The sequence below is a fragment of the Zingiber officinale genome, chromosome 8A (genome assembly GCF_018446385.1).
Source record: "Zingiber officinale cultivar Zhangliang chromosome 8A, Zo_v1.1, whole genome shotgun sequence".
Taxonomy (NCBI): domain Eukaryota; kingdom Viridiplantae; phylum Streptophyta; class Magnoliopsida; order Zingiberales; family Zingiberaceae; genus Zingiber; species Zingiber officinale.
In genome coordinates this window covers 112764999-112837087 of record NC_056000.1, presented here as the reverse complement: position 1 = coordinate 112837087, position 72089 = coordinate 112764999, and the positions used below count along the sequence as shown (strand labels likewise).

General features: G+C 37.1%; 1 long non-coding RNA gene across 1 annotated transcript; it reads left to right on the top strand.

Moving 5' to 3' along the window:
- The first annotated feature begins 28401 nt into the window (after positions 1 to 28401).
- Positions 28402 to 44612, top strand: LOC122012498. Its single transcript, XR_006120237.1, has 2 exons — positions 28402 to 28627; positions 44341 to 44612. It is a non-coding gene; the product is annotated as an uncharacterized LOC122012498 (long non-coding RNA).
- Positions 44613 to 72089: the final 27477 nt, after the last annotated feature.

Here is a 72089-nt window from a genome sequence, read left to right as displayed (position 1 = left end):
CAGGTTGCTCTTCAACGGACTAATCACCAAGAAGAACAACATCATCAAATGGCCAGCTCAAACATTCATCCACCCAAATTTGAAGGAGACTTCTCTTGGTGGAAGAAGAGAATGGAGGTATTCTTCGAAACCGATTTTGATATTATGCTAATCATGGAAAATGGTTTTAAAGTGCCTAGGGATCAAGACAATAAGATACTTGAGAAAACAAGGTGGAGCAAGAAGCAAAGAGAAGAACATTTAGCGAATTTGAAAGTCATCCATCATCTACTAAATGTTCTTCCCAACAAGAAGTAACAAGGGTGGGAACCTACTCAAGCGCCAAGGAGTTATGGGAAAAGCTAGTGGAGCTTCATGAAGACACATCGGAGGCTAAATTGGCAAGAAGAGATCTTCTCCGAACTCAACTCAACAATGTAAAGCTTGAGAAGGGAGATAAGGTATCTACACTTCATGCTAAAATTAAAGAAATTTTAAGTGGACTAACAAGTGTAGGTGAGAAACTCTCCAACTGAGACATCATAATGAAAGCCATCAATGCTTTCCCAAGAAACTCGACATGGAGCTCATTGTAGATTCATTCTACATTTCAAAGGATCTAGAGAAGAGCTCTCTAGATGAATTCTTCTCAACAATGGAGCTTCATGAAACAAGAGTTGAAGGTTTAGAAGGAGAAGCAAATAGATCAAGAGGAGTAGCCCTTGTGGCAAACAAGGGAAAGGGTAAGAAGAAGAAGTCTTCATCCCCACTATCCTCCGACTCCAAAGAATTAATCAAGTGCCTCAATGGATAGCGATCAAGAGGCATATATGGTAAGGAAGATGAGAAAGGCATTTAAATCTTTTTCTTCTAACAAATCTCGTGCTAGGAAAAGTTCTAGAAGCAAAAGTAGGACAAGAAAGATCATTTGCTATAATTGTCATGGAGAAGGACACATAAGAGATGATTGTCCTCTCTTGAAGAAGAAGGAAAGGAAGAAGAAGGAGGAGAAGAAGACAAAAGAAAAAGGGAAGAAGGCTCAAAACCTAAAAGCAACATGGGATGATCCATCATCATCATCGGAGGAAGAGGAGCACCATGTAGTCAAATTTGCTCTAATGGAAATTGATGATGTAGCCTCCACCTCATCCAAAAATGAAGAGGGAAAGAGCTAAAGTGAAGATGAAGAAGGGAGCTCAAGTGAAGGGGGGAGGTCAAACATCGGATTCGGACGTCTCGGTAAGTGAGGTATACAATCTTCCTCCTCATGTTTTAATTAAGATCATTAAAAGTACAAATGATGATTTGTTCAAGGCAAAAAGGAAAAATAAAACTTTGAAAAATGACATTTGCATGCTTAAAGAAAAATTATAATCCATGTCTATTAGGGATGATGATATGCATGTTTCTTCTTCAAGTTCAAATGTATCATGTTTAGAAGAAGAAAATAGGGAATTAAGGGAAAAGATAGAATACCTTATCAATGCCCTTAGGAAATTTGAAATTGGCTCTAAAACCCTAAATATGATCATTGGGAGCCAAAGGGCAAGTTTTAAGAAAAATGGGATAGGATACAATGAACCAAACAATGAAAAGACCTATCATTGTCTATTTGCTAGGGGGCAATCCAAGACAAAGACCATAGATAGAAAATGGATACCCAAGGAATATTTGTTTAACCCAATTAGAAAGAATTTCTATTGGGTGCCAAAATCAATCCTCAAGGGTTAGAGGACTTTAGGTCAAGTCAACTATGGAAGTCATAATTCCAATTTTTCTTATATGGTTGACTTGAGACCTTAAGGGGGAGCACTTAGCCTTGATAGAGATTCATGATCGAGAGGGCTAAGTAGATGTTACCTTTATCTCACAATAACTTGCATTATTTTCTAACCATAAATGTGAGATACTAGGATGATACAAATAATCCACTTATGCTTATGGCATTTTGATGAGTTATAATATGTATCAAATTTTTAATAATCATAGACCAACTATGGGGAAAGCAAATGTTTAATTAATGGACATCTTGCCCATAGATCATAGTTGGATATTTTAAATGTTTTGAAAACAATTCTATGTTTTATTTACTATGGTATAGCTATATTGAAACATATGAGTACAAAACTGGGTTTTAAATTGATACAAACTTATATGTTTTTGGAATTCTTGAGACTTGGTCAAAATTTCAAAAATAGGTTGACTTTTTATGAAAACATATTTTTCCTAGTTAAAGGGCATTTCAAGAAATATGTTTTCAAAATTTCATGATTTTTTGAATTTTCTGGAATTTTTTATGCATTTCTGAAGTTGGCCTCAGAAGGTTGAAATTCGAGTTCAGCATATATCAGTCGACTGTGACAGGTACCAGTCGACTGGTACCAGCCTTCCAGCACTCTGAGGATTTCTGAAATCAATTTTTTGGTCCAAATTTGGTTGAAACTAATACCATAGTATGTGTACGTATCTGGTATAATATTTTTGATGGTGTCAAAGGGGGAGAAATATGTAGGTTTAAGTTAGAAACCTACTTGTGTGCAAATCTTTGAAAATTAAGGTTAAGAGCATGTATTAAGGGGGAGCTTGGGTTTAATGCTTCATATTTTACATATTGCTAGTAATTTTCAGAGTTATTATTTGTGCCTAACTTAAACATATTACCACACATCAAAAAAAAGGAGATTGTTAGTGCAATCGACCTAGGTTTTGATGTGTGTGTCAAAGAGTTTAAGTTAGACTTTCATATGTATTTGATATGTGTTTGAGTCTTGCAGGACTTGGAGAAATACATGTGGAACTTGGTGCGGCCAAGTGTGGGAAGCTCATCCAAGGACTCGGATCGTTGAGTCGGTGAAGGATGGTGTGGAAGACATCCGAGGGACCGTCAGACGAGGAGCAATGGGGTGGAGCCGAGGGAAGTGGACTTCAAGGCAGCGTGAAGGATGGCACGGAGAGGAGCCGCGAGCTCGGGTGCATCTGAGGGACGAAGGCCGAGGAAGAGGACTTCAAAGGCGACTCCGGAAAGGATGAGAGGAGTGAATGTACTTGGACCAGTCGACTGATCCAGCTTCACAGAATGCACAGAAGCATTCTGTGCTAGTCGGCTATGGGGACCAGTCGACTGTTCCTGAGACCAGTCGACTGCTACATAGCCGTTGGCAGAATTTGACTTTCTGCAGAGAGTCGTTGGCTGGGTCCAACAGCACACCAGTCGACTGGTGCTTGGACCAGGCGACTGGTGTCGGGGTTTGAGTTGATTTGTGATTAGCTCTCTCCTCTTATTTAAGGAGAGCTTTGGGGCATTAAGGAGGTTACTGATGCATATAGATTAACTCCTATTCTGTGCCCAAAAGCTCCCAAGTCAATTCTCTTCCTCCCAATCTAAACTCCATCTTGTAAAGAGAAAGAGAACCTTTGTGAGAGGTTTACTCCACCGAAAAGGAGAAGCTCTAGCCGGAGATTGCTGGGGACTGATCCACCGAAGGATTAAGGGCTCGTCCACCTCAAGGACACGTCGTGGAGTAGGAGCATCATCTCTCAACCACGTTACATCGAGCTTGTTAGCATTTGTATTCTTATTTGTTTCTAATTGCTTTAGTTTTTGTATTTCCGCTACGCACTAACCTTTTGTAGAGAAGAAATCGATTTGGGGATGGCCTAGCCATTCAACCCCCCTTCTAGCTGGCCACCGATCCTCCAACACTCATGACCATCAATATATTCTGCTAATTGATGATTATGAAAACCACAGACAACCCTTAAACCCCACATCACACCATCTGGAGGTATTGGTATACCTCGCAACTCAAATGGGCATTCACATTTTTTAGTCCCAGTATTTCTTTTTAAGGATTGCCCATCAACTAGATATCATGGCGGTTTGTACTTTCCACCTCTTTCACACATAAGATGGTACTTTGGTAGCTTGCCATCTTTTAAATTAGTAGAATTTTTATTAACCACTACAATACCATTCTTCAGACCAACTGTCTTTACTCAATTTATCATATCTTCTCTACTTTTAAATATCTATATAAAAAATATAACAAAGATGTATAAGTATGACATTACCAATCTTAATATAATTTCTCTACTTATAAAATAAATAATAAATATGCATAAAACAATGATAATAACTAACCTGATCTGTGGTAAATTCGATTGTATAATCGCGACTGTTGTTGGAGATATCTTCACTAGGAGCATCATTCTCAATTGACCAACTATCTGAAAATAAACTCAAATAGTCATCCATAGTTTCAGGAAGAGACATTACAAGAAAAACCCTCATAGACATCGGTGGAACAACAACGGTTTTAAACAAAAACTGATATCTTTGAGTATTTTACACCGGTTTTTTCAAAAATCGGTGGCTATGAGCGCAGGTTTTCGCTCATAGACATCGGTTTTTTAGTTGATGTTTATGAGCGCTTTTTTTCGTTAATAGACACCGGTTTTAACAGCGATTTTTAAAACCCAATGTTAATGAACCAAAATAAAATAATTTAATTTTCCCACCAATACTTAGCCAAAATTTACAACACTTCACTCTTCCCTCCAAACCTAAACCTATATTGCGCCATCCACTGTATACCGTCGCGATGCTGCCACCACTTTCCTCTCCCGATCAGGATTAACACACGACACCTTTGCTTCTCCGTCCAACTGTTGGTTGCTACTCGGAAAGCCTAATGGTTCCACTGTACAAAAATTTTGTACAAAGATCTAAACCTTTTCCTAGCTACCATGTGTTCTTTTAAATTAAACTTGGATCGCCTGCGGAACTTAACACGTTTGATCCAAGGTTTAATTTATTTGTTCTTTTAGGTTTAGACCTGGATCTCCTACGGAACTTAACACGTTCGATCCAAATCACCTAGGTTATTAATTCCATTAAATATTAATTTCCAAAATTGGCTTCCAGGACTGTATGGTGAGTCACATGACCTTCTTGGATATGGGAACAACCACCACCGCCTAGACAAAGTCTTTTAAGGAAAACTAATATTTAATTTCCTTAAATAACTTTAGGTCAACCAAAAAGAACAATCAAATCACAAGGAAAAAAAATAAAAGAACACAACATCGAAAATAAATTCGAAATACTAGAATCGCATGCCTCTTGTATTTGGTATTTTTACAAAGGAATAAAACTAGTATGATGCGGAAATTAAATACTAGTATACATTTTCTTTTGCAAACAAAAACCTCTAGGTCTTCAACCGTATTCCTCTTCTAACCTCGGACATTGTGTGGGCAACGATCTTCCGAGATGAGAAACCACCAAGCACCTTCTTCTCCTTTCTTCAAGTTTCGGCCAAGCACAATGCTTCCAAAAGATGAAGATCTTTTTCCACCAACCAAGCTCTAAGGGATGTAAGCTTTCTCTCCTTCTTCTCCAAGCTAAAATCTGGCCACCACTTGATCTCCAAGAAGGAGGAAGAGAGGTTCGGCCACAAGGATGGAGAGAAGAGAAAGGGAAGAGGCCGGCCACACCAAGGAAGAAAAGAGGGAGAAAATAATAAAGGTTGTTCGCCATGAAGGCACCTCTAACCCCTCTTTTATAATCCTTGGTCTTGACAAATAAGGAAATTTAAATAAAAACTTCCTTAATTCTTTTGCCATAAAAAGGAAAATTTATTTAATTAAAAATAATTTTCTCTTCTCCAATTTATTTGGTCGGCCACTCTTCTCCCCAAAACAAGGAAAGTTTTAATTAATTAAAACTTCCTAATTTGTCTCCAGAAAGTTATAAAAAATTTCTCCAATAATTTTATCCCTTCATGATTGGTTAATAAAAAGGAAATTTTATAAATTAAAATCTTTCTTTTAATATGTGGATAAAAAGAAAGTTATCTGTAAAAATTAAAATCTCTTTTAATCTACAAATAAGGAAAGATATCAAATCTTTTGTAGAAACTTATAAAAGAGAATATTTAATTTTTAAACTCTCTTTTAAATCATGAACATGGTTAAAAAAGAAAGTTTTCTTAAAATTTAAAATCCACCTTTTCAACAAATAAGGAAAGATTTCAAATTTTAAACTCTCTTTTAAACATGTAGATGATTTACAAATAAAGAAAGTTTTTACCAAAAATTAAAACCATCCTTTTAATCTACAAATAAGGAAAGAGATTAATCTCTTCTCTTAATCTTTTGTAGAAAGCTATAAAAGGAAATTTTTAATTTTTAAACTCTTTTTTTTAAATCTTGATATCCACATAAGAAATAATTTTAATAAAAATCCTTTTTAATATTCTAGTGACCGACCACCTAAGCTTGGGACCCAAGGTTTGGCCGACCACCAACTTGGCTCATCCACTTGGTCTTGGCCGGCCCTAGCTTGGGTTCCAAGCTAGCTTGGCCGGTCCCATTGGATGACTCATCTACGATAGGGACCGAGAGGAGGAATTGATTTTGGTCTCCCGATGAAATTAAGCATCCCGTGTTCGCCCCGAACACAGAACTTAATTTCATCAATAATAATTCATTCCAGTAAAGAACTATTATTGAACTACCGCACCAATGCCAAATTACATTTTGGGCTCCTTCTTATTATGAGTGTGTTAGTCTCCCTTTGTTTAAGATGTCGAATGTCCACTAATTAAGTGAGTTACTGACAACTCATTTAATTAATATCTTAGTCCAAGAGTAGTACCACTCAACCTTATCGTCATGTCGGACTAAGTCCACCTGTAGGATTTAACATAACAATCTTTATGAGCTCCTCTTGGGGACATTATCAACTTAAATTAGTAGGACACAGTTTCCTTCTATAATCAACAACACACGCTATAAGTGATATCATTTCCCAACTTATCGGGCTTATTGATTTATCGAACTAAATCTCACCCATTGATAAATTAAGAAATAAATATCAAATATATGTGCTTGTTATTATATTAGGATTAAGTGCACATACTTCCATAATAACTGAGGTCTTTGTCTCTTTATAAAGTCAGTATAAAAGAGACGACCTCTAATGGTCCTACTCAATACACTCTAAGTGTACTAATGTAATTATATAGTTAAGACAAACTAATATCTAATTACACTATGATCTTCCAATGGTTTGTTCCTTTCCATCTTGATCGTGAGCTACTGTTTATAATTTATAAGGTACTGATAACATGATCCTCTGTGTGTGACACCACATACCATGTTATCTACAATATAAATTAATTGAACAACTACATTTATCATAAATGTAGATATTTGACCAATGTGATTTTTATTTCTAGATAAATGTTTATACCAAAAGCTTAGGCTTTTAGTATACATCCTAACAATCTCTCACTTATACTAAAAGACTAAGCTGCCTTATCTGCTGCCATACATCTGATTCAACCCTTCAACACGCCTATCAAAAACTCTTGCCTTAAGAGCCTTAGTGAGAAGATCTATAGGTCATCATCTGATGCAATCTAGGCAACAACAACTTCTCCTTGTTTATTCGATTTCTCGTATTGGGTGGTACTTGCGCTCTATTATGTTTACTTACCTTATAGACTCATGGTTTCTTCGAGTTTGCTACTGCACCACTATTATTACAATAAATTGTAATAATCTTTGGACAAACCAGAAATCATATCTAAGTCTATCTTGAGGTTACTGAGTCATTCAGCTTTTATGACTACCTTAGAGGCTTGCCATATACTCAGCTTCTATGGTGGAGTCCAGAAAAACACCTATGCTTATCACTCTTCCATAGTTATGACTTTACCTTCTAAAGTAAACACAAAACCCCGAGGTTGACTTAATATTGTCCCTTTCCGATTAGAAGTCAAAATCCATGCAACCCACAGGGACCAAATTAACTGCCTTGTAAGCTAGCATATAATCTCTAGTGCCTCTAAGGTACTTCAATATATGCTTTACTGCAGTCCAATGTCCTTGTCCAGGGTTACTTTGATATCTGCTACAGATTTCTGATCTCGTGCATAGCATACATTAGGCTTCCGACAGCCGAAGCATAAAGAACTGCCTTCATTTCCTCTATCTCCTTTGATGTCTACGAAAACATTTCTTTAGATAAAGTTACTCCATGCTAAAAAGATAAGAAACCTTTCTTGGAGTTTTGCATGCTTAAAATGAGCAAGGATTTTTTCCGATATATGAAGCTTGGGATAAGTAAAATATTCTTTTCTTGCGATCCCTTATTACTTTGATCCCAAGAATATATACATTCTCCCAAGTCCTTCATATCGAATTGTTTGGACAACCATACCCTTACTTCTGATAGTATTTTGATATTGTTTCCAACTACCAAAAATGTTATCTACATATAGTACAAGAAGTACCACCACGTTTCCATCACACTTTTTGTATACACAAGACTTATCTGGTTACTAAATAAATCCATAGGTCTGGATTACTTTGATGAACCGAATGTTCCAAGACCTTGAAGCTTTACCTCAGTCCATAGACTGATTGAGCTTGCACACAAGATGCTCTTTGCCCTTTGCAATGAACCCTTCTGGTTGCTTTATATGCATGCTTTCTTCAAGACTTCCATTAAGGAATGCTGTCTTAATATCCACTTGCCAAATAGATAAAAGAATCCAGATAGACTTAAGCATGGCTACCGATGAAAATGTTTCATTTTTTTTCAACAAGCCTTGCTTTGAAAGTTTCTACCTTCCTGTCTATCCCTCTTTTCCTATTATAGACTTTTTTACACCCAATGGCTTTTACACCATCTGGTGGTTCTACAAGCTTCCAAATTTTATTAGAATACATATATTCTAATTCTGTTATTCATTACTCTTTGCCAAGATGCTGCATCTCTATCTTGGAGTGTTTCATCATATGTCCGGGATCAGGCTCATGTTCATTTGGGATCAAGTCCAAAAGACTCTCCCAAACATGAATCTTTTAGGTTGTTTGACAACCCTCCCACTACGATTAGGCACTGTATATAATTATGTATCAATTGTGATACGCGTTGTAGTTTCTTGTGATATTTCATCTTGTACAGTTGGTACTAGATTAGACGTGTCCTTTATTAAGAACAAATTTACTTATGGGCTTGTGGTTCATTATATAGTCCTCTTCTAAAAATCAGTCATTGATGCTAACAATGACCTTCTGATTTTTAAGACTATAAACCCACTTTCGTTTCTCTAGGATAACCCACAAACTAGTGAATTCCTATCCAACTTATCATTGTCTCTCTTCAGCATATGTGCTGGATTACCCGAATCCGAATATGCTTCAAAATAGGCTTACGCCTATTCAGTAATTCTATATGAGTAGAGAGTTCTGACTTTGGAAGGTACTATGTTCACTTCCATTTTCAGAGTATATCCTTAAACAAATTTGGTAATTTTCTGAATAACTCATCTAATTATTTCCATAATAGTCCTATACCTTATTTCCACTACACCATTCTGTTGGGGTGTACCAGGTGCAGTTAGTTGGGATTGAATCCTTACATTTGATAAGTGACTCCTAAATTGTCCCAAGAGGTACTTGCCACTACAATCTTACCATAGTGACTTGATACTTTTACTTTGACGTTTCTCCGCATCAGCCTTGTACTCTTTGAACTAATCAAAACACTTAGTCTTGCGGCACATCAAGTAAATGTATTTGTATCTTGAATAGTAGTCTATAAAATAGACGAAATATTCGATACTACCTCTTGTCTGGATAGTCATAGGATCACACAAATCAGAATGAACCAATTCCAACATATCTTTGGCTCCATACCCCTTAGACTTAAAAGCTTCTTGGTTATTTTTCCTTCCAAGTAAGACTCACAGGTTGGAAATATTTCCACTACTAATAAACCCAAATGTTCATCAACTACCAATGAATCGTACTCAAGTTAATATAACCTAGCCTTAGATGCCAAAGATATAATTGGTTCATTTCCGAAGGTTGCTTTCTCTTAAAGTTAGAAGATGTGTTACTAATTTCCATTTGTTGCATCGTGGGAGTTATTGGATTTATAAATTGTCAATCAACGTACCAGAACAGATAACTTCCCTCTTTTTCTTAATAACAACTTTGTTATTAAAAGAGGCAGAATATCAAGTTCTTTGAATAGTTTAGAAACTGAAAACTAGTTCTTTCTAAACTTGGTACGTAAAGACAATTACTTAAAATCCATATTTTATTCTTATCAAAGGATAAACCCACTGCAACAGCTGCCATTTTACAGCAGTGCCCATGTGGACGGTGTTTTTATTTTCATTTGGTTGTCGGGTTTCCTGGAACCCTGCAATGAATTGCGGACATGATTAATGGCATCTGTATCTACACTCCAGGTTCTGGCAGATAACACCACTAAACATGTTTCAACTAATGAATTAAATACACCTATATTGTTCTTAGTTCTAAGAAGACAGTCTACCTTAATGTCCAAGTCCTATTTCCAATCATTACAATTGGGACTACTAAGTCTTTTCTATAGTATAACAACTAGGGAATTGACAAACATTTTATATCCTAAGAATCACAAAAATATTTGATCAAGATCAACTCCTTAAAATCCCTATGAATTTTGTATGCCACGATAGTGTGGACGTATACAAAATCAAAGAGGAGATTTTATCCATTAATTTTATTATCTCGTCAACTTTACTTTATGACGAATAAAATTAATAGTTGATCTGTCTATGATCAAATATTTGGTCAAAACTTTTGAATTTAAAATAACATTGATTTCTCAAACAATATTATTTAAATTCACCAACACCTCAAACGCCATGAATTTTGCATGTCACGATAGTGTGGACGTATACAAAATTTAAACATTTGTAAGAGGAGGGTTTTACCCATTAATTATCTTGTCAATAAATCTTTATGACAAAATAAAATTACCTCAAACACCGTGAATTTTGTATGCCACGATAGTGTGGACGTATACAAAATCAAACATTTGTAAGAGGAATTTTAATTTTATTATCTTGTCAACCTATTTATTTGACAAATTAATAGCTGATTTTCTTCGGTCACACAAATAATAGCAGTGACTCCGATGGGGAGGATACTATTAGACGTGCCTAAGTGTATACCATTACTTGACACTAAGTCCATTAATAAGATTGTGCCCCTTCCGATAGGGAAGATCACACGCTCTTAGCTAATTTCCTATAGTCATCCAAAATGGAAGTTTAATCTAGTGATCCGCAAACAAGCTCATCCGATATGGAGGAAGGCACTCAGAGCCAACGCGCAAGCTTGTTGCATCACTTATAAACCAGTAATGGAGACTGTGGAATTTATTTAAAAATAAATTCCTCTCCCACTTAGTTATTTAAAGTGAGGAATTTTGACTATGCTAGCCTACTTAGCATGCATACTAACAAGCACACACAACACAGCATAAAAAGCAATAAATAGAAAAAACTAATTTTCAACTATTATGGCTTTTATCTATTGCTGTCCTCCGTGTGTCGCCAACCCTAGCTGATGCCATCTTTGGCCATGACCACCGGGTCTAGTTGTCGCATCCATCTTGTTCCTTGTTCCACTGCGCCTCTGGTCCTCAAAAGGTTCCATGCCTTACAAGATTTGATCCGCGACATAAATAGAATTTTACATTTTTCGATCCTATATTCCTCGAAGGAATGCACATGTAAACTAGATCGAACATAAAATAAAATTTACATCCATCGATCCTATATTCCATAAAAGGAATGTACATGTAACTAGATCAAAAAATAAAATCCTAATAAAACTAAATACAACTCCTGCTGTATTTTATAATACAATCATACACACACAATAAAATACCTTTGACATGTCCAAGGGTCCAATCACACACATAATAACTATAAGCCATAATAGTTGGATCCTGTATCCACAAAGTTAGCATATCCTACTATGAATCTGCCTAAATTATGTATGACATGTGCATAATTAAACTAATACCAAATACACAGAGGCAAAACCCTAGCTCTGATACCAATTGTTGGTTACTACTCGGAAAGCCTAATGGTTCCACTATACAAAAATTTTGTACAAAGGTCTGAACATTTTCATAGCTACCATGTGTTCTTTTAAATTAAACTTGGATCGCCTGCGGAATTTAACACGTTTGATCCAAGGTTTAATTTATTTGTTCTTTTAGGTTTAGACCTGGATCTCCTGCGGAACTTAACACGTTTGATCCAAATCACCTAGGTTATTAATTCCATTAAATATTAATTTCTAAAATTGGCTTACAGGACTGCATGGCAAGGCACATGGCCTTCTTGGATATGGGAACAACCACCACCGCCTAGATAAAGCCTTTTAAGGAAAGTTAATATTTAATTTCCTTAAATAACTTTAGGTCAACCAAAAAGAGCAATCAAATCACAAGGAAAAAAAAACAAAAGAACATAACATCGAAAACAAATTCGAAATACTAGAATCGCATGCCTCTTGTATTTGGTATTTTTACAAAGGAATAAAATTAGTATGATGCGGAAATTAAATACTAGTATACCTTTTCTTTTGCAAACAAAAACCTCTAGGTCTTCTACCGTATTCCTCTTCTAACCTCGGACGTTGTGTGGGCAACGATCTTCCGAGATGAGAAACCGCCAAGCACCTTCTTCTCCTTTCTTCAAGTTTCGGCCAAGCACAATGCTTCCAAAAGATGAAGATCTTTTTCCACCAACCAAGCTCCAAGGGATGTAAACTTTCTCTCCTTCTTCTCCAAGCTAAAATCCGGCCACCACTTGATCTCCAAGGAGGTAGAGAGGTTCGGCCACAAGGATGGAGAGAAGAGAAAGGGAAGAGGCCGGCCACACCAAGGAAGAAAAGAGAGAGAAAATAATAGAGGTTGTTCGCCATGAAGGCACCTCTACCCCCTCTTTTATAATCCTTGGTCTTGGCAAATAAGGAAATTTAAATAAAAACTTCCTTAATTCTTTTACCATGAAAAGGAAAATTTATTTAATTAAAAATAATTTTCTCTTCTCCAATTTATTTGGCCGGCCACTCTTCTCCCCAAAACAAGGAAATTTTTAATTAATTAAAACTTCCTAATTTGTCTCCAGAAATTTATAAAAAATTTCTTCAATAATTTTATCCCTTCATGATTGGTTAATAAAAAGGAAATTTTATAAATTAAAATCTTTCTTTTAGCATGTGGATAAAAAGAAAGTTATCTGTAAAAATTAAAATATCTTTTAATCTACAAATAAGGAAATATATCAAATCTTTTCTTAATCTTTTGTAGAAACTTATAAAAGAGAATATTTAATTTTTAAACTCTCTTTTAAATCATGAACATGGTTTAAAAGTAAAGTTTTCTTAAAATTTAAAATCCACCTTTTCAACAAATAAGGAAAGATTTCGAATTTTAAACTCTCTTTTAAACATGTAGATGATTTACAAATAAAGAATGTTTTTACCAAAAATTAAAACCATCCTTTTAATCTACAAATAAGGAAAGAGATTAATCTCTTCTCTTAATCTTTTGTGGAAAGCTATAAAAGGAAATTTTTTATTTTTAAAACCTTGATATCCACATAAGAAATAATTTTAATAAAAATCCTTTTTAATATTCTAGTGATCGGCCACCTAAGCTTGGGACCCAAGCTTTGGTCGGCCACCAACTTGGCTCATCCACTTGGTCTTGGCCTGCCCTAGCTTGGGTTCCAAGCTAGCTTGGCCGGTCCAATTGGATGGGTAAAAAGGTGGGTATGTGGTGGGTATAAATCTCTATATACAAGAGGCTACGATAGAGACCGAGAGGAGGAATTGATTTTGGTCTCCCGATGAAATTAAGCTTCCCATGTTCGCCCCAAACACACAACTTAATTTCATCAATAATAATTCATTCCACTAAAGAATTATTATTGAACTACCGCACTAATCCCAAATTACATTTTGAGCTCCTTCTTATTATGAGTGTGTTAGTCTCTCTGTGTTTAAGATGTCGAATGCCCACTAATTAAGTGAGTTACTGACAACTCATTTAATTAATATCTTAGTCCAAGAGTAGTACCACTCAACCTTATCGTCATGTCGGACTAAGTCCACCTGCAGGGCTTAACATAACAATCTTTATGAGCTTCTCTTGGGGACATTATCAACCTAAATTATTAGGACACAGTTTCCTTCTATAATCAACAACACACACTATAAGTGATATCATTTTCCAACTTATCGGGCTTATTGATTTATTGAACTAAATCTCACCCATTGATAAATTAAAGAAATAAATATCAAATATATGTGCTTGTTATTATATTAGGATTAAGAGCACACACACTTCCATAATAACTAAGGTCTTTGTCCATTTATAAAGTCAGTATAAAAGAGACTACCTTTAATGGTCCTACTCAATACACTCTAAGTGTACTAGTGTAATTATATAGTTAAGACAAACTAATATCTAATTACACTAAGATCTTCCAATGGTTTGTTCCTTTCCATCTTGATCGTGAGCTACTGTTTATAATTTATAAGGTACTGATAACATGATCCTCTATGTGTGACACCACACACCATGTTATCTACAATATAAATTAATTGAACAACTACATTTATCATAAATGTAGATATTTGACCAATGTTATTTTTATTTCTAGATAAATATTTATACTAAAAGCTTAGGCTTTTAGTATACATCCTAACACCAACCACACCGCATCTCCTCCAACGCCCTTGCTTCGTCGTCAACCAACACAACAAGAAGGAGGTATCTCTTTCTATTCTCTTATCTCGCTACACTCCTCTATTTGAGCTCTTTTTTTCACTCCTGATTATTCTTGTTTTTTTGGCTTTTATTCTCTCTTCTTTGCCTCGATCGGATGTTTTTTTTTGTCGTTTCTTGGAGCTCAAGTGTTTTGTTTGTGGTGGTGAAGAACGCTCTTCTAGAGTTTGCGAGGGTGATCAATTGCAGCAAAAAAAAGGTGAAGCCCTCGCCCCCAGGGCCCCCACCGACCGGACCCACGGTCATCGTGAGGGAGGTAAATCGCAGCACCCGAGCTAGTATGGGACGGACCGGGTGGGATACAGGGATAGGAGATTTATTCCCCCGCTGCCACTGAGTTTGCGAGGGTGATCAAGGCGAGGGAGCAGGTGGTCGCTGGGACTCTGCACCATTTGACGATCGAGGTCATTGATGCGGGAAAGAAGAAGATATACGAGGCCAAGGTGTGGATCAAGCCATGGCTCAACTTCAAGGAGCTTCAGGAGTTCAATCACGCTGGAGACTCATCCTAAGACATCCCCTGCCATAAGCTAGGTAATGTGATGCTACCGAACCTCAAGTTGCTTAAAAGTTTATTTTTATTTTTTTCTATAGGTGAGGTCGTATTGTGCTGTGGCATCTAAACTGTTTGCAAATAAAGTAGGCATCGATTTGTCTACTTCTTAAGATGTGTACTATGTGTGGTGTGAAATTAGGGCTGGTAATGAATGAGCTGTGTTGATACCAGCAAAATCATCCTCGAGATTGTTTATAAATCTTATAATTAGCTTCAATCTAAGATCAAAAATTAATGTTGAATTTTTTTAATTAAAAAAAATGGCTTTAGCAACCTTTTTTATCTACCTTAACTAGATTCAAGCTGGTAGTTCTCTTTAAGCTAAGTCGTAGCTATATCAAATTTTGATATCTTTTAATATTTCAGTGTGTAAATAAATAAATATCTATCAATAAAATATGTTAGTTTATCAGCTTCGTTATAGGTTTTATGTTGGTGAGTAGCTACAAGTGGGGTCATGTGCATGCATTTTATAATGCCCTTGTCACATGGACCAACAACGGCTATAGGTGATATCAATGGAATTATTCTGGTAGAAAGTGGATCTCATTCCGTGTATTAGGGTCAGAAACCATTTGGATTCTAATAACCTATAATCCAACTCATGTGTAATTGTTAGTCTATCTTTAAGAACTAGTGAGGCCTTGTTAATTGGCAGGATGTAGCATCAAATTTATCTCAACAGTTAGTATACTTTGTAACCTTGACCGTTTAACTGAAAACTTTTGCCATTCCTTTCACACATCAAATAATATTGAATGCACAATCTTTGTTAGTATCAAAGAAAGGTTTGTGAATTTAGCCAGAAAATGTTATGGTGATCTCAAATGGCACGTCTTCTTTAGTACTAGGGTTGTGCCTATAGTTGATCAGCGTCTTCTGTTTTTGCAACATACTACGCCCTTTGTATACTGTTGCTCCCTGCTTTACTGAATTCTTTATCAAACCTTCACTTTCCTTGATGGTTGCTTGCCTCCTAATTGAAGGGGAAGCACTGACAAAACTGTTATTTAAGCTATTGTTTGCAGAACGGCCAGAGCTTGTGTTTGGTCTTGAGAAAAGTGAATTTTCCTATCTTGCTGCAGGCTGAATTTGCAATTTCCTATCCTGCAGAGATGATATTATTATTTTTTTCAGTAAATTCTTTGTGGAAGAGTGACATTATATGTTCTTGTATTTATCATATCCCACTATAACTTACCCTTTGCCTTTGTTTTTCTTCCTCGTTTTCCTGCCTCAATAGAATGTACTTTCAAGCATTGCCAATAGAGGGAACTGCATGATTTCAATGATGAATGATAGTGGATGAAATATTGCATATGCCTTAATTTTTGTTATATTATGAGATATGGGTGATGTGCTATTTGAAGGAAAGTAATATCTCCTGCCATGTGTTTCATGTTACTGTCTATACTCAATGTTTCTCACTCTCAGTCCTCTAAAAAAAATTCTAAAACAAATATTTGTCATCATTAATTTATCTTTCCTTGATGACACTTGGTACTTAAATTGACACACCATTAAATACATTCTTCTTTCTTTCATTAGCCTATAGTGGTTCATAGCACTTCAAATAACAATCAAGGCCCATCTCCCAACTATTTGTGGTCATCTACATGGATTTTAGCTTGTCAGTTGGCTCGAAATAAGATTATATCATTAGTAATTTCTTGGTCATTTTTCCTCTATTTATTATGTTAATTTCCTATATCCTCTATCTACCTTTCACACATTTAATTCTATTTGATTGTACTCATCTGACTATAATCTTTTGGTCATCCTTGAACATATTTGTGCTACCTTTATGTGTGTTTCTGACATTCTATTATCTATTGGGATTACGTTACACTTATTTATTTGCTAAGAATAACATGCTTTGTTTTATTTCTAATAGCAACCTTACACACATCTAAATACTCCATCTTAATTACATTTTTTTTGTTCTTTATTATCTGCCTAACATTTTGGGCCATAAAACATGACTAGTCATTCTGTTATCTTATATTTATTTTTATTTGGTAATTTCAGTGAGCATATGGTGAATGCATAAAAGTCCAGAAACACTTTTCTATTTAACCATCTCAATCAGTATTCTATGACTGAGAATTTATTTTCCTCAATCTGTCAGGTTGAGTAATGTAGATCTGAAATTTCTAAGTTTGTCTCAACAATTCAAATTTCAAATTTGTTTTGACTGAACTATCTTTAATTAAAATAATATGAATATCAAATAGGAGATTGTTCATGTTTATCTTGATCCTGAAACACCATTTACCTATTGATCCTAATCTTTGATCAAGAAAAGCACTTATTTAAATGGTACATTCTTTAGGTTGCTCTATTTGATTTATGAATCATGGACATGCTAATTTCTTAATGTTTCTTGTGCATTAATAAAAATAAAAGTACTCACACACCATCATTTGTGAGAAAGGAGGCAAAGGATAATTTACTGCATTTCTTTTGATACTTTTGTAAATTCCTTTTGTATCTGTTTGTCTTCTTGATAAATGACTTGGGAGGTTTCTTTTATGGACTTGGTAGATTTCCTAGTAGAATAAAGATAAACAAGAAAAGAGATAAATTGTCTTGTCTAACCTTATCAACCAAGAAAGTCCTCTTTCTCTCTTGTTCCCATTATCACTAGGAGCTCATCATGGTCCATCTCTCCTTTTTAATTCAAGGTTTAACCTTTATCAGTTACTGGAAATATCATAGGAACTTTTAAACAATGAATATAACTCAAGAGACATACCGAAATGATAAGGTTCATAATTTTTGGGGATATTTTCCAATTGTAGGCATCTATATAGAAAGATGCAGGAAAAGATGTTGCTGCAGGATTTTAGATTAGTGGATCCAGTGCTCGTGGAGTATGTACTATCAAGAAATCAGAATAAAAATTTCATCCAAGAACAGTTGAATAAAAGAGCTTCTTACTTAAGTAGTAGGCTAATTGATACCTCAACTGGCCAATTGGTTGTTGTGCCATGCAATGTTGGGTGAGTAAGAATAACATTATATATCACTCTCACTTGTATATTTTGAGAACTTGCGGGATGCATATATACACTAATTATATTTTTTTTGTGTAATTTTCACTAGATTTTGACTATCATCAATGTTGAGAAGGAGATTAATTTTTTGTTGGATCCTCTTGGTCACCGTATTCATGATCAAGATTGGAAATATGTTGTCAACATGTAAGTTTTTTGGCTTCTTTTCTTATCTTTGTTGAAACATGTATGTATTTTGATGTGTTAATACAATTCCCACGGGTTATATGCATGAAGGGCCTTGAAAATGTATAATGCGGAGGCGGGAAGAAAAGGGAAAAAACAACCAACATGGGTATAGTTGTCAAGGTATGTCCTTTTGATTAGCAACTGTTTCACTATCCTTGAAGGAGTTATTCCAATATTTCTTTTCTAACATAGGCTCCTCAACAACCGGATGCGGAGCAATATGGTTTTTATATCATGCGATATATGAAAGATATTATTGAAAATTTTGGAGTTGACCACAAGGATTCACTTCCAGCAATGGTAATAATACAAATTCATATTTGATTTGATTGATTATGAACTTCTCTTAGCTTTTCCCTCATTAATTCAGAGATCTTGCTGCTGCTATGCTTTTCCTGTGATGTTTGATGTGTTTCTATGTAGTCTTTGAACTTCTCTTATGTGAGATGAACAAGTAGATAGATCCCTTTTAGATATTCGTTACTCCAGTTGTTGCGCTTGGGGTTTATGATCTGATCTTTCATTTGATTTCCTCTAGTTCTACAAAATTTATGTCTGGTTAAAAGAACAGTCTTGAATTTGTCGAGTTTGTTATTAGAAATGATTTCATAAGCCTAACTCGAAGAGGATAAAGTTTGAAATTCGTGTTGACTAGTTAGCATTTTATGCCATGAGATCATGGAGAGATGTCTTGGGACACACTATGTGCAGCCATTATGCTTTAGAAAATGTCATTGTTTTACAGTGGAATGAGATGGTTATGCTGAGTACCCGTCATGGGAAATTCAAGATAACAAGCAGTATTTAATTATATTTTCTTATGTGATGCATTTTTTTCTTTTCTTTTATTATGTTTGTCAAGTGCTTGTATGGAGGTGCTCAGAAAGGACCCCAGTTAAGAGAGTTGGATCGTGGAGCTGATATCATTGTTGCTACACCAGGACGTTTGAATGATATTCTAAATATGAAAAGATTGAACCTCCATCAAGTACTGATTAATTAAATTGTAACTATGAGAAAACTTTGTTGCAATAATTTCTGGTTTGGAATATATTAAGTTTCCAGGAATGATAGATCTATCACTATATGATGTGGTTGAGGTAAATGATGAATGTGTCTCTTTTTAAGCATTCAAATTAGTCATCTTGTTACCTGGTGCTCTTACTACTTTTTCAACTATGATTTTTGGTCTTGGTTTACTAATATATTATTTATGTGTTTTTACAGCTTACAAATCTCAAGTACTCCAGAGTTGAAATTGATGAAGTGCGGTTCGAGTGGGCTGAATGCATGCTAGATTACATTTGAGTAGGAAAGGTATTTGATTTTTGAAAACTTTGGATGATGCATGTAAATTGCGTATATTGTCCCATGTCAATTTCTTTCTAATGGTCATATTCTAGGACTTCTGCAGCATGTATAATTCTTCTGTTTTTGTTCTTTGCTGTAGTTAAGTAGAGCAAATGATACTTTTGCTTGACAGATTAGAACAATGTATGTTTTAACTCAGAAAACTAAGCATTTGAAGGTGAAAAGTGGTGAGATTAGGGAAATGAAAGGCGCAAGAAGAATGGAGCAGTATAGCAAGTTGAACAGATTCTGATTCTCATAATTTAATGTAGCCTCAGCTTGATTTTTGACTCACAATGTTCTACCTTGATGTGTACAATATCTATTAGCTTTTGATGCAAAAAGAATGTTTGTGTATTTTATGGATACTGTTGTAAGAAGAATATTTATGTAATTTGTGAATATTTGTGTATTTTATGGATACTGTTGAATGAAAAATATTTGTGTAATTTGTGAATATTTGTGTATTTTCTTGGATACTGTCGGTTTTTCACTGTTTTGGAAATTGAATTTGTCTCGTTAAAAAATACTGATATTACATCGGTTTTCCACCGCTGCAAAACCGGTGTCATTAACTAATATTAAATCGGTCGTATACCGCTGTCAAAACTGGTGTTATTAACATATAATATTACATCAGTTTTATACCGTTGATGAAACGGTGTCGTTAAGTGATACTACACCGGTTAATAACCTATTCGAAAACAGGTGTCGTTAAGTGATACTACACCGATTTTAACCCGATGTCTAAAATGGCAGACATTTTACATCGCCTTTATAGACATCGGTCGAAAATGTAATAGATAGCGGTGGAAAACTGATGTCTATGAGGGTTTTTGTTGTAGTGAGAGAAGGAGAGGCTGAGAGGGAGATAGCAGTGGAGGGAGGTATGAATGAAGAGTGACTAAAAATGAAGTGTGAGAGGAGGATTTAAAAGGAGAAGTTTTGACACGTGTCAAGAGTTGAAGGGTGGATAATTTAAGGGGAGGGGAGGTTCTGACATGTGTCAAGAGTTGAAGAGTAGGTAATTTAAGGGGAGGGGAGGTTCTGACATGTGTCAAAAGTTGAAGGGTGGATAATTTAAGGGGAGGGGAGGTTCTGACATGTGTCAAGGATTGGAAGATGAGTAATTTAAAGAAAGTGAGGAGTTCTGATATGTGTCAAGAGTTGGAAGTGGAGTAATTTAAAGGGATGAGAGATTTTAACATATGTTAAGGGTTGGAAGGGAGTCATTTAAAGTGATGAGAGATTTTGACATGTGTCAAGGGTTGGAAGGGGGTCATTTAAAGTGATGAAGGATTTTGACATGTGTCAAGAGTTGGAAGGGGAGTAATTTAAATGGAGGGGAGGTTCTAACATATGCCAAACATTGAAGATGGGTAATTTAAAGGGAAGGGGTTGTCTTGACAGGTGTCGATGGTTGGAGAATGACTAATTTAAATGGAGGGAGTGTTTTGACAGGTGTCAATGGTTGGAGGATGTGTAATTTAAAGAGGGTGAAAAATTCTGACATGTGTTATGTGTCAAGGGTTGGAGGGAGGGATGATTTAAAGGGAAAGAAAGTTATGACATGTGTCAAGTTGAATGAGGATAATTTAAGTATCGAATTAGGAAGGTAATTTAAAGGAAGGGAGAGATTTTGACCTATGTTAAAAATTATATAAAATTAAAAATTTTGATAAAAAAATAATAAACAATATTGATTAAAGAAATAAAACTAAATAAATATTAAAATAAATAAATAAAATAATAAATAAAATTAATTAAAAAATAAAACTAAATAAAATTAAAAAAATATATAAGTATTAATGAAAAAATAATAAATAAAATTAATTTAAAAAATAAAACTAAATAAAAATTAAATAAAATTTAAAAATATATATAAGTATTAATGAAAAATAATAAATAAAAATGATTAAAAAAATTAAAACTAAATAAAAATTTAAAAATATATAAGTAAGAATGAAAAAATAATAATAAATAAAATTAATTTTAAAAATAAAACTAAACAAAATAAAATAAAATCAAAGAAAATAGAGGGTAGAACGGTCTTTTGAAGGGGGAAGAAATTTACTTTGACGATATAAACTTCTCAGCAAATGTGTTTTACAGGTCTATTTGACTCAAATTCATGTCAAAATATACCATTTAAATGTCTGGTAAATTAAATAATAAATTGTCATATCAAAAATTGAGGCGTTTGGTTTAAATTTATAAAATTATATTATTAGTATTTGATTCACATTTAGAATGAATATGATTCTAATTGATAATATTTGTTTTTGAATCAATATTAATAATGAGAATCAAATAAATTTTTAATTTTATCTTTATTAGTCAATGGATTAAAAAATATTTTTTTAAATAGCATAAATGTTAAATTATGATAAAGACATTTTAATTTTTTTATATTTTAATTTAATTATATATTCCGTATCTTCTATTATTAATTAATTTATTATTTTTCCTTTTTCTTTTCTAAATGTTTCTAAAAAATAATTATTTATATTTTTTTAAAAAATAACAACTATCACATTAAAAAGGAAAAAAAAAACATTATAGGATGACTGAATCTTAAAAAAAAAACTAAAATATATTATGAGAGTCGTCCAACCACCTGATTACTTGTTTGATTTATGATTACTTAGATAAGGTCAACATATGTTGTCATGAGCCTCTCAACATATGCAATACGTCATCTGTGATTACTTGCTTCAACGGTTCCAAAACGAAATAAATTCAGCACATTAAGTAATATATTCATAATATTACCAAAAACAACATTAGTAATAACGTTATCCATTACCATTTTAAACATAATCTACTTGTTTAACCCAAAATGAGAGTTATCCAAATTGATTGTCTTAATGCAAAATCAACTATGAGACTTAAATAAAATATAAATCTATCCATACAACATCAACCTCAATAGTTGAAGATAACAATTTCAAAATCATGATTTTAATAGACTATAGTTATATTAAAGTAAGCACATATTCACTCACTTCAGCGGAATCTAAACTGAATAACAAGTCAGCATTTAAAGGTGTTGGTGCGGGAAGCATCCGATGATCGAACATGAGTTTTGATAATGGTAAAGGATTCAAAGTTAAGGTGTGTGGTGATCTAACAGTCTGAATGAGATTGCAGGAAAGTCCTAAGTGTACTTAGGCAAAAGCCCTAACTGTGGTTAGACAAAGTGAAAACCCTAGGGGGTGGTAACCCTAGGTCATAGGGGGTGGTAACCCTATGCGGAAAGTCTTGGTGAGTCGAGTGCTTCAGGCAAAAGTCCTAGGGGGGGGACCCTAGGTGGAAAGTCCTAGTGTCGCGAACCAGGTGAAAGACTGGACCACCGGGAAGCGGAAGTCCAGCAGAAAGTCCGGAAGCATCAAGCACCGAGCAAAAGTCCAGTCGATCTGGAGGATCGCACTAGCAACAGGTAAATCTCCTGAGTGGAGTAGGTGAGGACGCGTTCCCCATAGAGGGAACAGTAGGCGTCGGGTCGACCTAGGGTTTCCGGTCGGAAATCTGAAGTTAGACCCAGACAGTCCGCTGACTGTCGATATTTTGATTTAGTATATCTATATTGTTTTGTGCTAACTTTGTTTTGCAGGGTATGTGTTTGGGACTAACACTTTTTGCAGGACCAAAGGAGCACAACTTAGCCTCGGATGAACAGTGTCCGAGGCGCCTTGGATGCAAAGCTGAGTTGTCCACGAAGCAAGCTTGGAGGCGCCTTGAAGGAAGCTCAAGGCGCCTTGGACTGGTGGATGAAGGCGACTTAGAGAGCACAAAAGGCGCCTTGAAGGGATAAGTCACGACCAGTTCAGGCTTGATCCACGCGGGCGACTCGGCTAGTTTAAGGCACCTTGGATGGGCTTTAGGGCGCCTTGAGCACTGTTTAAAAGGGGGTTTCGAGCAGCACCTTTAATAAACGAATTCCAAGCAACCTTTCTTCAACGTGCTGTCAACGAGACGACCCAGAAGTGCTGCGACTACTTCCCGACGACCAGGAGCTCCAAATTTGATATTTCCTAAGTGTCGTTGGTATTTTTAATTACTGCTTTAAATTGTATTTAGCTTGTAATAATTTCGTGCTTATAGTTGTTGCCCACGGAAAGCGATCAAGGATTGCGGGCCTTCGAGTAGGAGTCGCCACAGGCTCCGAACGAAGTAAATACCTTGCGTTTTTTTGTGTGCTTTTAATTTCCGCCGCGTTTATTAACTCAATTGTTTTTACGATTCTGAAATGAACGAAATAGCCACGAGCACTATTCACCACTCCCTCTAGCGTTTTCGATCCAACAATTGGTATCAGAGCAGAGTCGTTTTGAATCGGTGCAACCTCCATTCAAAATAATTTTTCGTGGTATTTTCAGATTTTTCGGAGTCAATTAGAATTTAGCTTTATAGCTATATTCTAATTATTTTCTCGATTCAGTTTTTGCTCGAAGTTGGTGCAACACCACTTGAGTCTGTTTTCTTTTAAATTATTCCCGCACTACTAATCGAAGACTTAGTCTTGGAACAGATCTTCGTTGTTTTTTTGTCATGCAGGATTTCAAATTGCCCATCAAGAGGGTTATAGCACCGTTCGTCCCCTGCTCTTCACCAGAGAAGACTTCGGGTACTGGAAGGGGCGAATGGAGACATTCCTCAAAACCCAGTTCGAGACAAGGATAATCATCAAGTCTGGATTGCAACTACCAATTGACGAAGACGACAAGTCTACACCCTACGAAGACTGGGAGCCAACCCTAATCAAGAAGGTGGAAGCTGATGCAAAAGCGACCTGTACCCTCCAGTGCGGACTGACCAAGGAGGAGCTCAATAGAGTTGGTCCGTTCACATCAGCAAAGGAGCTCTAGGAAAACTGATCGAACTCCACGAGGGAACCTCCGACACGAAAGTAAGTAAACGTGACTTGTTGCTTAATAAATTGTATAACCTAAAAATGTAGGAAGATGAGACGGTTTGTCAACTTCACGCACGGATACAAGACATCCTCACTCCCTCCACGTAATCGGTCAAAAGGTCGAGAATAGGAACATCATAAGGTATGCACTCAACTCTTTTCCTAGGAGTACATTGTGGGCATCAATGGTAGATGCCTACAGAGTCTCCAAAGATTTATCTTTAATTAGATTAGACGAGCTATTTTCAGAATTCGAACTTCATGAGTAGACTAATACACAGCCTTCCGAGAAAGGAATTGCTTTGCTTGCAGGTACCGGTGGAGCTCGCAAATCAAGATCACCATGAAGAACCGAACAGGAGCCGGAAGCAGAAACCGACTCAGATGAAGAAGACAATGAACTAACCATTGAATTCATGAACCTTGTGAAAAGACTCTACAAGAAGAAGAAAGGTTTCAACAAGCGGGACCTAAAGAAGGCAGTCCAATCCCAGGAGGTCCAACCGAATTCTAAGGTAAAATTTGAGGTGATCTGCTAAGGATGCAACCAGAAAGGGCATATCAAGGCCAACTGCCCTAACCAAAAGGAAGCGAAGAAGCAGAGAAGGAAGAAGGCCCTGAAGGCGACATGGGATGAATCTTCCTTAGAAGACGACGACGATGAACTCGATCAGACGAGTTTACTTGCGCTGATGGTCCAGGACCAGATCAACTTGTCTGAGAGCGAGAGCGAGTCGGAGGCCGAGTCCGAGCGAAGCCACGGATTCATATCCGTTTCTGAAGGGCCCGATCCCTCTGTAAGTATCTCTCGACTCAATAATTTAGTTAATTATTTGTTATGAAAATTAGCTAAATCAAACCTAAGAGTCAAGTCACTTCTAAAGGAAGTAGAAGTCCTTAAAGAAGTGACTAACTCCAAATCTTTGACTGAACCAATTCAGACTGGAAACTCAACTCAAGTCCAAAAACTTGAAGAAGAGAATTCCAGCCCGAAAATTCAAGTCAAGGATCTGGAGAAAACACTAGAACGGTTTTCTTTAGGTTCCAAGAATCTTGGCCTAATTCTTGGGACACAAAGAGTCGTTTACAATAGAACTGGTCTAGGATTTAAACCAAAGAATAAATATAAATCTTATTTATCTCTTGTACAAAGAGCAAATAGAAAAATAGTCCAAGCATGGGTCCCTAAGTCCAAATTGATTAATTAAGTTGGACTTGATCAATATTGAATCCCGAAGGATCAAATACACTACCTCGATAGACCATATCGAGGCTATGATCCAGGGGGAGCAAACAGAAAGACGATAATAAAAAATTCAAAATTAAATTAAAAATAAAAAATTCAAAATTCAATTAAAAATTCTTAATTAGATTCAAAATTGAAAATTCAAAAATTCGAAATTAAATTAAAAATTAAAAATTCAAAATTCAATAAAAAATTCTTCAAAATTGGAAATTCAAAAATTCGAAATTAAATTAAAAATTCAAAATTCAAAATCTAAAATTCAATTAAAAATTCTTAATTAAATTCAAAATTGAAATTCAAAAATTTGAAATTAAATTAAAAATTAAAAATTCTTCAAAATTGAAAATTCAAAAATTCAAAATTAAATTAAAAATTCAATTAAAAATTTAAAATCAAATAAAAAATAGAAGGAGGATCCAGAATAGCTGGCACCCCAACTAAACTACCCGACTGGGTAACCGAACTTAATCTACCCGACAGGGTAACCGAACTTTACCTACCCGGCAGGGTAAATAGGGTTAGATTAAAATGGGCTAGGTTTAACTTGACCTACGGTACTGGTGAAGTATTGGATGATAGTACGTTGGTGAAACTTAGTCATCACATGTCTAGGAAGATATGACTTCGACCTGATGCATTTGGCTAAGTGGAACTGACCGAAGCTACCCTTTATGGATCATAACCAGTTAGACCAAGGTTTTGTATTAAGTTCAATGGATAGGACTATTTGGAAAACCTCGAAGGCATGGTTACTTTAATGATGTCCTTGTGACTCACCATAGCCCAGAAGTTTATCCAAAGAACGCTTACTTGTTGAACCCAAAGCTAAACCTGAATCTAACACAAAGTTAAACTAAACCCTAAAATTGAACCTCAATTCATCTCATAACAATTATAGGATTACCTGATTGAAAATTTAGATCGGATTAGATGATTAAGTAAAATTAAAATTAATTCAAAATTAAATTCATAATTAAAATTAATTCAAAATTAAATTCGAAATTAAAATTAATTCAAAATTAAATTCGTAATTAAAATTAATTTAAAATTATTTTTTAAACTTAATTAACTTAAATTATTTTCAAAACTTAATTAACTTTAATTATTTTTCAAACTTAATTAACTTAAATTATTTTTCAAAACTTAATTAACTTAAATTATTTTTTAAACTTAATTAAATTAAATTATTTTTTAAACTTAATTAACTTAAATTAGTTTTCAAAACTTAATTAACTTAAAATTATTTTTAAAACTTAATTAACTTAAATTATTTTTAAACTTAATTAACTTAAATTTTTTTTTCAAAATTAATTAACTTAAAATTATTTTTCAAAATTAATTAACTTAAATTACTTCTCAAATTAAAATTATTTTTCGAGAATTCAATTAACCTAAAGTTAAACTTATGTTTCAACCAATACAAACTCAATCACTTCACTTTCTTTTCATCAAATAGATTCCAATTCAAACAATTTATGTGTAGAAACATAAAGAATTGTATCAGTGGATGTTAGATAGTGGATGCTTCAGACACATGACTGGAGATAAATTAAAGTTCACAAAGCTCAAACTAAAGAATTTAGGATTTGTTACATTCGGCAATGACGACAAACTTAAGGTAATCGGAAGAGGTAACATCAAACTTAGTTCCGATTTTATTATTCAAAAAGTTCTATTAGTTGAAAACTTCATTTTTAATCTTCTAAGTATAAGCCAATTGTGTGATAGTGGATACTTAGTCACCTTTGACAAATCTAGTTGTTTAGTTAAAAATATTGAAAACTCTGAAATCACACTTAAGGGGCTTAGGAAAAATAATATGTACTCAATTGATCTACCCACTTCCTCAATAAAGTGTTTTCTAACACAAGATGAGGAAACTGAGTTGTGGCACAGAAAATTGGGTCACACTCACACCAGACTCATTTCAAAAATGAGTCAAAATTGTCTAATTAAAGGTTTGCCCAAATTAAAATTTATAGAAAATTCAATCTGTAATGCTTGTCAACAAGGAAAACAAACCAAGTCAACCCACAAATCAACTAATCTAGAAAGAACCAACTCGTTACTTAAGCTCCTTCACCTTGACCTATTTGATTCACATGGAGCCATATAACGATCCAATTTTCCCTATTTCGAGTCCCAAATGTCCATAAAAATATTTGGAAATGCTTTTAAAATATTCTAGAGATATTTAGAAATTTTTAGAGTATTTTTACGTAATTTTTGGAGGTCGTTTAGTATTTTTACAAAATAAAAGAAGTTTAGGCAAAAATCGTTGAAGGCGAGGTTCAAACCCATGACCTCGGGTCGGACTGACCCAAGCCAAAACCGGCTTGACCAACTGAGCTAGGAGATTTTTGTTAACTCTATGTAGAAAGAATTAAGGATATAGTATAGTTAGTAAATAAAATCCTAGTTATTAAAAGACCTAGGTTTCTTTTCTCCCGAGCCGACACCCTCTCGACGCCGCGCGATCCTTCTCCTCTCTCGGGCAGAAACACAGCGAATTTAGAGCACGCCTCCGGCACCGGCGAAGCTTTCTTCCGGCTAGCCTTCATCCGTGGGTGGCCATCCCGACGAAGGGAGCTCGGAAGCACAAAGGAGCCGCCGAGTTCGAGCGCCATCCGGAACCCTAGCCGCCTCTTTCCCTTGGTTGTAAGTCCAAGAACCCTCAGTAAGTACTACTCACCTGTAGTAGGAGTAGTTCCGAGTATTGCTTTGATGTCTTGGCTTTCGGAATTGAAGTTGTATGGATTTTGAAGTCTTTTGATTGCTGTCGTGAGCTCTTTGAGAAAGGATTGGGGTTTTTGTTTGATGATACTGCCGTAAGGAGAAGGGTTGGGGAAATAGAAGGAGGAGATTTCTTAAGTTTTGTTCCTGTTGTGTTGAATTGCCATAGTTAGTATTGTTGCTCAATTTCCTCTCCTTGCTGTCACAATGAACATGAAATGTTATGTGCCGTGTAGTGCTAGGTAGGTTGAATTCTTCAATTCTTCCTTGCTGTGTTGAGATGCCATTTCCGGATTATATATAAATAGCCTCGGAATTTAGTTTTGTTTCCAAGCCATGAGCATGAGATAGTTAGATATTTTCGTGGCTTAGTTTAGCATTTCAGCTGCAAATTTCCTGTTAAGATCCGAATAAGAACAGCCCATAGATTTCATATCATCTTTAGACTCTTCTTCTTGTTGGTTTACTAAGTAGGAATGGTATTTTTTTTAATATGCAGCCCTAAACTTGTTTGTTTCCAGTAACCGGGCATGAAAGCTTCTTTTCACAGCAGTATAGTTTTATTTCAATGAGCAGATTTCTAATTATGCTATTAGTAAAACTTAAGCAGTATTGTCTAGTTTTTCCTTTTGCTATTGAATATGCATGATCGGACTTCATGTTCTATTTCTTTGCTATAGATTTAAGCATGAGCAGGAGTTGAATTTGTTTTACTTTCACAGCTTGATCTTCACAGTATGCATAACTTGATTCCATTGCGTGCCTAGTAGTTAAATCTGTTTTTACAGCATGTTTAGAAAGCCTAAAATCACTTTCCTTTGCTCTATTTTATGGCATGATTAGTAAGCTCAAAGTTGCTCTCTTTTGCTTTATTTTGTAGCATGATTAGTAAGATTAGATTAGCTTTCTTTTGCTATCACAGCATGTTTAGTAAGTCCAAGTTAGCTTTCTTTTGCTCTATTTTATAGCATGTTTAGTAAGTCCAAGTTAGCTTTCTTTTGCTCTATTTTATAGCATGTGCAGAAAGTCTAAATTAGCTTTCTTTTGCTCTATTTTATAGCATGATTAGCAAGTTTGAATTAGCTCTCTTTTGTTCTATTTTATAGCATGATTAGTAAGTTCAAAGTCGCTCTCCTTCGCTTTGTTTAATAACATGCTTAGAGAGTTCAGATCTTCTTCCCTTGTGTATTTTCATATAGCATGCTTGGTTAGTTGTAATCTTATACTTGTTAGAAATATTTACAGGATTCTAATAAGTTCTAATAAAGGAGTATGAGAAGTATAAGTAAAGAAAAGACTAGAGTCTAGTTAAAAAGAGATAACTAGTAAATTAAAGTAAGAGGCTAGTACCCGACTTCCGAGGTTGTCGTTAAACAAATCCAGGTGACCAATTCCGAGGTCTTGGCCCTGGTAAGACCGAGGTCTTTATCCTCATAGGGCTGGAGGCTCGCTACCCCAGTCACTATTAGAGAGTGGGCAAAACAAAGATGGTACTAAGCCTGGGCCCAAGGAAAAAGAAAAGTAAAGAAGAAAGAAAAGAACAAGAAGAAGAAAGTAAAATAGAAATTAAAAGATTAATTTCTATTACAAGGATATAGGAAATTGAAACAAGTTTTATGCTTAGAATAAATAAAAGTTAGTTTCTTTAATTCTAAGCTTACAGTGTTAATTTCTTATTATCCTGTTAGATAGTGAGCATGTTTAGTATCCAGTTTCATTTTCTGTATACCATGAGCACATGCAGATTTGCTTTAGCATTTCAGTTTCAGTATTATTGCATTACTTTTTTATGCACTTCGAGTTTTTGTGAGATAGATTAGTACTTACTAAGCATTTCGCTTATAGATCTATTTTCTTTCCTCCTACTGCAGATAAAGGAAAAAAAACTAAGATATGAAGGGGAGGCGGCAGGATGGTGGTGGTGATGAAGGTGTGTGATGTCTGGACTGTGGAGAGATCCATGATTAGCTGACAAACCTGTTAAGACCTTCTATTTAATTCTTTTAGATTGCCTTAAGTGTTATTTTGAGTTGAGACTGTATTTAAGTTATTCCGCACTTGTAAGTAGTTCACTTGTATTATTGGTGGAGTGATGTAGTTGGTTGTTTGCTAGAGTAGTTTCTTTCTTTTACTGTTGATTTATTACTGCGTGGTTATGAATAAAATGTGTTCCAGCCACCTGTGGCTGCGTATATCTTGTGTATTATAGATTTGGTCACCGGTACAGGGGAGATTCTGCCGAAATTTTTCGGTAGGGTTTCCATGTGATTTTTAATCATACCGGTTAAGTAGAGTTAGTAGTTAAGTAACGGTCATCCTTAGAGAGTAGTAGTAGTAAGAAGGGTGGTCGTTACAGTTGGTATCAGAGCAGTGTTCTATTCTCCAGCATCACACACACATCAACATCATCCTCGCTGTCTCCAAGTAAGAAAGTATTTAAATCCTTTCTTTATTCTGCTTTTCTTATTATTAATTGCAGTATAGGATACTTATTTTTTAAGTGCTTAAGTAAGATAGAAGATTTTGTTTCCCTTTTCTTTATTCATATTTATGTATGATTAGAAGGGTTAGAGAGAGGATACCAAGTCTTTTTATTTGCATAATTAGATGTTAAGAAAAAGGATGTCGCCGTACCGTCCGTACTGAGGACCAAGATCATGAGAACGAAGGGCTTAGATCAACTGAGCTCAATCTCTCTGAAGTTGTTGCCTAACTCCAGAGACAAGTAGCAGAACAGCAGCAAGTGATTGCCAATCTGATGGCAAACCAGCAAGCAGTTCCTCCCCCTCCTCCAGCCATCACTACAGGGGCTCCACCAGCTACTCAGGGAGCCGTCACAGCATCCCAGAGACTAGAAGCATACCTTATACAGTGGCTGAAGCTAAAACCAGAGAGCTTCTCAGGCACGACTGAGCCCTGGGATGCCCAGGCTTGGTTTAAACACTGGAGAGCACTATGGAGCTTCTAGAAGGTCAAGTGCGCTTCTTTCTGCCTGTCTGCAGATGCTCGTATGTGGTGGGAGAGGATAAAGACCAAGAGAGCAGCTGATCAGATGAGCTGGGCAGATTTTCAGTTAGAGTTCTATGAAGAGTTCTATCACCAACAAGCACTATGAGGAGTTTATAGAGTTCAAACCAGCCAAGATAGAAGACAAGACAGTAGGGAGCCCGGAGCCCCAGTCAAGTAAGTGCAGAAGAACAGAAAGAAGGTAAGAAAGAGGGGGTTCGGGTGGTCTGTGAATATCCCGAGGTATTCCCAGCAGATCTACCTGGACTACCTCCCAATAAATGAGTGGATTTGAGATTGAATTGGTTCTTGGAACCGGTCCAATTTCAAAAGCTCCGTATCGCATGTCTCCAGCAGAGCTGAAGGAGTTACAAGAACAACTACAGGAGTTACTTGACAAAGGCTTCATTCGCCCCAGTCACTCACCTTGGGGAGCTCCTGTGTTGTTTGTCAAGAAGAAAGATGGAACAATGCGGATGTGCATAGATTACAGAGCTTTGAATCAAGTGACGATCAAGAACAAGTACCCCCTTCCCAGGATAAATGACTTATTTGATTAGTAAAGAGGAGCAACAGTGTTCTCAAAGATAGACCTACGCTCTGGGTACCATCAGCTGAAGGCGAAAGAAAGAGATATACCCAGAACGACATTCAAAACCAGATATGGACACTACGAGTTTGTAGTTATGCCTTTTGGAGTGACCAATGCACCTGCGGTCTTTATGGACTTAATGAACAGAGTGTTCAGAGAATATCTTGACAAATTTGTCATTGTATTCATCGACGACATTCTGGTCTATTCAAGGACCCCAAAGGAGCATGACACGCACTTGAGGATGGTACTGCAGACTCTGCAGCAAAAGCAGCTTTATGCTAAATTCTCCAAGTGCGAGTTCTGGTTAAATCAGGTGGCGTTTTTAGGTCACATTATTTCTAAAGAAGGTATTCAAGTGGATCCAGCCAAAGTGGAAGCGGTCAACAACTGGAGTAGAGCCAAGAACGTCAGAGAGATCAGAAGTTTCCTTGGTTTAGCTGGGTACTACAGGAAGTTCGTGGAGGACTTTTCTAGGATAGCCTCTCCACTAACAGCCCTCACCAGAAAGAACAAGAGATTCGAATGGTCAGATAAATGTGAGCAGAGTTTCCAAGAGCTAAAGAAGAGATTGATCAGTGCTCCCATTCTGACTGTTCCAGACATCTACAGTGATGCTTCCAAGATGGGCTTAGGAGTGTACTCATGCAAGAAGGGAAAGTCATAGCTTATGCTTCCGGACAACTCAAAGACTATGAGAAGAACTACCCTACTCATGATCTTGAGTAGTTTTGCACTTAAACTCTGGCGACATTATTTGTATGGAATTCAGTGTAGAATTTTCACATATCATCGAGTCTTAAGTATTTCTTCACTCGAAGGACTTAAACATGAGACAGTGCAGGTGGTCAAAGATTACGACTGTGAAATTCTCTACCACCCAGCAAAGCTAACGGATGCACTCAGCAGAAAATCTAGTGCATCACTGATGTCTTTGTCATCACTAGCCCTGCCACTACAGAAGGAGTTTGTCAGATTTTGGACTTGAAATTATCGAAGGACAGCTCTCTGCATTGACCTTAGAGTCTACATTGCTTGTGGAGATACAGAGAAAGCAAAGTGAAGATTCGGACATCCAGAAGATCAAGCAGGGGATACAGAAAGAAGACAACTCAGAGTTTAGAGTAACAGATAGCGGAATTCTTTATCAGGGGAGTCGCATTTGCGTGCCCAATGATGAGGAACTGATGAAGAAGATCTTAGAGGAAGCTCACAGTACACCATATTCCATGCATCCTGGTTCTTCCAAGATGTACCAAGATGTGAAACAGAAGTTTTGGTGGTCAGGACTCAAAAGAGATGTAGCTAAGTATGTCAGTACCTGCTTGACATGCCAGAGAGTCAAAGTAGAACAGTTCTTCAGCCTCTTCCAATACCAGAATGGAAATGGGAAGATATATCCATGGACTTCATAACCGGTCTTCCAAGAACCACCAATGGATATGATGCGATATGGGTAATAGTAGATCGATTGACCAAGTCTGCTCACTTCCTAGCCATCAAGGTGTCCCACTCTATAGAGCAGTTGGCCCAGCTATATGTTAAAGAGGTAGTCAGACTTCATGAAGTTCCTAAATCTATCATTTCTGATAGAGATGGACGCTTCACCTCACACTTTTGGGAGTGCGTTCAGAATGCACTAGGCACCAAACTCAAGTTCAGCACAGTTTTCCATCCACAGACTGATGGACAGACAGAGCGAGTGAATCAGATTTTAGAAGATATGCTCAGAGCTTGTGCACTGGATTTCAAGGGAAGTTGATGCAAGTATTTGTGCTTAGCTGAATTCGCCTACAACAATAGCTATCAGGCCACCATCAAGATGGCACCTTATGAGGCACTATATGGCAGGAAATGCAGATCACCCATATGCTGGCAAGAAGCAGGAGAGAGAAAAGAAATGGAAGTAGAGCTGGGTATTCAGACAGAGAATTGAGACTGCCCAGAACAGACAGAAGAGTTATGTTGACACCCGCCGTAGGCCATTGGAATTCCAAGTAGGAGATTCAATTTTCCTCAAGGTCGCTCCTATGAAGGGAGTGATGAGATTTGGCAAGAAGGGCAAATTAAGTCCTCGCTACGTAGGACCTTACCAGATCTTAGAGAGGATTGGGAAAGTAGCTTACAGGCTGGACTTACCACAAGACATGTCAGCAATACACAATGTGTTTGTTTCATGTCTCCATGCTAAAGAATGTTAGGACCAAAAGTAGCTAGAGGGGGGGGGGGGTGAATAGCTCGTCGCGTTCGCTCGGTGCTTGGCGTTGCTCGGCGTTGCTTGGCGTTGATTGTTTCTTCAAGAATATGCAGCGGAAAATACAGAAACAAATACACCCACGCTAACACTAGGATTTTACTTGGTATCCACCTCCAAAGGAGGTGACTAATCCAAGGATCCACACCATGCACGCACCCTCCACTATGAAACACTCCTTTTCGGTAACTACCGAGGGCGGAGAAGCCCTACAAGACTCTCGGTACAAGAAGAAGGAAAGGGAAACAAAATACAAGCACAAAACTTACAATGAATGCAGAAAACCCTAACCCTAGCTTCTCTTCTTGCCTTTGATCCGCCTCTTGACTCGGAGAGCTTCCAAGAACCTTCAAGGGCGATCACGAGCTTTGAGAGTGTTGTGGAGGAGCTGATCCGAGATGAAACGGTGAAGAGATGCAGAAGGAATCGAAGCCTTTATCGGCGCCAACGGTCAGATCCCGATCGATTCGAATGTTCCCAATCGATCGGGAGGCTTTGGATCGATCCACGGATCGATCCGAGCCTCTGGAAGAGCTCGGATCGATCCACGGATCGATCCGGCGCTTATCGCGTGAAGCAGCCGCGTCCCAATCGATCCACGATCGATTGGACATCTGATCGATCCACGGATCGATCCGGAGGCTCCCGTCGGATCGATCCACCGATCGATCCAATCTACTGATCGATCCAACACTTGGTTTTGCCCAAAACCATGTTCCAAGCCTCTCAAACCAACATCCGGTCAACCTTGACTGTTGGTACATCATGCCTAGCATCCGGTCACTCCTTTGACCTACTTCCCAAGTGTCCGGTCAATCCTTTGACCCACTTAGACTTTTCTATTCATGCCAAGTATCCAACAATCCTTTGACCTACTTGGACTTCCCAACACCGATGTCCGATCATCCTTGATCCATCCGGATTTTCCTGCCGGCTTCACTCACGGGACTTTCACCTAGCTTCACTCACTAGGGTTTTCCATCCGCCTAGCTTCACTCACTAGGGCTTTCACCGGCTTCCTCACCAGGACTTTCACTAGCTTCACTCACTAGGGTTTTCCTTAGCTTCACTCACTAGGGCTTTCACCGCTTCACTCACCGGGACTTTCACCTAGCTTCACTCACTAGGGTTTTCCTTCTGCTCAGGACATTCACCTAGCTTCACTCACTAGGGTTTTCCTTCTGCCTCACAGTATCCGGTCAACCTTGACCTACTTGACTCTTCTTCAATCAATTTCTTATTGTCAAACATCTAAACTCAAACCAAGACTCAGCTTGGTCACCCAGGTCAACCTTGACCTGAGGGATATTGCACCAACAATCTCCCCCTTTTTGATGTTTGACAATACCACAATAACACTTACAATACCACATGTAAGTTAGGCTAATCCTATAGCCTCAATCTTCATGCCACTAGATAATGAACATATAAATTAAGCTCTTCATTCTCCCCCTACGAGGGCACACTCCCTCTAGGTAATGAAAGCCTAACTTATACTCATTCATAGGTCCTTTCATTCTCCCCCTATTGGCACACATCAACCCATCTTTGGGCACACATCAAACCATGCCCCAATTTTGGGTACACATCAACAAATTCATTTGTTGAAAACTCTCCCCCTAAAGAGTTGCTCATCGTTGTTCACAACATCACTCGTTGTGATCAACACGATAATGAAGGTCCCATACCCTTCATTTATCCTTAACTTCTCCCTCAATGTAGACAAATACCCAACCTTGAGCATTATCTAACCACTTGAGTTCCCACTTGAAATAATGAGGATATCCACTCCCCATTTCAAGTTCAAAAGCTCATACATGAGCATTTTCTTTAAAGAAGGTTAACCACCTTCCAAGGTTCATGAAAAGTAATTTTTCATGTCTTTAAAGAGTCCCTCCCCCTAAAGACATGGTGGTGACTTCTGTCATTGCACCAACAATGACTTGGAATCCCTAAACCTTTAGGAAACCCAAATTTAGAAGTTCTGAGGTTCAAATACTCAAAATTTGAAACAAACCTCAACCTAAACTTCAATGAAACCTTCCTTAACCAATCCATCCTTGTTTTCACATGAAAACACCCTTTGTATGTATACAAATGTATTTTAGGGGTTTGGAATAGTTACCTAGACTCAAAGAGGTTCAAAGATGCTGAAATCAAGCCTTCCCAGCCAAAATCAGCAACTTGGATCGATTGGAGTTGGGTTCCAATCGATTGAACCTTTCTGAATCGATCCACTGATCGATTCAGACTACCTGGATCGATCGGCTGATCGATCCAGCGAGCTTCTGCTCGCGGGAATTGCCCCACGGATCGATTCGAGCACTCCAATCGATCCATGGATCGATCGGAGCTCTGATAGTTGCTGAAATTCCATTTCAGTCAACTTCAGAAACCCCTAGAAAATTCTACAAAAATCCAAAAATCATGAAATTTCGTGTAGACATTATTTAGGGCATACTTAATCATGGAAAAATAGCTTTCTATGAAAATACATCATATTTTCAAAGATTGACACAAACTTGAAAACTTGCAAAAACTTTAGTGTTTTTCTTCAGGTTTGTGTCTAACTATTCAATGGTGATTACTATCAAAAGATAGCCTTCACCAAAGTTTTCCAAAAACATTTTAAAAACATTTTCAAAACCAATATCCCATCATGTTCCTTGGGCATAATGGACATGACTTGTACATTAGCTTTCCCAATGATGGGAAAACACATAACTATGTGTTTTGATGAACCTAAAAACTCAAAAGAATGCACTAAATCAACATGTTGAGTTTTGTTCATCATCCTAACATCTCACTTGTATCTATTGTGGACAAAACACATACAAGTCACCTTATAGTCTTTGTGAGATGTAGATTTTGGTTTTTGCCCTAATCTAGGGATCATGCATATTTATCTAGGCATTTTAGAAATATTAGACATCCACCTAGGATGTCACTCGTTAATAAATGTTGTTAAATGCCATTTGTCCTTAATTACAAGGAATTAAACTTAATGCATGATAATGTTATGGCATACATCAAAAGAAAATAATTTTCAAAAGAAAATATCCTATTACTACATGATGTATGAATGTCATGACATGGTATTTTTGGATTTTTCATAATAAAACATGAATGCAAAACTAAACATGATGTCATGGCATATGATGGGCAAACAATCATGGCAAGATTTAGCATAAATAAAATATACCTAGATTAACTATCTAAGTATCCTTAAAGTCTTAGCTAAACTTACACCTTAAACCTAGATTGCCCTAAAGTGCTACAAGAGAATGCCAAAGCCTAAATTGGCATTTCTAATTTCCTTGATTTAATGTATGCCAATTGAAAATAAACATGTCCTCAAATGTTGGCATATTCCATTTTTCCTCAAGAGTGATTACATAAATCAAGGCCCGGATTGCATTAAATTTCCAAGAGAATACCAAAATCCCAACTTGGTATTTCTCAAGGTTTTCCCAATTTGTGCCATTTTAAGATAAAATCAATTTTTCACCATTAGACACATTTTACTCTTTCAAGGAGTAATCAATAATTCCATTTCATTTTCAAAGGTTAACTAAAACCTTGAAAATGCTCCTTGAGTGTCAATTTCCTCAAAGTTGGGTTAACTACCCTTCTAATCAGAGTTGACACTCTCTAACCCATCTATGGGGTAGAGAAGATGCTCCTAGGAACCCAATACCTATTGGTGCTCCTTGGATGCTCTAGGTACTCACTAGGGATAACTTCCCTATATACCTTCCTAGTGACCTTGTTGGGCTTCTTAGAAGCCTTGGTCACATTTTCTAGGTCAACTCTAGGGATAGCTTCCCTTGTAACCTTCTTTGTAACTTTCTTAGACTTCTTAGAAGTCTTAGTCACATTTATTGCAAAAATACTCTTAGGGATGACTTCCCTAGTATTCTTGGCTTGACCACTAGACCTAGGGTTTGTTCCATAACTATATGGAACTCTATGGTAAGAGGGCACATCCTTCTTAGCCTTTGGTTTGTATCCCAAACCTCTATGGCCATTAGATGACCTTTGTGCTCCTAGACCTAGGTTATGCTCATTTTGCCCTTTTAGGATATTTTCCATCCTTTTTAGGGTCCTTTCCATTTTATCAAGCCTTGACCTCAAGACTTGATTTTCTATCACTAAGTCCTTAGTTTTAGATTTTTCATTTGATTCATGAGCATATTTGTTCTTGGGCTTGTATCTAAAATCTTTAGAGTTATTGCCCAAGTGTCTATCTACCTTCCTAACCTTAGGTTGGGTAGTTTTGGCATGTAGGGCCACATGTTTTTCCTTAAAGCCCTCATGCTTTCTATTCTTATGGTAAATTGCATTAAAATGATAAAAGTTAGAACTATCATGCTTTTTACCATAATGTAAAGGAGTAGGCTCAATAAATGTTACCTTCTTCTTTACCTTAGAGACTCCCCCTTGACTAGAGCTTCCTCCATGAGCCTTGACCACCTTCTTCCCCTTAGGGCATTGACTTCGGTAATGCCCCTTTTGATTGCAAGAGAAGCACACGATGTGCTCCTTGCTCTTCTTTGTTCCGGGGATGGTCTCCTTGGGCTTCTCCTTGCCCTTTTGTGCCACTTGGCCCTTTTTCTTGGCCAATTTAGGGCATTTGCTCTTGTAGTGCCCACTTTCCCTACACTCAAAACATATTATATGATTTTTATTTTTAATTGAAATATTTATACCTTTGCTTGTAGGGGTGGCATCTTTCCCTTTGGATCCGGAGGTAGAAGCTTCCTCTTGATCCGATCTTGATTCTCCTCCATTTGATTTTTCTTGACTCGTGGAGGTAGAAGCTTCTTCAATCTCTTCATCTCTTGACCCGGATGTAGAAGCTTCTCCTTCTTCTTGATCCGGTGTCACCAAGGATTGCTCCCCCTCAATCCTAGAGGTGGAGGCTTCATCATCTTGAATATGAAACAAGGAGTATGCTCCCTCCTTGTTCCCTTCGTTGCATTCCCTTGAAGATGAAGCTTCTTCTTGAACTTCTTCTTCGGAGGTTGAGCATCTCTCAACCTCGGAGTCCTCCTCTTGGTCTTGATCCAATGAGTCGCCCTCTTTGGATTCTCCTTGATTTGGTACAGTGGAGGGGATCTCATGAATTCTTGCCAATTTGCTCCAAAGCTCCTTGGCATCTTCAAACTCTCCAATTTGTTCCAAGATGTTGCTTGGCAATAAATTGACCAAAAGCTTGGTCACTTTGTCATTGGCCTCACATCTTTGGATTTGGTCTTTGCTCCACTTGCTCCTTTTGAGTACTTTGCCCTTGGAATTTATGGGAGCTTCAAAACCTTCCATGAGAGCAAACCATTGCTCTATCTCCATCATAAGAAAATTTTCGATTCTTGATTTCCAAGAATCGAAGCTTGTAGATGAATATGGTGGAGCCACCCTTGTGTCAAATCCAAGTCCATCTTGGAATTGCATCTTGAAGTTGAGCTTGATAAAATCTTGAACTTGAAGAATTTGCTCCAACTTCTTCACCCTCTAGCTTTTCTTGTTATGCTTGACCCTTCCGGCGATGATTCCGGTGAAGAGCGGCCTTGCTCTGATACCACTTGTTAGGACCAAAAGTAGCTAGAGGGGGGGTGAATAGCTCGTCGCGTTCGCTCGGTGCTTGGCGTTGCTCGGCGTTGCTTGGCGTTGATTGTTTCTTCAAGAATATGCAGCGGAAAATACAGAAACAAATACAACCACGCTAACACTAGGATTTTACTTGGTAGCCACCTCCAAAGGAGGTGACTAATCCAAGGATCCACACCACGCACGCACCCTCCACTATGAAACACTCCTTTTCGGTAACTACCGAGGGCGGAGAAGCCCTACAAGACTCTCGGTACAAGAAGAAGGAAAGGGAAACAAAATACAAGCACAAAGCTTACAATGAATGCAGAAAACCCTAACCCTAGCTTCTCTTCTTGCCTTTGATCCGCCTCTTGACTCGGAGAGCTTCCAAGAACCTTCAAGAACTGGCGATCACGAGCTTTGAGAGTGCTGTGGAGGAGCTGGCGAAGATCTGAGATGAAACGGTGAAGTAATGCTGAAGAAATCGCACGCCAACAGCTATAAACGACGCCAACGGTCGGATCCCGATCGATTCGAATGTTCCCAATCGATCGGGAGGCTTTGGATCGATCCACGGATCGATCCAAAGCGCCTCTGTGACGCACCGGATCGATCCACGGATCGATCCGGCGCTTATCGCTCGCGACAGCGTCCCAATCGATCCAGCGATCGATTGGAACATCTGGATCGATCCACGGATCGATCCGAGCATCTCGTCGCTCAAGGCTCGATCCACTGATCGATCCAGCTCCTGGATCGATCCACTGATCGATCCAACACTTGGTTTTTGCCCAAAACCAAGTTCCAAGCCTCTCAAACCAACATCCGGTCAACCTTGACCTGTTGGTACATCATGCCTAGCATCTGGTCACTCTTTTGACCTGCTAGGACTTCCCACCAAGTGTCTGGTCAATCCCTTTGACCCACTTAGACTTTTCTATTCATGCCAAGTATCCAGTCAATCCTTTGACCTACTTGGACTTCCCAACACCAGATGTCCGATCATCCTTGATCCATCTGGATTTTCCCTTGTCTGGCTTCACTCACCAGGACTTTCACCTAGCTTCACTCACTTGGGTTTTCCATCTGCCTAGCTTCACTCACTAGGGCTTTCACCTGGCTTCACTCACCAGGACTTTCACCTAGCTTCACTCACTAGGGTTTTCCTTCTGCCTAGCTTCACTCACTAGGGCTTTCACCTGGCTTCACTCACCAGGACTTTCACCTAGCTTCACTCACTAGGGTTTTCCTTCTGCCTGGCTTCACTCACCAGGACTTTCACCTAGCTTCACTCACTAGGGTTTTCCTTCTGCCTGGCTTCACTCACCAGGACTTCCCTGTCAGGTATCCGGTCAACCTTGACCTACTTGACTCTTCTTCAATCAATTTCTTATTGTCAAACATCTAAACTCAAACCAAGACTCAGCTTGGTCACCCAGGTCAACCTTGACCTGAGGGATATTGCACCAACAAAGAAGTGTCTCCATGACCCGAGTCAAGTGATTCAGCCTCAGTCAGGGCAGATCCAAGAGGATCTTAGTTATGAGAACAGACCTGCACAGATAGTGGACAGAGCAGTTAAGAGATTGAGAAACAAAGAAGTACCACTAGTGAAGGTCGTCTGGCAGAACCAGAAGCATGAGGAAGTCACTTGGGAGCGGGAGGACAGCATGAGACAGAAGTATCCAGAGCTATTCTAAGTTCGAGGACGAACTTTTTATAAGGTATGGGGATTGTAACGACCCAATTTTCCATATTTCGAGTTCCAAATGTCCATAAAAATATTTGAAAATGCTTTTAAAATATTCTAGAGATTTTTAGAGTATTTTTACGCAATTTTTGGAGGTCGTTTAGTATTTTTACAAAATAAAAGAAGTTTAGGCAAAAATCGTTGAAGGCGAGGTTCGAACCCACGACCTCGGGTCGGACTGACCCAAGCAAAAACCGCCTTGACCAACTGAGCTAGGAGATTTTTGTTAACTCTATGTAGAAAGAATTAAGGATATAGTATAGTTAGTAAATAAAATCCTAGTTATTAAAAGACCTAGGTTTCTTTTCTCCCGAGCCAACACCCTCTCGACGTCGTGCGATCCTTCTCCTCTCTCGGGCAGAAACACAGCGAATGTAGGGCACGCCTCCGGCACCGGCGAAGCTTTCTTCCGGCCAGCCTTCATCCGTGGGTGGCCATCCCGACGAAGGGAGCTCGGAAGCACAAAGGAGCCGCTGAGTTTTGCTCCATCCGGAACCCTAGCCGCCTCTTTCCCTTGGTTGTAAGTCCAAGAACCCTCAGTAAGTACTACTCACCTGTAGTAGGAGTAGTTCCGAGTATTTCTTTGATGTCTTGGCTTTCGGAATTGAAGTTGTATGGATTTTGAAGTCTTTTGATTGCTGTCGTGAGCTCTTTGAGAAAGGATTGGGGTTTTTGTTTGATGATACTACCGTAAGGAGAAGGGTTGGGGAAATAGAAGGAGGAGATTTCTTAAGTTTTGTTCCTGTTGTGTTGAATTGCCATAGTTAGTATTGTTGCTCAATTTCCTCTCCTTGCTGTCACAATGAACATGAAATGTTATGTGCCGTGTAGTGCTAGGTAGGTTGAATTCTTCAATTCTTCCTTGCTGTGTTGAGATGCCATTTCCGGATTATATATAAATAGCCTCGGAATTTAGTTTTGTTTCCAAGCCATGAGCATGAGATAGTTAGATATTTTCGTGGCTTAGTTTAGCATTTCAGCTGCAGATTTCCTGTTAAGATCCGAACAAGAACATCCCATAGATTTCAGATCATCTTTAGACTCTTCTTCTTGTTGGTTTACTAAGTAGGAATGGTATTTTTTTTAATATGCAGCCCTAAACTTGTTTGTTTCCAGTAACCGGGCATGAAAGCTTCTTTTCACAGCAGTATAGTTTAATTTCAATGAGCAGATTTCTAATTATGCTATTAGTCAAACTTGAGCAGTATTGTCTAGTTTTTCCTTTTGCTATTGAATATGCATGATCGGACTTCATGTTCTATTTCTTTGCTATAGATTTAAGCATGAGCAGTAGTTGAATTTGTTTTACTTTCACAGCTTGATCTTCACAATATGCATAACTTGATTCCATTGCGTGCCTAGTAGTTAAATCTGTTTTTACAGCATGTTTAGAAAGCCTAAAATCACTTTCCTTTGCTCTATTTTATGGCATGATTAGTAATCTCAAAGTTGCTCTCTTTTTCTTTATTTTGTAGCATGATTAGTAAGATTAGATTAGCTTTCTTTTGCTATCACAGCATGTTTAGTAAGTCCAAGTTAGCTTTCTTTTGCTCTATTTTATAGCATGTTTAGTAAGTCCAAGTTAGCTTTCTTTTGCTCTATTTTACAGCATGTGTAGAAAGTCTAAATTAGCTTTCTTTTGCTCTATTTTATAACATGATTAGCAAGTTTGAATTAGCTCTCTTTTGTTCTATTTTATAGCATGATTAGTAAGTTCAAAGTCGCTCTCCTTCGCTTTGTTTAATAACATGCTTAGAGAGTTCAGATCTTCTTCCCTTGTGTATTTTCATATAGCATGCTTGGTTAGTTGTAATCTTATACTTGTTAGAAATATTTACAGGATTCTAATAAGTTCTAATAAAGGAGTATGAGAAGTATAAGTAAAGAAAAGACTAGAGTCTAGTTAAAAAGAGATAACTAGTAAATTAAAGTAAGAGGCTAGTACCCGACTTCCGAGGTTGTCGTTAAACAAATCCAGGTGACCAATTCCGAGGTCTTGGACCTGGTAAGACCGAGGTCTTTATCCTCATAGGGCTGGAGGCTCGCTACCCCAGTCACTATTAGAGAGCGCGCAAAACAAAGATGGTACTAAGCCTGGGCCCAAGGAAAAAGAAAAGTAAAGAAGAAAGAAAAGAACAAGAAGAAGAAAGTAAAATAGAAATTAAAAGATTAATTTCTATTACAAGGATATAGGAAATTGAAACAAGTTTTATGCTTAGAATAAATAAAAGTTAGTTTCTTTAATTCTAAGCTTACAGTGTTAATTTCTTATTATCCTGTTAGATAGTGAGCATGTTTAGTATCCAGTTTCATTTTCTGTATACCATGAGCACATGCAGATTTGCTTTAGCATTTCAATTTCAGTATTATTGCATTACTTTTTTATGCACTTCGAGTTTTTGTGAGATAGATTAGTACTTACTAAGCGTTTCGCTTATAGATCTATTTTCTTTCCTCCTATTGCAGATAAAGGAAAAAAAAACTAAGATATGAAAGGGAGGCGACAGGATGGTGGTGGTGATGAAGGTGTGTGATGTCTGGACTATGGAGAGATCCAGGATTAGCTGACAAACCTGTTAAGACCTTCTATTTAATTCTTTTAGATTGCCTTAAGTGTTATTTTGAGTTGAGACTGTATTTAAGTTATTCCGCACTTGTAAGTAGTTCACTTGTATTATTGGTGGAGTGATGTTGTTGGTTGCTTGCTAGAGTAGTTTCTTTCTTTTACTGTTGATTTATTACTGCGTGGTTATGAATAAAATGTGTTCCAGCCGCCTGTGGCTGCGTATATCTTGTGTATTATAGATTTGGTCACCGGTACAGGGGAGATTCTGCCGAAATTTTTCGGTAGGGTTTCCATGTGATTTTTAATCATACCGGTTAAGTAGAGTTAGTAGTTAAGTAACGGTCATCCTTAGAGAGTAGAAGTAGTAAGAAGGGTGGTCGTTACAAGCCAAGTCACTAAGCAAGAATTAGTATTGCTTAGTGATAATTGATGACTACTCTAGGTTCACCTGGGTAAAATTTTTAAAAACAAAAGATGAAACTTTTGAAGAGTTTAGTAATTTTTGCAAGTTAACATAAAATGAAAAAGATACTAAAATTAAAAGAATAAGAAGTGATCATTGGGGGGGGGGATTTGAAAATCATAGGTTTACCTAATTCTGTAAAATCAATGGATACCAACATGAATTTTCATGTCCTAGAACCCCCCCAACAAAACGGTCTAGTGGAACGTAAAAATAGAACCCTACAAGAAGCCGCTAGAACCATGCTAAATGAGTATAACTTAAATTATCAGTTTTGGGCCGAAGTCATAAATACAGCAAATTATATTCAAAATAGAATTCTAATTAACAAATTTCACAATAAAACTCCTTATGAAATGTATTATAATAAAATTCCCAACCTAAACTATTTAAAAGTTTTTGGATGTAAAGTTCATATTTTAAATACTAAAGATTACTTAGGAAAATTTACACCCAAATCAAACCAAGGATTCTTTTTAGGGTACTCCACAACCAGTAGGGCCTATACAGTCTATAACCAAAATATCCTAAAAGTTGAAGAAATAACTAATATAATATTTGATGAAGAAAATAATCTACCTAACTTAAATGAAACTGTTGACATTAATCCAAGAACTATTGAAGACGATGAAATTCAACCTAACACTAATAAACCAGAGGAACCAATTTCTGATCCAAACATAAGACCAACTAGAGTAAGTACTTCTCACCCACCTGACCAAATTTTGGGTGATCCAAACCTAGGAGTCAGAACTAGATCCTCTCATAGAAACCTTAGTCAGATAGCCTTTATTTCTAAAATTGAACCTAAGACTATAGAAGAAGCCCTACCTGATCCAGATTGGATTATTGCTATGCAGGAAGAGTTAGCCCAATTTGATAAAAACCAAGTCTAGCAACTTGTACCTAAACCCTTAAATAAATCAATAATATACCAAATAGGTATTTAGAAACAAGTTGGATGATCAGGGTGAAATAATTAGAAATAAGGCAAGACTAGTAGCTAAAGGAGTTAGTCAAGTTGAGGGCTTAGACTATGATGAAACCTATGCACCAGTAGCTAGACTCGAATCTATTAGGATGTTATTAGCCTATGCAGCACATAAAGGGTTTAAGTTGTCCCAAATGGATATAAAATCCGCGTTCCTAAATGGGTTCATTAAGGAAGAGGTCTATGTAAACCAACCCCCAGGATTTGAGGACTTAGACTACCCTAATCATGTATTTAAATTGAAAAAGGCCTTATATGGAGTTAAACAAGCTCCTAGAGCATGGTATGAACGATTATCCAATTACTTAACATCCAAAGGCTTTAACCAAGGTCACATAGATCCAATCCTATTTGTAAAAACCATAGAAAAAGACATCTTCATAGCCCAAATCTATGTTGATGATATAATTTTCGGCTCAACTAACTCTAAATTTCTAAAAGAATTCGTTAAATTAATGGAAAATGAATTTGAAATGAGTATGGTTGGGGAACTAAATTTTTTCTTAGGTTTACAAATTAAACAAATGAAAGATGGAATCTACATTTACCAAACTAAATATGCTAAAGAACTAATTAAAAAATTTGGCATGGAACATTCAAAAATCATAAATACCCCAATGGCCACTAACATCAACATTGACTCGGACCCAGAAGGAAAATCAGTAGATCCAAAGTACTATAGAAGTATAATAGGAAGCCTACTCTACCTAACTGCACGTCGACCAGATATAATATTTGCAGTTGGTATGTGCGCAATATACCAATCTTGTGCAAAAGAATCACATCTAACATATGTTAAAAGAATACTTAGGTATATTAAGGGCACTCTCAATATAGGACTTTGGTACCCTAGAACTAGCACCTTTGACCTTTTTGGCTATTCTGACTCAGACTATGCCGAGTGCAAATTAGACAGAAAAAGTACAAGTGGTAGCTGCCAAATCCTAGGTCAGTGCCTAGTAAGTTGGTCAAGCAGAAAGCAATATTGTGTTGCTCTATCCACCACTGAAGCTAAATACATAGCTCTAGGAGAGTGTGCCTCTCAACTTTTGTGGATGATGCATACCTTAAAAGACTATCAATTAGAATACAAAAATATAAAAATATTAATTGATAATATAAGCTCAATTAATCTAACAAAAAATCTAATTCACCACTCTAGGACTAAACACATAGAGGTAAAGCACCACTTTGTAAGAGATCACGTAGCTAAAGGTGAACTTGCACTCAACTATGTTGAGTCCAAATCAAACCTAGCTGACATTTTCACAAAACTCTTATCTGAACTTGAGTTCAGTGCACTTAGAAGACAAATAGGAATGTGCTGGGTAGAATAGATGTTGATTTTCAAACTCATTGTCTTACTTAATCATCCTGTTCTTTTCAAAATTCCTAGGAAAAATAATGATTTTAAAATCCCATTTTCTTAGAATTTTCAAAAGTTGGACTTAGTTTAGGCTCTACCCTAGAAATCATGTTCCCCTAGATTTAAGCTAGAGCATCTCACAAACACCTAGGTATACCTTGCTTGTGTTTGAAATACATAGAACGACGTGAGATGCATAGGGTACAGCCTGGACTCCAGTATGCTTATATCTGTGCATCATTATGAGTCTGGGCGTTAAATACTTTGTTAACAGTAATCAGTTTAAGTCATCCAGTCTTAGTCAAATCTAACTGGACCAAATGACTTAACTTGACTAACCAAGTGAAAGATGCTGTCCTCTAGGCAATCAGCAAGTAGCTAAAGGTTAGACAGTTGGTGAAGGAAATAAAGATTTTTACGATTGAGCATGCTTGTACATTAGGGCTCTGATACCTGATCAAAATAATTTGAATAAGTTAACAACTATTTAACTTGACTCATGCTTGGACTTAAGGACCAACTAAACTTGAATAAATAACCTAAATTAAATATCTAGTTACTTCCTCTTCGTCCTAAAAAAATTCACTTAACAAATTCTTACTCCTATTTTTTCAAAATTATTTTTTTTTTGTTAAGCTAAGTACCTTTTTAAACTGAAGCTACATTTTCAAAATTTAATGTGGTATAATTGTTGGATCGAAAAGAATTTAGATATCTCCACAATGGAATGATATTGTCCACTTTGGGCCTAAGCCCTCATGGTTTTGCTTTTGGGCTCTCCCCAAAAGGCCTCATGTCAATGGAGATATCTTTTTTCTCTTATAAACTCATGATCTTTCCCATGTATTTTCAATGTGGGACTATGTTTGTAACTCTGCAACCCCAACAAAAGGATCTTGACAAATAGCTTTAGAAGTCTTGTACTTATCAAGACCACTGAACCCATGTTTTTCCAATAGTTCAAGAGCTTGACATTCTTGAGGTTGTACCTTGCATTAAGTTGACATTGTGCTAAGATGACCATCAAGACTCTTCATAAAACCCTGAACTTCATTACATTTCTTGTCCTCGTTTTCAACATTCTTCACAGGTGCAAACTTGGCCTTCTTTGAAGTTTTATGAATTTGGTGAGAGATTTTTTAGAAGCACGTGCATTAGAAGAATTAGAAGGCAATGACTCCATGCTAAATAAAAAATTCAATTTCAATGTTGGAATTAGAGTTATAAATGAACCAAGAGTTCGTGAACAATCTTGGTATTTGGCTTGGTAAGAGCTTATTTATTTTTGCTCAATATACACAAGATTAATTAAACAAGCAAGCTTGAACAGCTCGTTAAACTAAACAAACAAGGTTAAACACATATGTATTCAACTCATTAACGTTCGTGAATAACGTTTCTAAACAATGCTTATGAATTATATTCATTAATAAAACTCCTTTCAATATGCTAAATAAATAATAAAATGAATAAATAAATAAGTTTAAATTCTCAAGCTCAATAACTAATCAAACAACTAAAAGTTTCAAATAATCAAACAAACATAAATTGAGAGCACGATAACATCTAAGCTCGAACTAAGATCAAGCCAAGCTCGAACCAAGCTCAAGCCAAGCTTGAATTGAGAGATCGACAATATCTAAATGAATCAAGCTCAAACCAAGCTTCAAACAAGCTCAAGCTCTTAAACAATAAATCAAGCCAAGCTTGAACAATCATTTCAAAAGTTTGATTCATTTTAAGCTATGCTCGACTCAACTCGGTTATCTTATCAAACAAGTTTGAACACCCTAAAGCTTAGCTCGGCTCAGCTCGACTTATTTACAACCCTAGTTGGAATCATTCTCGTCTGTCATAGGTAAAGTAACATTAGCATTTCCTAAATTGTGCTTAGTAACAAGTCCTTCCCATACACAATATCCAAATCCGTAAAGAAAGGGAATGAGACATTATACAAGCGCTTAACATCTTTGTGAGTTTGTTAAAAGAAAAATTAAACAACAGGGTATAACATAATCACAAATCATAACCTATAAAACATGTATTATGTTCAAGTTGAAGTTAAAGAAAACAATGAGGAGAACTTTGTAGTGTATTCTCTATATCAATTGTGTAGGTTATAACCTCTATCTATACACAAAGCTATGTTAATTAAGTATTTAGGAAACTATGCTAAAATTAGAGTATAATCAGGTATTTATAGGCTCACAATCAAATATTAATGTTTGACTAATTTTTGGAGCTGATGTGATTCTCCTAATCTGATTACGATTGTGATTGATCTTGGAGGATTGCATTATTATCTCTAACATGATTCTTCTGGTGTAATTATGATTGTGATTGATTTTGGAGGATTGAATTATTATCTCTAATAGGCCCCTCAAGCGAAATGAGGAGTCACACACCTTGAACTTGTCCAAGAGAAGAGCAAATCGATGTGACAAGAGGCTCTTTGTGAAGATATCAGCAACCTAGTCTTGGGTAGAAATATAGTGTATTTGAAGTAGCATACGAGCGACTCGTTCATGAATAAAGTGGAAATCAATCTCAATATGTTTGGTTTGTGTGTGAAACACCGGATCAGCAGTTAAGAATGTCGCACCTGTTGGAACCCCAAGATTGTTTTGATGTGATCAAACAAGTTAAGTTAGATCTTGTTGGTTTTGATCCCTGTGTCTAAGTATGCAGGAACTTAGGAATACAGGAAGTCGAGCATAAGACGCAACTAGCGATAAGGATGCCACAGTAAAGGGGTCGACTAGCTCGGTGCATCCGAGGGAGGGAAGGGTTGTGGAAGAGGACACCGGTGGACGAGAAAAATGTGCACGACGTTCGAGGGATGAGAAGCCGGAGCGGAAGTCTGCTCTAGGAGAAGGTCAAAATTGGGTTCGGGTGAGCCTTATTTTGGTTGGTCGAAATCACCCAAGCGAGCGAAATCGAAGAATAAGATCCGGACCGAGGCGAGTAGCACCGGAGCAGAAGGCTCTAAAGGAAAAAGTCAACAAGGTTGATATTGAGGGTTCAGGCACCCGACCCCATACCGGGTGTCCGGAATCAAATCCTATCCAGATCGCATTTGACCACGATCCGTTGCGAAGGGGATAAGATTTTAGCCCCCTCCAAACCTGGAATCATTCCAAGCACCTCGTCCAAAACTATAAATACAGCCTTGGTCAAGAAGCTAAACATCAACAAGCGATTTGAGTTCCAACACTTGTGCGCTTCACTTTATTAGTTTAGCTTCATCTTTCTGTGCTTTCGCTGCTGTAAGAGATTTCTCCGCCTGAAGGAGATACTTAGTGTGATTAATTTTCTTGGATTAACAAGCTCCTCGGTTGTAACCAAGTAAAATCTGTGAGCCTCATCTTTTAGTTTATTTCTTTATTTTATTTTATGCAAGTGTTCTTTTAAATCCAAGAATGATTCATTTTTTTTTAATTATGTAAGGTTATTCAACCCTCCTTCTAGCCAGCCAACCGGTCCCAATAAGTGGTATCAGAGCCAAGACACTTTAGGAGGACTAACCGTCGATCGAAGCACCGAATCAATGGCTGGACCGAGCATCTACCCACCAAAATTCGAGGGGGAGTTCGCGAGTTGGAAAAAGAGAATGGAGATATTTTTTCAAAATTGATTTAGATTTATCATTAATAATGGAATTTGGTTTTGAACCACTCGAGGGCAAAGAAAAGGATCAATGGACGAAGAAGGAACAAGTCGACTACGTGGCAAACTATAGGACAGAGTTTCATCTGCTAAGCGTACTATCGCTATAAGAAGTCAACCGGATCGAAGCTTATGAGTCCGCAAAGGAGCTCTGGGAGAAATTCCTGGAACTACACAAGGGAACCTTGGAGGCGAAACTTGCAAGATGGGACCTACTTCGCAATCAGCTCACCAACCTCCGATTTGAAGAAAACGAAACCATAGCACACCTTTACTCGAGAATTAAGGAGCTCATCACCGGACTTTCGAATCTCAGAGAGAAGGTAAGCAACCGAGATTCACTAAGGTACACACTTAATGCATTCCCTAGAAATACAAAATGGGCATCATTAGTAGATGTCTACTATATCTCTAAGGATCTAGAAACTATTATATTAGAAGAGTTGTTTTCAACTTTTGAAATCCATGAGTCGAGATGTGTAGATACGAAGAAGGAACTGACGCACAACATTGCCCTTAGGCAAGGATGGGCGAACAAGATTCATAATCTTCTCTCGAGGATGAAGAAACGACAATGATGGTAAGACATTTTAAAAAGTTATTTAAATCAAGAAAAACTAACCATCCGCAATGTAGAAAGAAAAGAATGATCATATGCTACCACTATAACGAAGAAGGGCACGTCTAAAACAACTACCCCAAGCTTAGGAACAAGGACAAGGACAAAGGAAAGAAGTCTATCCCAACGAACAAGTACAAGACTCTAAAGGTAACGTGGGATGATACGTCGTCCGAATTGAAAGTCGAGGCTTTCTCTGGACTGCATTAATAGTAAGTCATCAAGAAGATGAAGACGAAGCAAGCTCATCCGAAATGAGCATCGAGAGTATCAATGAAGGGAGAGCTACAATGGAAGAAAGCAGCAGTTCAGGAGAAGCTATGAATAACGAAGTCGACAAGGTAAGTCAGGTACGATCTTTCCCATCTGACAAGTTTATTTAAATTTGTGAAAGTATTAACCAAAGATTGTTGCAAACTGAAAAAGAAATTAAAAATTAAAAATTAAAAATTAATTTTAGCAAAATCTTGCCCATTAGAAGAGTTTGACAAAATAAAATTAGAAAATGATATTTTGTAAAAAAAATAAGTAACTTGAAAAATCATGCATGCTCATATAATATAAGTTTTAGAAAATTCAATAACCTAAATTGATATTTTAGATATCACAAAGGACAAATTAGAAATATTTTGAAAACTATGTCTCGAAGAAATTCCTAATTAATCTAGTTGACTGGAACCTATATTGGGTTCCAAAGTTTTATTTAACTTGAACTTTAATTTAGACTTAACACTTTCAGCAAGAAAATTAAACATTTAATTTACTTATGAAGTTTTGTCTAGAAGTGATTGATGATCAAATAACCAAAAAGGCATAGTATCTCGTCATAGCCTGGAAGTCAAATATTGAAATAAAATGTTTAATTGACTAACTGATAAAATATTAAAATTGAAATTAGATAATACTTTGAATAGTTATTCAATTTTTTGAAAAATTCTAAATTCCATACAATTTTTTTTTTGTCCTTTACCAAAATTTCTACAAAACTTAATTCTTGAAAAATTGTTTAACTAAGGAAATTTTTCATTTTACTTAGAAAATATTTTTAAAATTATTGTATTATTAGCGCTATCAAAATTTTTCTCAATATTTCCAAAATCAAAGTTTACTTAGAATTTTTTTTTCTTACTTGAAACTTTTTTTTAAATTGATTTTTTTCTTACTTGAAATTTTTTAATTATTTTCAAAGTTTTCAAAAGTTGATAAGTTTTTTCAAAATTATTTATCAAAATTACCCTTAAATTTTTCATGATACTCCATTTTTTATGTGTTTAAAGGGGGAGAAGGAAAAGATTAAGTCTAGCGGAAGGTAGCTTAAACTTAAATTTTCTACTTTTTGTGCTTTATTGCAAAATTTATTTTTGCTTTAACTTTATTTGTTTATCCTAGCTTAACTTGGGTTGCTCACATCAAAAATGGGGAGATTGTTGGAACCCTAAGGTTGTTTTGATGTGATCAAAAAAAGTTAAGTTAGGCCCTGTTGGTTTTGATCCCTGTGTCTAAATGTGCATGAACTTAGAAGCACAGGAAGTCGAGCAGAAGACGCAGCTAGCGAGAAAAATGGCACGGAAAGGGAGTCGACGGGTTCGGTGCATCCAAGGGATGGAAAAGCTATGGAAGAGTACATCGGTGGACAAGAAGAGCGTGCGCGATGTTCGAGGGACGAGAAGCCGGAGCGGAAGTCTGTTTGAGGGGAAGGTCGAAATTGGGTTCGGGTGAGCCTCATTTCGGTTGGCCAAAATTACCCAAGCGAGTGGAGTCAGAGCGTAAGATCTGGACAAAGGCGAGCAGCACCGGAGCAGAAGGCCCGGACCGAAAAAGTCAACGGGGTTGACTTTGAGGGTCCGGGCGCCCGGACCCATTCTGAGCGCCCGGAACCATTCCGGGCGCTTGGAATCAAATCCTATCTGGATCGTGTTTGACCGTGATCTGTTGCGAAGGGGATAAGATTTTATCCCCTTCCAGATGCCAATAACCCTTCTAGGCGCCCCAACCAAGGCTATAAATGCAGCCTTGGTCCAGAAGTTAAACATCAACAAGCAATTTGAGTTCCAATACTTGTGCGCTTCACTTTGTTAGTTTAGCTTCATCTTTTTGTACTTTCACTGCTATAAGAGGTTTCTCCGCCTGAAGGAAATACTTAGTGTGATTCACTTACTTGGATTAACCTCCCCGGTTGTAACCAAGTAAAATCTGTGAGCCTCGTCTTTTAGTTTATTTCTTTATTTTATTTTATGCAAGTGTTTTTTTAAGTCCGAGAAATGTTCATTTTTTTTAATTGTGCAGGACTATTCATCCCCCCTTCCAACCGGCCAACCGATCCCAACAACACCAATATTGTCGCACCAAAGGATCAGTGGGTCTAGTAAAGGAACTTAGTGTTCTGTTAAGAGTGAATGTACCTAACAGAGTTCAGCAGTAGCATGAACTAGGGCCCTATATTTAGACTTAGTAATAGATCGAATGACAACATGTTGTTTCTTATAATTCCATTTAAATGAGATTGACACCAAGAAAGATGAAATAGATGGTAGTCGAGCGATGATCATTAGTACAGTCGACCCAATCAGCATCAGAGAACATTGCCATACCAAGAGAGGTAGATGGCCTAATCTGAAGGCCATGATATGGAGTGTGCCGAAGATATCGAAGAATGCATTTGACCACCACCCAATGAGAAGTAGGAGACAGCATAAACTGACATGCTCGATTAACCACAAAGGCAATCTCAGGATGAGTGAGGGTGAGGTACTGCAGGGCACCAACAATGCTCCGATATATATGAGGCTCAGACAAGGGATCACCATCATGGAGAGAGAGAGAGGAGCCATAGGAAATTGGGGTATGTAAAGGCTTGGCATGGTTCATATGAGCTAAAGATAAAAGATTTGCTACATATTTGGTCTGACAGAGAAAAAGCCCTTGAGGGGTGCGAGTAGCTTCAATGTTGAGGAAATAGTGAAGTTGACCTAAGTTTTTTTAGAGGAAACCTCTCGTACAGTTGAGCAAGCGTAGCGAATATATGAGAGGAGGAATTGCTAGTGAATATAATATCATCGACATAAACCAACAAATAGGAAGTTATCTGAGCTGAGTGATAGAGGAATAGTGAGGATTTAGGCTTGGATTCCTTAAAACCCAAGGAGAGAAGAGATTTTCATAGTGTGGCATGACATTCCTGAGGAGCCTGTTTGAGACCATAGATAGCCTTGTGAAGTTTACATACATGATTAGGAAAGTAGGGATGTGTGAAGCTAGGTGGTTGAGACATATAAACCTCCTCACGAAGAGTCCCATGGAGGTTCCTAACATCAAGTTGATGGATAGGCCAACCTTGAGTAGCAGCAAGAGCAAGAATTGTGCGTAAGATGGTGGGTTTAATGATAGGACTAAAAGTCTCAACATAGTCAATACCAAGTTATTGGTGAAAACCTTTGGTGACAAGATGAACTTTGTGACCCTTAATGGTGCATCAAATCGATGCTTAAGTTTAAATATCCACTTACTGGCAACAATATTCTGAGTAGATGTGCAGGGAACAAGTGACCAAGTGTAATTCTGAATGAGCGCATTGAATTCAGAAGTCATAGTGTCCAGCCACACAGGGTGTTTGTTGGCGATGGTAAAGCAGGTTGGTTCACAATCCTCCATAGTGACAATATGTGCAACAACTTTTGATTTTGCACGAGTAACCATAGGATGCAAGGAGAAAGTCGGTGCTTTAAGAGGGCCACTAGTAGATGCAACAGATGAAGGTGCAGGGGATGGAGAGTCAGTAGTATCTGAACTGGAGTCAGGTGAAGTAGTCAAATGATCAAAAGGTGGAGGCGAAGAGTCCTCTGGAGCAGTAGAAGACCAAATAGAGAATTTTGAAGGAAGCATTGCAGTCGATGCTGGTGGCATAGAGTTAGAGGGCATCTAGGATTGTGTTACAGCAAACAAAAATGAGATCTCATCAAAGTGATGTTAGTATTAATCCTAGTACCAATTATGAGATGATTGTAAAGGGCTCCTTTTATATCATATTTCATTATTAATAAAAGACAAAGTTGGTTATTATATTTATTTCAATTTAGTGTCGAATGAATAAGTATAATAATGTCCTAGAGTAGAAGGTTTTAATCTACAACATATCAATTGGTTGAATTGATAGTAAGATATTATAGATATATATAGAACACTACTTTTAAATATTTCTAGTCAAGTATTAATATGTAAGGACAATATTAATATGTTGAGACTAGCATGTAGGTTAACGAATGACTTAATCTCACAAGTCATAGATATGAGATTTCAGATTGACACATGAGTATATATTAGAGAATATATACTAAATGATCCGCCATGAGAATGTTTCATAGATCATTATATGAGTGTCATAAATATTCACATATGACTATTAGTATGAATAGTCCTTAACTCGAAGTCACTACGATTCCCTACACAAGGCGTTGTATACTTTGGCATCGGCAAACATCACCTGTAATAGAGTGGACTATAAAGTCAAACACTGGGTATGAAATAACTTATACGGAGGGATACGAGTGATGTAGATGGGATCTATCCCTTCCATATGATGGAAGTGATATCTGTGGGTCCCTTGATTAGTAGAATACAAGAAAGTATGGTCATGCTCAAATGAGTCCATATAAGATATTGGGTTTATTTGATTGAATATGTCTACTTAGAAATCAAGAAACACAAAGATTAATAAGAGAATGACACGGTCTATGTCCCATTGATCAATCTAGATATCAAAGATAGAAGGATTGAGTCATATAAGATAATAGTCATGGAAAGGTTAAGTCAGATCTCGGTATTCTCGTCACTTGGGTAGCAATGATGTCTTGCTAGATGCCACTCATTGTTTATGTATCAAAAATGTTGATTTGGATACATTGCCAATGTTACGAGAAACTATTGGGTCACACACAAAGAACAAGTTGATTTGGAGATGGGTTCATATGATGGATCATTGGATTAACACCTAATCCGAATTAGACTCATAGTGTTAGACTCAATTGGATCCAATTATTGGATTGAGTCTAATTTGAATTAGATTCATGGAGTCAATTTGGATTGATGTTCATGAAGTCAATTGGATTGATAAGGTTAATGAGTTAGACTCATTGGGTGAACTCGAGTTCATCAAGGAAGATGAATGATCGTTTTTGAACCATTGGATTGAATGATCAATTTTGAACCATTAGATTGAAGAGAGGAAACCCAAAGGGCAAACCCCTTTGGTATTTCTTAGATGGATATAAATATGATTTATGAATGGAATTTTCATTAGATGAAAACTTATTGTGTCCATTGAGCTTCCTCCTTCTCTTCCTCCCAATCTTGGTCGAACCTCCTTTCTTGGTTGCTAGCACAACCTTAGGTGTCTTTCTTCTCCAATCCTTGAGTTCGTGAGACAGACGAGAAGCTTGTTCGTGTGGATACCATTAGAGGCACGAACGTGTGATCATGCTGAGATCCTAACTATCGAGAGATTAAGTGCACGCATCAAAGGTATAACCCTCTAATCAATCTTAGTATATGATAGTTTTCTCTTCGCATGGATCTTCTAGAGAGGATCTAGCAAATTTCTGCTATGCTTTTCGTGTGTTTAGCGCACTAGATCCCTACAAATGAACATGGTGAGAGATAAAAAATCTACCTGTAGGCGGATAGAGACACCAATATTCTTTGTGAGTATCACTGTATCCAAGGAACACAACCTTGACAGACCAAAAATCCAATTTGTGATGATTGTAAGGCTAGGTCAGACGATAACTAGCACAACCAAAGGTGCAAAGAAAATCATAGTCAGGAGGTCGATGGAATAAGATCTCAAAAGGTGACTGGCGATACAACGTAGGAGTTGGGAGTCGATTGATTAGCTAAGTCATAATGAGAAATGTCTTATACCAGTAGTAGAGTGGTATAGTCGCATGAGTAAGTAGAGTGAGACCAATCTTTGTAATATGTTTGATCTTGCATTCAACAACTCCATTGTATTCACTCGTGTACGGGCATGAGAGGCTATGATGAATTCCGTGTAAGCGGATGATACTAGCAAGATTACGATATTCGCCACCCAGTCAGTTTGAATGACTTTAATCTTCCTATCCAATTAGTTCTCAACAAAAGCTTTAAATTTTATAAATACTGATAAGACATCAGATTTTTGCTTAAGAGAATAAACCCAAGTATAGCAGCTATAATAATCCACAAAATGCACAAAATAACGACATCCATTAGAGAAGAAAATCAGTCATGGGCCTTAAGAATGTATTAATTCTAAAGAATTTGTAGTTCAAGATTACAAATTTGGAAATGGCTAAGCTTTCCCATGTTGACAAGCATCACAAAAAGCAACTATCTTATTTCCTGAGAAAGGTAACTGGAAAGTAGAGATAATAAAAGAAACTACTATTGAAGATGAATGTCCAAGTCGGTGGTTCCATGTAGTAATTGAGGAGTGCTCTTCGAGAAAAGTAGCTCATTTGGTGTTGAATTCCCCAAATTAGATTAGTCAATATAAGCCCCCATTAAGTGTTCCACGAAGAAGTTCCTTCTTCGTGACCCGATCCTTAACATCATAGAATGCCGAATGAAATTTAAAGAAGATGTTATTATCAATAGTAAAGTGGGCAACACTTAATAGATTTTTGGTTATAGTAGGCACATGTAATATATTACACAAGTTTAGTGATCTATCAAAACTATTAACAACAAAATGACCAATATTGGAGATTGAGAGAGTATTACCATTTTTTACTATAATTTTTTCTGTACCTTGGTATGGATAGTGCAGATGGAGATTATCATGATCAGTAGTAAGGTGATCAATAGCACTTGAATCTGAATACCATGCAAGGTCAACAATAGTAGATGGTGCAGTAACCATTGCAAATGGATTGTTGGTGGAGTCGAATTTGTGATCAAATCGACGCTGATAGGAGACAACAGAATGTCTTATACCCTTACAAATTTGGCACGAGAGATTAGATCGACAGTTAGCTACAATATGACCAAACATCCCACATAATTGGCATTTGGGCCATTGATTTCCGCTGTGTCCTCCTTTGTTATTTCAGCCACCACGAGACTGAGATGTTGGGTTGATGGACCTTAATAGGCCAAAGTATGAAGAGGGCCTACTTGGGCCATATGAAGACGGCCCGCTTCTAGAAGCTTCAACACCGAATGATCCTCTTGTAGAAGAGAAACTTTGTACACTTCCAGAAAGATAAGAAGTCCTACCATGGCCAGAGAAGGGGTGACGACGCATGCAGCCAGAGATGCCTATCGCGATGTTGGTGGCCAATTGAAGTCCGTTTGGTGGAGTTGCTCAAGAAGGAATTCATAGGTTAACAAAAGTCTAGTAAAATTGTCAATACCCACCATATCTGACGTCGTTGTGATTGACACAATTAAATTTTCATACTCAAAGCCTAAGCCACTGAGAATATAGAGGATGAGGCCTGCTTCGGGAACTTTTTTACCCGCAACCGCAAGGTTATTTGATATCAACTTCATATGTTGTAGGTAATCGGTGATGGAAGTTTCTTAGTAGTTTGAAGTTGCAAACAGAGTTGCATCACTCGAGCCTTTGATTGGGAGGAGAAGATTTTTTCCAAGGAGAGCCAGAGACTCTGTGATGAGGTGCACGAAACCCTGACAACCTGTACTAAGATGGTTTGAAAAGAGTGGAGAGAAGCCGACTAAGGAGATGTTGATCTTGTTGCTCCTAGATGAGGTAATCAAGATTGGAAACACTGATAGAATCTCCATTTTCATTGGTAGAAGAAACTGTTTTAGGAAGGATTGTTGCTTCTTCACTTACATATTGAAATAATCCATGCCCTTTTAATATGGGAAAAACTTGAGACCTCCAAAGTATGTAAGACCTCCAAAGTATGTAGTTTCTTTGATCGAGTTTGATTGACACTAGATGTGCAAACGAAGACATCAACGTAGCCAGAACTAGGGGAAGATGCACCATAGTAAATTCTGGGAGTTTTCCCTTTGAAGAGCTCGATACCAAGTTGAAGTTAAAGAAAACAATGAACGAGGAGAAGAATTGTGTAGGTGACAACCTTTATTTATGCACAAAGCTATGCTAATTAAATATTTAGCTAAAATTAGAGTATAATCATGTATTTATGTAATCACAATCAAATATTAATGCTTGACTGATTTTGTGGAGCTGATGTGATTCAACTGATCTGATTGTGATTAATCTTGGAGGATTGAATTATTATCCCTAACATGATTCTCCTTATCTAATTGTGATTGATTTTGGAGGATTGATTATTATCTCTAACATACTTATCATTGAAGTAATCAAAATATACATCTAACGGAGAATATTCATAAAATCGCAAAATAAAACACATGAATTGGCATACCTTAATCCATTCAGTATATCATGTAAATTCACATGCAATCTTTTTTTTCAATATCGTTCCCAGAATAGCCACTCTGCTTGCACATTTCATTAATAGCATGATACCTTTCCTTCAAGAACTTGATCCTAGAGTTAATGTGCTTCACTTCGATTATCAATTAGGGTAATTTTTTGCACCAATCAACCTTCTTATCTCATTCATGTAATTGTTCTTAAAACCACCATTTGTTTTCCAAATAGGATTAGTGGTCATATCTTGTAAACATCTAATTAAAACCGAGCTTTCCACCTCGGTCCAAAATCGTTTGTTCTTGCCTCTTCTGTATTCCACATCATTTGTCTCTTGGTTATGACCATCCACTGTACTGTTATTCATCATACCGTGCTTCAAGAAATATAAATTCCATAAGCATAATAATGTAATTATACACATTATATAACAGCTCAAAAACATAAATATCAAAATATGTTGAATAAGTTAGGCAATACATAAGGCAGCTAGTAGAGTCATGCAAAATCCTACATCACATTGAAAATGTTCTAATCAAAATATAACAAAAGAACAAACATATGCAGTAGTCATCCCATATCAAAAACTCCAATCTCCAATTATTAAACGTTTCAATTGCCATATTATTCATGAACACATTCCATTGGTCAGTTGGGGTAATTGTTCATATGCATTTCACTTCATCATCATCATCACTTTCCTCATCTTCGCTTTCTTCACATCCTTTATAAATTTTTGAGGATCTTTACTCACAAATTTGTGAATCATATTATGAAGTAGACAACAGGAAATAATAATACACATTTGGATGTGTATTGGAAAAAAAGAAGGGGATGTTAGAATTTTCCATCGCCACTTCAACAAACCAAAACACCCTTGATTACATTTCTTGCTCTAGAGTCTTGGGTTGATGACCATCAAACTCATAGATGATACCTATGTGCATGATAAAGCACAAGAAATCTAAAAGAATTGCAATAACCAACATCAACCAAGTAGTAACAACCTTCGACAATAAAGCAAAACTAAATGTAAGACTACAATAAACAACTTAATTTTGAAATTTAAAATTAGGGTTTGTTAGTTAATTCACAACATTTTTATATACCTTGAGGAATTTTAAGCCCAGTAGGTCTACTAATGGCATCATGAAGAACACGACCATCACGAGCAGAACCTTCCCATCTAGGTAACACATATAAATTGCATATTTGGGGAACATACTCTCGACATATTTGTCGCTATACCTCCCTTCCTTGTGCGATAATACTATTTTTCTCTTTAGGAGGTGTCACCAGAATGAAAGTACCATCTAACACGCGTAAGCAACCCTTTAATATTCAAATGAATTAATAAGAAAGATTACTAAAACATAATGACCATAACATGTTATTAAGTATTTGTCATATGTTATTACATTAAATGATTTTCATCTATCATCTTCACATTCTTTGGGTATAGGTTCTAGCGTTTTGAGTAATATATGGTGAAGTTTCAAAATTGCATGAAGACAAAGGTTGAAATGACGACTCATAGTCTCTTGACTTCGATGAAAAAGTAGACTAATTGTTCTGTTTTCTTGAAATATGCCAGAACATAGATAAAAATACTACAATTTCATCAACAGAGATGCATTTCTTGTGTCTTTTAATCTCCCAATGTCTCTTACCATATCACATAATATCGCAAAGGTTCTCCTATTCATATAGAGTTCACTAATACAAAATGCGTCATTCTCTTTTGTAAGGCTAAATATCCATTGCATTCGCTTAATTCATTTTTCTTCCTTATTTTTTATTCAGTAAATTTTAGTACGTCCATATATTTGATACAAATGTTGATAGAATATGAAGACCAACACAACCATAACATAATATGTGTAACCCACAATGTACACATTAAATTTTGGCTTCTACTATTAAAAGGAGGTTGTGCCATGTTTTTCTATAACATACAAGCAAAAAACATCGACAAAATATAAGAGAAAAAAAATAGAAATTGATGCATAACTAACGAGAATGTGTAATAAGGGCACAAAGTTTAATAGTCCAAAAAAGAACTTTCTAATTGATAAGTCATGTCATTCGAGTATAGAACAAACAAAACCACCCAAAGATGTTTGTAAAACATGAAAAGCATAGCGATATAACAGTAGTGGTGAATATGTAAGTCTATGTATCTGTTTTTTATTATATAACAGTAGTGGTGAATATGTAAGTCTATGTATCTGTTTTATAATAAAAAGCATTTGATGCATTCATTGTTAAAACTTCTAACGGTGTAGACTTTGAATAGAAGATCAGGAGGAGCTATGTTTGTGTGGTTGTTATGTATGTGTATGTACGTATTTGAATTGGTTATCCTCCTAGGCACTGAGCCAAGACATATATTACTACTCAGAATAAGAGCAAATCAACTCTTGCTTAAACATACTGTTGATGAACCTTCTTGCACTCCCAGCATTAGAGGAATTTACTGTGTTAACTATGAAAACTGCACTGCTATACCATTAACGTAAGCAAGAATAATTACCAGAAAAGGGAAGAAAATCTACACTTGGTTTACCATCAGAAAGATAATAGATAAATTGTAATGAGAAAAGGTAAAAAAAATTGATAAGTTTCCATTTTTAAAAAATAAAATGAACAAAAAACAACTTATTTGCCCACTAAACTAGATCAAAAATTGAACCAAATTACATCAGTTATTCTCCCAACAATTGCAATATAAGGAATATATTTATCAGATAAAACTCTATAATGAGTATTAGCTATCTTCTATTACACTCAGTATAAGAGTGTGGATCATGGAACAAGAGGTTCAGATAAGCAAAATTATAGAGCAGAACAAATCAATAGCATATATATTTTAAGATGTATAACACATTGTCGTTAGTGAAAACTTATACGTATAAGTTTTCGCTAACGTACAATGAAAAGCATAGCACGTATAAGATTTCATTAACACATACTCCACAGTATACCCAGCTAATTTGATGGGGGCTGAAATTAAAAAAATAAAAAAAAATAAAAAAAAAACGACTCACAGGGAGAGCTGCGGTTGACGGAGGAGTGTTGCGGCTGACGAAGGTGGGCTACAGCCGATGCAGGTGGGGTTGCGACTAACAGAGGAGATGGGCAGAAGGGAGCGTTGCTGCTGTGGATGCGGCAGACGGAGGGATGCGGCTGCGATTGACGGAGGAGGGTTTCATTCCCTCATTGTATTTTCATTCTTCTAATCTAAATTCAGCCCAGCACTCCGTGATTTACTCCCTCGGGGCCAGGCTCAGGGGATCACTAGGGTGATGATTCCACCTTGCTCAAATTCTTCTAATCTAAATTGTTTATTTTTTTTCTCATTCCCCATCCTTATTCTCCTGAACCAAAAACCACTAATTCTTTTCTTCTGGAGTTAATAAAAACATGTATAGGCTATAAATAAAAGAAAAGAAAAATAATTGTATAAATGATAAAATATTTTGGTGCATTTGAAAGAAATCTATTTATGACAAAATGTACATGTTATAGTTGAAAGTAAAAAATAATAATAATAATATAATAAAAACCAGTTATTCTAACATTAAAATTGCTTAGATTTTTCTATGTATAAACGGTTTAAATGGGTTTGTATATCTCCACCCATGATAATTTTTTTAGTCTTAAAATATTTTTCATTTTTAAAATAAAATTTATGCTTAATAAATTCTAAATTTTTTATTAAAATTTAGGATAGCTCGATTGGGTGTGACATGGCTAGACATTGCACCCAGTATAAGCTAGGATCACAATCTTCCCAAGATGGGACACCTAAAATTGATGCAAGAGTATCCAAGAACACACTACCAATCCATGTTATCTTGCAATGACCATGCGCCATTCTGTTCCTTGACGAGGGGCAATAAGAGCTTCTAGCAAGGAACATAGCCAACTTGTGTCCCCAGGCATGGATGTGACCAATTCTATGCCTAAGCAAGGTGTAATCGGGGTTTCCAGCAATAAACATGCCCAACCTGTGTCCCTAGGTATGGACATGTTCAGTTCTATGCCTTGGCAAGGAGTAACCGAGAGTTCTAGTAGGGAACACAACCATGCTATGTTCCCTGGCACGATTGAGTTATTTGACACAGTCGTGTTTCGTTCAACACTTAGGCGAAGAAGTTTCCGGTAGGGAACACGACCAACCCATGTTCCCTGGCATGATCATGTGGCGCCACTACGGTTCAAGTGAACTGCGTCGTTAAATGACCTAATTTTTATCTTTTAGGATTTGTTTTGTTAGTTTTATTTTTGAGAGTTTTTCGGATATTTAAAGACTTGTTTGGGTCGGTGTTAGACATTTTATTTTAGTCTAATAATGTTTCTTTTTTGCTTAAATATAGAGTCAACTCCTCAACGTTTATCAAATTTCTTTCCTTCTACTTCTTTTTCTGCAATCCCTCTGAGTAAACTCACCCACAGAATAGTTGTTATTATGTCTCCTATGTTAGTTGGTATTAGAGTCTTTAGATCTAATGAATGGATATTGTGATCGTAGTCATGATAGACAGGTTTCAACTATGGAAGTCTCGCATCGTAATCGTAGCATCCAAAATGATATATTTGAAGATATATAGAGACAAATCATAAAATTAAATCAGTGTCTAATGGTACGAGATCTTAAAGGTCATAAGTTCTCTAATCTTAATTTTGCTTCCACTATTGAGAACTCTTTTCACAATCACAAAAGCTGTGATTGAGAGGAATGATATGGAGATATTAGGTTTCCAATTGATCTTCCCGAGTTTTTTGGTATGCTATGCATCGAGAAATTCGTTGATTGACTTAACGAAGTAGAAATGATTTTTTATTATGAGGAAGTACTAATCATGCGTAAGTAAAATTGGTATCAAACTCAAGGGCCGAGCATCAACATGGTGGGAGCAATTGCGGTGCTCATGGGACAAACAAGGCAAAGCCAAGATCACTAATTAGAAGAAGATGAAGAAAGAAAATAAAAGGTCACTTTCTCTCCTTCGATTACCCTCAAACCTTGTTTTAGCAACTACATACATTAAGGTAGGGTGCAAGTTCCCAACATGCCTTGGTTGGTGAAAAGTCACATAATCGAAATCCAATGATTAGGGATGACCAAAATTGTTAGCCAACTCACTCTTAGGATTCACGTTCTATCCAACAATCACTATAAGTTATCACAGGTTTTTGTCATGGTGAACTGGGACACAGTGCAAACAATTGAAAAGAATCTATTAATTCAAAGGACAATAGTTTGTTGCTTGGGGTAGACGTGGGAAATGAGACCGAGGTGACTAATAAACCAATGTATGACAATGATTAGATTGATGAGATGCTTTATGGTGATGACCATGAAACCTTAGTCATTCATGAGGATCTGCTAACTCCCAAGGGAGACTCGGAGGTGTTAGTTAGAGCCTACAGCCAATCATATGATGATTGTTGTATGGACTTATTGTATCACATTCCTATGTATATAAAGGCATTTGTTTTGATTATTATACTTACTTGTATTGGTGCCAAATAACTAAGTATAATAGCGTCCTTGAGTAAAAGGTTCCTATCTATATCAATCGATTGGTTGAATCGATAGTGAGATGATATAGAGAACACTACTCTTAATCATTCCTAGTCAAGTATTAACATTCAGGGACAATGTTAATGCGAAGAGACTAGCATATAGGTCAACTCGATGACTTGATCTCACAAGTCATGGATATAGAGATATCAAGTTGACACATGAGTATGCATTGGAAAATGTATACTGAATGACCTGCCATGAGAAAGTATCATGGATCGTTATATGAGTGTCATATACTTTCTCATGTGGCTATTAGTATGACTATTAGTCATTGGACCTGAAGTGACCATGGTTCCCTACATAAGGAGTTGCATACTTTGGCTTCGTCAAACGTCACCCGTAATTGGGTGGACTATATAGGCGATTACTGGGTATGTAACAAATTATGCGGAGGGATATGAATGATGTAGATGGGATCTATCCCTCCTATATAACGGGAGTGACATCGTTATTCTTGATAGAGTGAGACCACTAAGTGCATGGTCATGTCCAAATGAGTCAATATGAGATATTGAGCTCATTTGATTACAGTGAGTCTACTTGGAGTTCAAGATTTAGATTGATTAGAGGATGACACCGTCTATGCCTCAAATTGATCAATCTAGATGTCAAGGATAGAAGGATATTGTCATATATTGTGAAGAGTCACAATTAGTAGTCACAAGGTGATGTTGGATCCAAACATTCTTGTAACTTGGGTAGTAATAATGTGTTGCTAGATACCGCTCATTACTTATGCTTCTAAATGGGTTTAGGAGCATGGCCAACATTACAAGAACCTATAGGGTCATACACAAAGGGCAATTAGATGGAGATTAGGTTCATTTGATGTACCTAGAGGATTAGGTTCATGTGATTAACTAAATTGGATTAAGAGTAATCCAAACTAGACTAATTGAGTTGGACTCAATTTGATTCATGTGTCCAATGAATCTAATTTAGATTATGACTTATTGAATCAATTTAATTTAATGGATAGAGATTCACTAAATTAAATTGACTTGAATCAAAGGTTGGATTTGATCAACCATTGGAGAATTTAAGTTAAGTTTAACTTGACTTGAGAGGGAAGATGAAGAGCCAAATTTGACTTGACCTTGACTTGACCAAATGCCATGTCATTGTGACATGTCATAGGGTCGGCCAATGATGATGTTCCACATCATCAAAGGTTACATGAGTGGGTGCCACCTCATGAGGGAGACCAAGAGTTGTGACCCTTGGTATACCATGGAGATAAAAACTCCTCCATTAAGTGGCCGACCACTTAAGTGAGCATTTTGTGTGCTTGTGTAACTTCATCTTCTTCCTCCTTTCATCTTTCTCCCTCTCCTCCTCCTTGGCTGAAACCTCCAAGAGTAGCACACTCTAAGGTTTCTTCTCCACCTTTTTGTTCGTGTGGATACACATAGAGGGGTGTTCACTTGACACCCTTGAGATCCGACGAACCTTGGACGAGCGGGATAAGCGAAGGGCTTCGCATCAAAGGTATAAACTCCTTAAGATGTAGATCTAGTGTAGATCTATGTTAGAAAACATGTACACGAAATTTTAATCTTCGCACGGATCCGGTGGCATGGGACTTTGGGGTTTCCGCAACGCAAAAAGCGGTTTTTGCGGCTTGAAAGTCCCAACAGTGGTAACAGAGCCACATGCGAAGCGTGTACATGTTTCATTTGTATTTTTATGAAAAATATCAGATCTGTAAGTATTTGTGATTTTATGATTTTTTTGATTTTTATGAGTATTTTTCTCGTAGAATCAACGCAACTAGTGCTAGGACACTTGTAGGCTTCGACTACCGAGAAAAATTTTCCGAAACGGCAAGTTCTCGCCCAAATTGTTTTGGGACAGCGGCTTAAGGCGCTGTTAGATCGTAGTAGGATACTCGTGAGACTTATTTCGCGAGAAGGGGCGCTGCCCCTAACCCCGCAAGGGGCATTGTCTCGCAATCGCGCCTGAAAATCGCTAAATGGAATCGTCGGGAAATTGTTACTCATAAAATTATAAAAATAGTAGTAAAATCACATAAATTTATATAAAATACATAATTTAGAATTATGTATGATTTGTGATGGTCATAGCCTAAAAAAACCCCAATTGGATTGGTTATATGTGTTGTAATTCATAATATGGCCTGCGCGCCATTTTTGTGTGATTATGCGTGTTGTATATGTGATACGCGACCTACGCGTCGTGCCTTTCTATTTTATTTCCTATTGTAAAATAGTTTAGGCTCGAATGTAACTCAAGTTTCATCTTTGTAATGTACAAAATGGAGCTATGGAAGGTCCACTCGAGGAGGAGTTACGAGGAGGGTACGAGCAACACATGGTGGTCAAAGGGAGGAGCTTGGAGAAGCTGTTGACCCTAGGTTGACCATTCGATCTTCTCATTGACTTGAGAAGATTGTAGTAGGGCCATGACTAATCACAATTTAATTAATTTCTTGTGTGTCTGTATGTGATGCATGCTAGAGTAGAGTAATTAATTAGTGCCTTGACGATTAGATTAAATCTAAATCGCGTATATGATGCACCACGATTAGATTAGATCTAAATCACGTATATGATACACATCAACAATTAGATTAGATCTTAATCGCGTCAACTCAAAATGTCTACCATGTCGTGATACCCATCACTACCTCGATCACATGTTGTTGTTGAATCTGCCAAAGCAGAGCAACGCATATTATCTTGGTAGGGTGCAGAGGGACAATCTTGGTCCCGCCTATCAACGCCTGGGTGAGTACAAACTCAATCAGATTGAGTATAACTAGTTAAACTTAATTGGATTGGGTATAACTATAGGCATTTTCCAATGGTTGGAAGATAGGTCAAAATCACATTTATATTAACTCTTGGGCGATTTAGTCAAAGCTAACTCAAGTTTTAATATACATGCGGATCTTGATCCTATAAACAAGAGTTGAGTAGAGATGTAATTGGTAATTAGTTACCTACCGATCATACTAAGTCTTGGGCGATTTAGCCAAACTAACTCAAGGCGTAGTATGATGTGGATCTCGTCCCACAAGAATTATAGCTAGTTGGTTAGAATCTAGTGAGTGTGGTTTGACCACATCCATGACTCGATTCTACAAAAGTTCTATAATTTAGTGGGAGCATCATTTAATTAAAGGCCTAATTAAATGATTAGTGGAATATGATATTTATTTTCTGCATTTTCTATTGTAGATTGTCATGTCGTCAAACACGAACACCTTCTCCCTGCGTTCTGTCCTTGATAAGGATAAGCTCAATGGAGCTAATTTCCTGGACTGGTACAGGAACCTGAGAATTGTTCTCACTCAGGAAAGGAAACTGTACGTCCTGGAGACGCCCATTCCCGAGGCACCTCTTGCCACTACCACGCGAGCTGACCATGATGCTTATAAGAAGCATCAAGATGACGCATTAGATGTGTCCTGTCTCATGCTTGCGACCATCAACTCTGAGCTTCAGAAGCAACACGAGTTGATGGGTGATTATGATATGGTTGAACATCTTCGTCAACTATATCAAGGGCAAGCTAGGCACGAGAGATTTGAGATCTCTAAGGTACTGTTTCAGTGCAAGATGTAAGACGGGACTCCCGTAGGTCCATATGTACTTAAGATGATTGGGTACATAGAAAACCTACAGAGGTTGGGATTTCCCCTTGGCCAAGAGTTGGCCACTGACTTAATCTTACAATCCTTGCCGGATAGTTACAATCAATTTGTTCTAAATTACAACATGAACAAAATTGATAAACCCCTGCCCGAGCTGCTAAGCATGTTAAGAACTGCTGAGCTCAACCTTAAGAAGGTAAAGCCCAACTCCATTTTGATGGTGCAAAAGGGCAAAGGCAAGGGTAAGCCTAAAGGCAAAGAAAAGTCCCATGCCAAGGGAAAAGGCAAGGCACTGAAACCTAAAGGAGGGGTTGCCAAGGTGCTACCTGCTTCCACTACGGTCAGACCGGGCACTGGAAGAGGAATTGCAAAGTGTACCTGGAAGATCTTAAGAAGAAGAGAAGTGAGACCTCTACTTCAGGTATATATGTTATTAAAGTCAATCTATCTATTTCTTCATCATGGGTATTAGATATCGGATGTGCTTCTCACATTTGTACTAATGTGCAGGCATTGAGAAATAGCAGGACATTAACAAAGGGCGAGGTGGACCAATAAGTAGGCAATGGAGCACGGGTTGCTGCTATTGCTGTAGGGACTTACTTTCTATCTCTACCCTCTGGGCTTGTACTAGAATTAGATGAATGTTGTTATGTGTCTGCTCTTACTAAGAACATAATTTCAGTTTCTTGTTTGGACAAGAAAGATTTTTCATTTATAATAAAGAACAAATGTTGTTCAGTTTATTTAAATGATATGTTCTATTGTAGTGCACCTCTGATGAATGGATTCTACATTCTAGACTTAGAGAACCCCATCTATAACATAAATACCAAGAGATTCAAATCAAATGAAATGAACCAAACATATCTATGGCATTGTCGCTTAGGTCATATAAATGACAAACGCTTATCCCAGCTCCATAAAGATGGTTTGATAGACTCATTTGATTTTGAATCATATGAGACATGCGAGTCATATCTACTGGGCAAGATGACCAAGACTCCCTTTAGTGGACACGTCGAAAGAGCGACTGACTTGTTAGGACTTATACATAGTGATGTATATGGCCCTTTCAATGTCGCTGCCAGAGGTGGTTATAGGTACTTCATTACATTTACTGATGACTTCAGTAGATATAGTTATGTGTATCTGATGACACATAAGTCAGAATCCTTTGAAAAGTTTAAAGCATTCAAGAATGAAGTACAAACTCAGCTTGGCAAGAGTATTAAGAAACTTCGATCAGATCGAGGTGGTGAATACCTTAGACATGAGTTTTGTGATTATCTAGTTGAGTGTGGGATTCTATCCTAACTCACTCCTCCTGGAGCACCACAGTGGAATGGTGTATCCGAAAGGAGGAATCGTACTCTATTAGATAAGGTACGGTCTATGATGAATCACACAGATCTTCCTATATCTCTTTGGGGCTATGCTCTGGACACAGCAGCCTTCATACTCAACCGTGTTCCATCCAAGGTTGTGATAAAGACACCATATAGGATATGGACTAGGAGAGATGCCCAGGTGTCTTTTATGAGGATTTGGGGTTGTGAGGCTTACGTTCGACGTCAAGTCTCGGACAAACTTGGATCCAAATCTGATAAGTGCTATTTTATTGGATATCCCAAGGAAATGAAGGGATATTACTTCTACATTCCTAGTCAACACAAAGTAGTTGTGGCTAAGACTGGGGTTTTTCTAGAAAGAGACTTTATTTCTAGAAAAACTAGTGGGAGTACGTTCAATCTTGAAGAAGTTCAAGATATGGACCATAGCACTGAAGCCTTGATGGAAGTTGAACTAGAACCACAAAGTGTTGTGGATGATGAGATTGTTCCACAAGGAGTTGAGGAACAACAACCAGTTCAAGTAGACATACCTCTTCGCAGGTCTGATAGGGTACGTCGTCAGCCTGAGAGATACTCATTTCTCTTGTCTGACCATGATAACACCATGCTCATTGAGAATGAGCCTACCTCTTATCAAGAAGTTGTGATGAGACCAGATTCTGAGAAATGGCTAGAGGTCATGAGATCCGAAATGGAATCCATATACACCAACCAAGTATGGAATTTGGTTGATCCACCTGAAGGGATAAAACCCATTGGGTGTAAGTGGGTATTTAAGAGAAAGACTGACATGGGTGGGCTTATATATAAGGGTCATCTGGTAGCTAAAGGTTTCAAGCAAATTCATAGTATTGACTATGATGAAACCTTTTATCCAGTAGCGATGTTTAAGTCCATTCGGATCATGCTTGCTATTGCAGCATACCACGATTATGAGATCTGGCAGATGGATGTCAAAACCACGTTTCTAAATGGAAACCTGCTCAAGGATGTGTACATGACACAACCGGAGGGTTTTGTAGATCCACAACATACTGGCAGAATATGCAAGATGCATAAGTCCATTTATGGACTAAAGCAAGCTTCTCGGAGCTGGAATCTTTGATTCAATGATGTGATCAAACAGTTTGGTTTCATCAAGAATGAAGATGAACCCTGTGTCTACAAGAAGGTTGTAGGGAAAACAGTTGTCTTCCTTGTATTGTATGTGGATGACATATTGTTCATTGGGAACGACATCCCATTGCTACAGTCTGTAAAGACTTGGTTAGAGAATTATTTCTCAATGAAGGACTTAGGTGAAGTAGCCCGTATTCTAGGCATAAAGATCTATAGAGATAGATCTAAGAGATTGCTTGGCCTAAGTCAGAGTACATATATTGACAAGGTATTATTATGGTTTGCCATGCAGAACTCCAAGAAGGGATTTTTGTCGATGTCACATGGTGTGAGTCTTTCGAAGAATCAAAGTCCCTCTTCTAGAGAAGAGAGAGACCACATGGATACGATCCCTTATGCCTCATCTATAGGATCTATCATGTACGCCATGCTATGTACTCGTCCTGATGTT